The sequence below is a fragment of the Callorhinus ursinus genome, unplaced genomic scaffold, assembly GCF_003265705.2.
Source record: "Callorhinus ursinus isolate GAN/ISIS: 27379988/994484 unplaced genomic scaffold, GSC_fseal_2.0 scaffold105, whole genome shotgun sequence".
Classification (NCBI taxonomy): Eukaryota; Metazoa; Chordata; class Mammalia; order Carnivora; family Otariidae; genus Callorhinus; species Callorhinus ursinus.
In genome coordinates, this window is record NW_027397167.1 from 146492 (window position 1) to 204430 (window position 57939).

General features: G+C 43.4%; 1 protein-coding gene, 1 long non-coding RNA gene and 1 pseudogene across 2 annotated transcripts; 1 reads left to right on the forward strand and 2 right to left on the reverse strand.

Moving 5' to 3' along the window:
- Positions 1-2094: 2094 nt before the first annotated feature.
- LOC112809829 (uncharacterized) lies at positions 2095-3662 on the reverse strand. Its single transcript, XR_003204669.2, has 2 exons — positions 2871-3662; positions 2095-2741 (listed from the first exon to the last, which is right to left on the reverse strand). It is a non-coding gene; the product is annotated as an uncharacterized lncRNA (long non-coding RNA).
- Positions 3663-4102: 440 nt separating this feature from the next.
- MGAT1 (alpha-1,3-mannosyl-glycoprotein 2-beta-N-acetylglucosaminyltransferase) lies at positions 4103-29817 on the forward strand. The gene is given in 4 exon segments (XM_025853189.2): positions 4103-4348; positions 4426-4851; positions 27177-27575; positions 27577-29817. Coding segments are annotated over 2 exon segments (1344 nt in total). The 5' UTR covers positions 4103-4348; positions 4426-4851; positions 27177-27299; the 3' UTR covers positions 28645-29817.
- A 14335-nt stretch (positions 29818-44152) lies between these two features.
- LOC141371817 (U6 snRNA-associated Sm-like protein LSm3 pseudogene) lies at positions 44153-44451 on the reverse strand (annotated as a pseudogene).
- Between the last annotated feature and the right edge of the window lie 13488 nt (positions 44452-57939).

Sequence of the window (57939 nt, forward strand, 5' to 3'; positions counted from 1 at the left end):
ATGCAGGCATTACCTGTCTTTGAAATGTGAAATCTGTACCTGTTATGTGTTTATATGTGTGGGGCCTAGAAAACATTTGGAAGGATATCCACTAAATTTAAAAGTGGTCCCCTTCAGCAGGATGGGATTAGAGGAGGAAGGAAGATAAGTTTTTCTTGACGCTACTCTGTATTGTTTGACTTATTGGAACAAGCATGCAAAAATCTAAGTATCTTTAAAAAGCATATTATGAATATTTACAAATATGAACAATATCTATGGTATGGTGAGAAAAAAGGTCAGAATGCAAAATATACCAGATCATGTATCTACATGTGAGAAAGGCCTGGGTGGGAATACTCTATCATGAAAATAGTTGTTCATTTATTAGTTCATTTATTCCACAAATATTTGTTGAGCACCTACTAAGGGTTAGGCACTTGGGATATAGCAAGGAATCAAGTAGCCAAATATGGCTCCCCTCATGGAATTTATATTCTAGCAAGGGTAGACAGACAATAAGTAGTAAGCACAGTAAATATGTTAGTTGGTAAGTGAGTGCTATGGAAAAACTGGAGCTGATTAAGATAGACTAGCACTGCTGTGAGGAGGAGGGTTACATGGGTTGGTCAGGGAAGGCCTGACTGAGGTGACATTTGAGAAAAGGTTTGAAAGAGGTGAGGGGGTGAATTAGACAAATATCGAGAAGAGCTTTATAAGCAGAGGGGACAGCCAGTGCCAACGCCCTGAGATGGGTTCAAGGAAAACCAACGAAGGCAGTGTGGCTGAGTCAGAGTAGGCAGAGGGACAGCAGGTCAGAGATAAGCAGGGCAGTTAGTTGGTGTTGGCCTCTGTAAGGAATTTGGCTTTTTACTCCAAGTAAACTGGGCAACCACTGTGTGGTTTTAAGTGGAGAAATGCCAGGATCCCTTTGGCTGTTGTATGGAGATTAGGCTTTTGCAGGGGGGGTGGGCAGTATAGCAGAGACCTGGTTGTTTGGGTGAGGGATGCAGGTTGCTATCGGGATGCTGTGGTGTTGGATACTAGGTATAGTTTAAATGCAGAGTCAAAATTTCCCAATTGGGTAGAGGATGTGAAAGAAGTGTATGAGGATGGCTTTTAAGGTTTAGGCCTGAGTGAACGAAGTGGAGTTGCCATTAATTCAGATGAGAAAGAGAGCTGGGGGCGCCTGGGTGGCTCAGTCGTTAAGTGTCTGCCTTCGGCTCGGGTCATGATCTCAGGGTCCTGGGATCAAGCCCCGCATCGGGCTCTCTGCTCAGCAGGAAGCCTGCTTCTCCCTCTCCCACTCCCCCTGCTTGTGTTCCCTCTCTCGCTGTGTCTGTCAAATAAATAAAAATCTTTAAAAAAAAAAAAAAAAGAAAGAGAGCTGGATGGAAGTTTGAGCTGGGGAAAGAACTTATTTGTGGACCTGTTATGTTTGAGTGTAATAGCAATATAAATTCTATTTGAAGAATGTTTCTAATATTATGATGACATCTTTCCAAAGAAATCATTTCAAGACTCTTGATTCAGCAATTATTACGTTCCCAGTACTGAAAATATGCATTAGTCACTTGCTAGTAATCTGGAGAAATCATGGGAACAGAAGATATGCCAGAAGACTGGAGCCTAGTTCCAGTTTTCAAAAACAGGGAAAAAACCGAGGGCTGCAAATCCATCCACAGTCCTGGCAATATTCTGGAACATGTGAACTCCAAAAATCAGTTATAGCTCCTCTTGGATTCAGCTTGGAGTTGAGCAAGTCAGACCAATATATGTAATAGGAAAAACCCAGGCTTTCCTTTCATGTCTTCTTTCCTATTCTAGAGAACTCTTCACTTCTGATAACGTCTGACACCAAATATGTGGGGTTTTTTTCCCCCCAACCTAGCAATTTTCTCTGACACCAGCTGGTTATTCCACAATTTAACTCAATTCTGACACTATCTACCTGGAGATAGCTAGCATCAGATCCCCCAGTTCCATGAGACTGACCACACTTCAGATACCAACCATATGTAGCAGGTCCCCAAGTTACCCACAACTTCTATCTGACTTGGCTCCTCCCCTTGGATTTGATTATTTGCTAGAGCAGCTCACAGAACTCAGGAAAGCACTTGTTTACACTCACCGATTTATTAAAGGATAAAGGATACAGATGAACAGCCAGATGAAGAGATACAACAGGCTAGGGTATGGGAGGGTGCCAAGTTCAAGAGCTTGGAACCAATGCAACCACAGTCAATGACCAAATATTAGAACAGAAGATGCTCCTAGTGTTCATATCACTCAGGAAATTCCAAGGGTTTTAGGAACTTTGAGCCAGGAATGAAATGAAGACCAAATATACATATTCCTTCTTCTAAATCATAACATCTCATAAGGTAGGCCAGAAGACTGAAACCTAGGTTATCAGAAAGGAGGTAAAAACAGAGGCTGCCAGTCCGTTCATGACTATGAACGGCAAGATTCTAGGACATGTCATTAAGGGGAGGACATAGGAACTCCAAAAATGAGTAGTAGCTCCTCTTGGATTCAAGTTGCACTCAAGAGCAAGTCAGGCCAATACATTAAAAAAAAAAAAAAAAAAGCAGCCGGGGCCATTTTGGGACTTGCAAGTCCACTGCAGGAGTGGAAAGGTTTCTTCAGAGAGAGGTCTCAGGTGCAACGCGAGAGCGGCAGTACTGGGTAGTGTTACAGACTGGGAGGCTGGAGGCCGTCTCTACCACCTTCCAGTCCTGTAACGGCAGGCTGACTCTCTGCTGTTCAGGGAGTGGTAACCAAGTATTAATACTGCGCGTATTAATACTTGAAAAGTGCTTCGCACAGCGTGTACAACGTGTACAGAAGGCGCGGGGCAGGGGAGGGCATTCATTCTAGAGCACTCTTACCCTTTCCTTTCTCTTTTCTGACCCAAGGAAACGTCCTGCCAGGACGAGAGAAGCAGCGAGAAAGAGCGATGAACAAAAAACTTTCCTTTGGTTCTGCTACATAGCTGTCGGCACAGGAACGGTTAACACAGGCCTCGGTGCTTTCCGAATTGTGTCTCGCCGGGAGGACCCACAACCTGAGAGCGGAGCTGCCTGGGCCGCGGGCAGCACCGGGTCCGCAGACGGTTGCTAGGCGATCGGAGGAGGGCCGGGGACCAAACTACCCTACCCCCTTCCCACCCACGTCCCACCCAGCCAGGCCGGCCAAGCGTCAACACCCGCGACCCGCCGAGGCGCCGCGACGCATGCGCTCTTCCTACCGCGCGGCGCAAACTGACGCGCGCTCCCACTCGCCGCCGTACTCTCTGCCCCGCCCCTTCTTGTACTCTCGCCCCAAGCTCAGTTCTCTTCCAGACCCGGTCTTGCCCACACCGCGTCTTCAGTCTTGTGAACAGTGCAGACCCACGTCCCGCGCTCCCGTGGTGGCGGTGGTGATGGGCGGGAGGGAGGGAAGCGGGGTGGGGTGGAAGAATGAGGCGGGATGAAGGGAGGTGGCAGCTGCCGCGGACTCACTTCCGGAGCACGGGCGGAAGTGGCTGCGGTGGATGGGGGCGGGGGAGGAAAGGAGCGCGAGGGGAGGGCCCGGCCGCCGGGGGTCGAGGGGGTGGGGCCTGGGCCGCTGGTCGCGACCCAACCTGGGGCCTGGACTCCGATCTGGGAGGGCCACGGCTTCTGAGACCAGGCGGGCAGGATCCAGGTAACGACCCATCGCAGATGGGGTGAGGGTCGTCCAGGTGGTAGAGGGTTGGGGGTCACAGTCTAGAGTCTAGGAAGGGTCGCAGTGTCGCTCCCTTTCCCCGTGAACACGGAGCACGGGGTTCGGAGGAGAAGGGTGGGAGGAGTTAAACTTGGGGGGGGGGGTCATGTGAACGCCACGCCCCTACAGGAAGGAAGAGGGGTGTGTGGTGTGTGTGTGTGTGTGTGTGTGTGTGTGTGTAAGTGTAAACTTAGAAGAGAGGGGACGACCGGAGTGGGCTTCCCAACCGAGAAATTGGAACACTCTGCAGCTGGCAGGACTCAGGCCTCTCTTCCAGGAGAGTGTTCTCTCAGTGGCCCTGGGAAGGAGTTTGAGATGAGATTAGGAATTCCATCCCTGGCACAGTTTTGGAAGCAGAGGGGGAGGTGAGGGTGAAGGGAAAGGAGCAAAGAATGTATGTGGAAGGTGCCAGCATCTAGGTCTGGAATGGATTTAGTTCATTTTGGGAGAGCTGACCCGGCGATTAAAACACTGAACACTCTAAGAAGCTTGGGAGATGTAGGAGATTAGTGTGTGGCAATAAGACAAGAGGGAGAAGGAAGAAGGATGTTCTTTTCTGTGTTTCTTAGAAGACAGTCTCCATTGATGATAGAGCAGGGTAAAGGAATCTAATTTTTTTTAGGTAAGGGATCTGGTCTTAGGAATCCATTTGGGTATATAATAGATTAGAAAGTGTCGTAACGTTTAAATATTCCACAGGTTAACACTGAAATCAGCCTTCTGGCCATGCCGGTTCTATGGCCTGTTTCTTCTCATGAACCCCAGCAGAAGACAGACCGGCCAGTCCTCACAGTGGATAACTTCCCTTCCTTGAGCAAGAGATGGGATAGAACCTGGGATCTGCCCAACACCAGACTCTGGGCTTAATAAGCCAGCTGAATGAAGGAATGTAACAGACCCCTGGGAGGGACACCGAACCCTGCAGTGGGGGGGGAGGGGCGTGGACATACCCCTTCCCCCCCAGGCTCCTCCCCCTCAGTCCACTCAGCCATGGCCTTTGGACCTGGATAAGAGGAGAGAAGCTGCACTTTGTTTGGTGTGTCTGATTTGGGATTCTTAAGTTTTGGAAATGGAGTGCTGGAAGGGGGTTTGATGATCTCCAGGGGAGCAGCTGAGAGAAGAAAGGTAAGGTTCCTGTCTCACTTCCCACTGGGTGTCTTGCTGCTTTTGTGCAGAAAATGTTGAGTGGGGCAAATCTGGAGACACTGCCATTTAGGAAGTGCCTGATGAGAACCCTTACCCTGATGGGTACACAGGAAGCTTCACCTCTGTTTCACTCTCTTACTAGAGTGCAGACTTGTTCCCAGCCTATCTTTACCCAGGCAGAAGGAGTACCTTGCAAGGGCTGTATGCAATGCAATTGTGAAGTTAGGCCTAGGAGAACATGAAAAGAATTTAGGCTTCTGAGGAGAGGTTAGATTAGAGATTAGATTATTTATAAGGGCCAACACTGAGTCAACACATTTTGGGCTAAGTAATACTCTAGGATGGATTACCTAGGCAGAGGCAGGCTGCTGTGTTTTGGGGGAACTAACTGAATAGAACTGCCTTGGGGGAGGGTAGAAGATGGTCTAGGTAACTTCCTAAATTGTCTTTCTTCCTCCTCCCTCTAAAGGGGGTTTAAGCCATGAAGCCTTATGCAGATAGCAGAGGAACAGAATACAGGTTTGAGATCAGTTGAATTTTTGTTCTAGCTCTGACTTTCTTAGTGTGCAACCCTAGATATATGGGTTAAGCTCTGCCATGTTCTGTTCACCTGTAAGATGGGGATAACTGACTTTACAGGTCCCTCACAGGTTGTTACAGGAAGCAAATGAAATGATAGATTTTGAAAAGTATCCAGGGCCGTGTCCATGGAAAACAGTACCATTGACATTGCTTGATAATGCTTGTATAATTAGTACATCCAAAAAAACTCTGAATTAGGAGTTCTTTTATTGAATTAGTGTATTGGCGAAAGCCTTGGATGTCCTCAATTAAAAGCCTGCCCTGAATTTGTCTCATCTTGTTCCTGTTAAACAATACTTGGGACCATCAAATGGTGGAAAAGGTGCACGGGTCCTAGGAGAACTTAGATTGAGGGACTCTGGTCCTCAGGGCTCTCCACACTTGTGATAAGTATGCCTCTTTGGGGTAGCAGATTAAAGAGAGGTGGAGGAAAGTATAAGTCTCAAGGGCCAAGTGTATGGTTAGGAGACAGAGCTCCATTTCTTGGAGTAAATGCTAGGCCTTTTCTTCCTGTGCCATATCCTGGTATTCTCTCCTGCTCTTGAACATGACAGTTTTTTTTTGGACTGCCATCTCTAGCCCTTTATATTTTTGCAGGCTCTCTTTCCAAAGACCTGTTCATAGTTACCTTCTCACCTCCTTCCTGCTCCTTCCTTGAACTCCAGTTTACCTATGCCAAGATACCTGCTTTTCTCAGTGACAACAAACAGAAAGGAGATGTGTTGGGAATTTTGATAGACAGTGGGGTATGGTGGCCTGGGGGCACAGGGCAGAAAGCTTGGCTTCTAGCATCTCCTTGCCTTTTACTAGCTGTGTAACACCTGGAGCTCACATTCATTGGGGTTGGCAGCAATAACTAAGGTCATTTGCAAGCTGAAAATCGTATATTTATGACTTGGTTTCTTTTTTCCCCCTCCTTCACCAGCCCAGTGGTGAGCTGTTCCTTCTCTGATCTGAGGCTGGCTTGGGGCAGTACCTTTCAGCCCAGGCTTCTACTTTAGAAGGTATAGATTTCAGGGTGGCATGTCACTTCCCCCAGCTTAGCCCAGCAAATTCCTGGTGCCAGTCCTTGCGAGGGATATCTGGCCCCAGAATGCGTCTGCAGCCCTCACCTTACCCAGAAGGCCTGTGAGTGCACAGAGTTGTGCTATATTTATATGGCACTTATATGCTATATATTATGTATATATATGCTATATATTATATGGCACGTGAAGTGTCCAGGCTGCTGGGTCACTTTTCTGTCACCACACTGTTGTAAGGAAGAGAGGGCAGGGATTATTCCCCCAGTTTGATATGTAAGGGGAAGCTACAGAAGCCTTGAGCACAAAGGGCTTGCCTAAGTGTGGAGAGGCAGATACTGTAATCACCTGCCCAGTGCTGGGCCTGCCCAGCATCTGACCTGATGAGGGCCATCTGCATTCTGCTGCAAACCTTCAGGGAGGGGAATTCAGTGCCCTGTCAGACAGCCTCTTTGATAAGACCTTTCCTCCCTAGACTGAACCAGAATTCCTCTCCCCTGTCATTTTCACCGAAAGTTCTAGTCCTGTGCTCTGCCTGACCCTGTCACAAGATAGCTTTCTCAAGACAGTCATCAGCCTTCTCACAGGGGTACCAGGATCTCAGCCCACTTACCCAGGACCTGTGGTAGACTTAACCAAAAGCTGTGGATGTGTTTTAACTGAATTTATTTATACCATTCTGTCATACAAGAGGAATTGTATGTGGCTAACCAAAAGTCTCATTTCACAGACATTGCTCACTGGTCCTTGTATTAATCTTTTCTCTTTTCTTTGATCTTGATGAGCTGTGTTTCTGGGTCTCCAAGGGGAGTGGGGATGTTGGGAGAATGGGAGAGGGAAAAATAGACACAACATTGATTTAAAACTTTGATTTTACTTCTTCCAGCCAAGATCTGTCTTTTAAGTTCAGAGCATGAATTTTTTTCTAAATTGTAAAAAAATTCAGGGTATCTTAGGTATGGATTATGGGAAGGCAATTGGAACAATTTTCACTTCCTTCTTATTTTTCCAGTCCTCTTTTGGAGGTGGTGGGGGTGGGCAGGATACAGTATTTTCACTTCTAATTCTCTCTTATCTTGTGATCAGATCTTCCTATTTCTTCCATTTTCATATATTCCAATTTCAGTTTCATTCCCAGAATTCAGGTACCTAGCTCCTTGTTTCTGTCTTTCTTCCCCCTTCTCCCCTCCATAACACCTCCTCATGGAATCTCCATCAAAAGCCCGGGACCTCTTTTCCCAGGTCAATGTGGCACCTATCACCCTGGCTTCTTGCATCTCAGACCAAATGTTTTCTCTTGTTTCCATCCAAGAATTCAGCCCAAACCAGTTCTCTAACCAGGCTCTTTCTGCTTGGGACAGTCCTTTTGCAGCTGGGGAATTTCTACCCTTAGATCTTCCTGTGAGCCTTGGAATTTCAACAGAGGATTGTAGTCGTTGGATGTTGAGTTCTGGTGCACAAACAGTACCCCATTTTGTCCCCACTGAACTGCCTTCGATAGAGAAGGATTATTATTAGAGGTGGGAATGTGACATCTCATGGGCTGGTTGGTCTGCCCCACTTTTCAGCATCCTACCATGTCCTTTGTCCTGGAGGGTGATTTTAGCTCCTGATATCTTGTATCTACAAACCAGTATTTCCCAGCTTTTTACACTTCTCGGAATTACCATTTTCCTTCTTACTTTGACATGGAGTGTGAGTGTGTAGGCCTCCCATATCCCCCAACTCCCTTCGTAAGGAAAGCATAAAGAGAGGGCAGAGATGCAGAGACAGTGGCTACTGGCTGGCATATGGGCATGGGCTTGCATTTCCTGCCATGGTCCATGAAGTCAGCTCAGCTGGAAACCTTGGAGACACACACACACACACACACACACACACACACACACACACACACACACACACGTCCAGCCTCAGTAAGGTGTCAGCTCTTTTCTCACTCTGCTCCTTCAGGGCTAGGCTCCAGCTGCTTCTGCCAGAACTTCCCTGCTGCCCCACTATGCACCTGTCATGTTGGACACACAGCCATCTGAGAGCATTTGCACTCAAGGGTGTGTAAGTGGAAGGAATGAGTGCAGAAATGCCTGGGTCTAAAATCTGGCCATACCCCTCACTAAGTCTTGGGACCTTCAGCCAGTTGGCCCTTATTCTGAGATTCACACTCCTGATCTGTAGAATGGGATGATAATGCACACTCTGCAGAGCTGCTGGGAGGGTTCTGCATGTGGAGGCTTCTGTGCAATTGGTTTATTTCCTTAGCCCCAGGCAGGGGGGCCTTTAGGGCATGCCCTGCCTTTTTGTGTCTCTAGTAGAACCCTTCATAATTCCTGGTTTCATGTAGAAACAAGTTAGTGAGCGAAATCAGTCAGTATGCACACACTGCTAAGTTCCTGCCTGCTGTGTGGAACACAAGAGGGAAGTGGATTGGGGGAGGGCGTTGTGCTTGTACAGCGTGTCCTCATCACTTTGGTAGGGCTGGCCCTAGACTGGGTGTGCATGAGTAGCCAGTAGTTCTCAGTTCCCCACCCTCACTTTCCAGGATCAGACACAGACATCAAGGCTTTTCCAGGGGGCTCCCTCACCCCCTTTCATAGGGCTACCACATCATCCTTTATTCCTTAGGTCTCATGGTTCTTACCCCAGGGACAAGTCTGTCCTCTGCTCCTGTACTCAGAGTGAACAGCTCTCATTACCCACCTCGAAACAAAAAAACAAAAAAAGTATTTAAAAAAGAAAAAAGAACAACAGCTGGCCCCCTTCTGCTTTTGGCAGCAGGTGTTTCCTCTCTGGCTTCTTTTTTTGGCACCTTGGTTCTTGTTCTCACATCCCTGCACCCTGTGGCCCCTCTGTTGCCCCAACTCCTCCCTCCCGGAAGCTAGAGTTTAGCAGGTTGATGAGCGCTGTCCCCAGACCTTGGCCTTGGATTTGGTGGACGCACCATCTGGCTGCCCCGCCTACCTCAGGCAGGGCTCTCCCCATCAACTCTATGAGGCTCCGGGCTCTGGGGCTAGGGAGGGCAAGACTCCCGAAGTTTCGACTGGACAGGGTTGAGGGGTCGGGACTGTGAGCAGGGAAGGGCCCAGTGTAACAGCTGTCAACACAGCGCCTCCTGAAGTTCAGGACCCCGGAAAACTTGGGATGTCCGGACGGCCGGTAATTGCCGCGTCGGGCGGAGGAGGCGGGCCGGGGAAGCAGGGCCCCCGGCTAGTGCGGGCGGCCAGTCCCGCCCCTCGGCCCTCCCCGCCCCGCCCTTCTCGGGGAAGGGCCACGTTGCTCGCCTGGCGGGCCGGCCCGGCGCATGTAGGAAGGGCCGGCCGGGAGGAAGGCGCCGGCGTCCGCGCGAGCGCTGGAACGCGCCGGGGCACCGGGCTCGTCCCCCGCGCCCCGGGGCGGCCCAAGTTCAGGTCCGGGAGGTTGGGAGGACCTGGTGAGTAGGGGCCCGAAACGCCGGCGTCCGTCAGTTCTGAGGCTTGTCCCGGGGAGGGGATGGAGGTCCGACTGAAGGAGGCCCCGTGGGAGCAGAGAGGGCGCTCCCGGGGCTCGGGTCCCGGCTTGAGAAGCGGCTCCTCTCCGAGCGCTCCGTGTCCCCCGGGTGCCCGGGAGCCCCAGCGAGAGGGACTTGGCCCGGCCCGCCCCGGGTTTCGGCCGCGCACCCCTCCCGAGCCGGGAAGTCGAACTCCGCGTTGCGTTCTCGGAATCCCGGGCCTCCAGCTGTTGGAGGGAGGGCGGGCTCCGCGGGGAGGGAGGCGGTTGTGAAACTCGGTGGTAGGGCGTACGTGGGTGCGGGGCCAGAGGAGGTGGGATTACTGCAGAGAGTTTGGGGAGCGGGAAGGGGAGGTGGCCTTTGCCAAACCCCACCCCAGCGTCCTTTCCACTGGTTACTAGGGTTCTTTTACAGCCGCAAGGAAGAACTGACTCCATAGGAAAATATGTAAATTAGAAAAAAAACTTTTTCCTACTTGTCAGCTAACGTGTGTGGTGGGGTCGGGGGCTTCTGAGACGTACAGAGCCCCCATCTTATAAACTGGAGCAGAGGGGCTGTGTGGCCAGCTGATCTGCGTTTGTACTGAACAGTGAGCCCCAGGGTGAGGCTCCACCTTGGTTAACCCTTGCCCCTGTGGCCTGTTCAATTACTCTTTGCGTTAGGTCATCACTGGCTGGGAGAGCCAGCTTTGTTTTCTGTCGTTTGTAACAGTTTTCAGACCATGGAGCCTTTTCTCTTAGATTCTTACATCCCCTGAGTCTGCCTCCCACGGTGAATCACCCGTCTGACCCCGTTACTGGAGACCATTGAGCTCTTCTGGATTCCTGCTTCTGTGTCCTTTTCTGAGTTAGCACTGTAGTTTTGTTTAACCTCAGTTGCATATGTGACACCTTAAACTCACTTCCTGTTTGGGACATTGGGGGAAATTGTCCTATGCTTTTTATCATCAGAAACCAGGGAACCTGGGGAAGATCCAAATAATTTCTTTTTCAGTTCAGCTAAGGGAACCAAGGTGCAAGTGGGTCAAGTGACTTGCCCAAGGTTACCTGGTTTCCCAGGCTTTCATACTTTTTGCTGCGCTAACATCATGCTTTCTTTTATCCTTTTCTTTTTCAGGATGAATAACCTGCATCCCTTCCTCCTAGGTCTTACTCTCTAAGCTCTTGAATTATTCAGTGTATCTTCCCTGACTTCTTTTCATTTCTTCCGTCCTTGTGAAAGTATGGAGCCTGATACATGATGCAGGAGTCTAGCAAAGGCCTAATAATGAATGATAAAGTAATTCAGTTAGGTCTCCATTATCTGAGGTGTATTCTGTACTTTGGATTTTTTAGGCAATGTTTTTTAACATGGTAAGCAAGACAAAGAAGAGATAGCCTGCAATATTACTTTAACTCCCATACTTTTTTTGAAGCTAAGTATGACTTCTCCATTATTGCTCATGAAGGGAAGTTAACTATCTGGTGTTCTTTTGCTGTTTAAGATATAGTTTTGCCAGAGAGTGGGGACTGGCTGCAGAACATGGAATCAGGGTGTTGGAAAGGGATCACAGCTTCTAGGCAGTCCTTCAGAGGGAAAAAACTGAGACCCACAGGAGTTGGGACCTGCTCAGAGCCTCCTGGGTTTGGGCTAAGGGTTTTACACACTAAAAATGCTCACTCATCTTCCACCACGGTGCAGATGTCTTTGTACCTGGTGGTGTGGATCAACTGTGTCACTTCCCTAAAGGAGTGTGAAAATTCTAGCAAATCAGAACTAGTTTTTTTTTTTAAACTTTATTTTAAAATCAGAACTAGTTTTGAATCTGCGCCTTGCAGGCAAATGTGCATTAATAACAGAATATCAGGAGCTCAGGTCAGAGTTAAGGACTCTTGTTCTATTTTAGAAAAGGAAGGTGTGGCAGATTATATTTTCCCAAAATGGTCACCCCATAAATATCCCATTCCACTTGTTGTTACAATTGGACATTGTTCTCCACCCACCAGTGGTGGGATCTATGGTTTTCTCCCTTTGAGTGTGGGCAGGCATTCATGATTCCTCTGACCTATGAGTAAAAGGCAGAAGTGATCCCAGGCTGGATCATGATAAGGATACAGTTTCACCTGGTTTGCTGTCTTTCTTGGGACACTCATCTTTGGAACCCAGCCATCAAGTTCAGAGGAAACCCAGGCCACGTGAAGAGGCTACGTGGAGGTGTTGCAGCCAGCACTTCATCAAACCATGCTGACATCGACCTGCAGACATGTGACCGAATAAGCCTTTGAGGGAGAGTCCACCCCCCAGCTTTTGAGTCTTCCAGCTGAGGTCCCAGACATCATGGAGCAGAAACAGGTCATCTGCTCTGCCCCACTGTCCAAATTCCTGACCTTTTGAAACTGTAGGAGAGAATAAATTATAGCTATTGAACATTAAGTGTTTTTATTGTTCAATAATAGCTATTGGTAAGGAAGGGAATATGAGTAGAGGCAGACCCTCAGATTTTGGACTTGGGGCTTTGAGCACAGAGGACAGGAGGAACACTTGCTGTGCTTATCAGGGGTACTTAGATTCTGTTTTACTCATTATTTCAGGTACTTGCTGCTATATCACACATCACCTCAAAACTTAATGGCTTGAAACAACAGAATCATTTTATTCCTATCTTAGCTCTGTGGTTCTTGCTCGTGGTCGTTCAACGTGGTTGCAGTCGGATGTGGCCACGGCTGGGATCATCTGAAAGGCTTCCTCCCATGTCTGATTGTTGATGCTTGCTGTTGGCTAAAACCTTAGCTTGGGTTGTGAACTGGAATATCTGTGGGTGGCCTGTCCTTGTGGCTTGGGCTTCCCCCAACTTTTGTGGCCGCATTCAAAGAGCATGCACCTCAGGAACAACAGGTGGAAACTGTATTGCCTTTCGTGGACTAGTTTTGCAAATCATGCGTGGTCACTTCCTCCATAGCCACAGATCAAAGAGGGAACGTAGACCTCGCATCCCCCACCTCTAGTGGGAAGAATGGCATTACATTTTTGTAAGAAGAGCATGTGGAGGGGGATATGTGGTGATCATCTTTGGAAAATGTAATCCTTCACTCTCATGCTGCTGGTTTGGTCTTTCTCCCTGATTCAGTTAATAATGCAAGCAGTCTGCCAGCTAGCCACTTGAACTTCATATGTGTGTCAAGCACTGTAATAGGGTTAAAGGTCATAGAGCTTTTTTCCTCAGGAGTAAGGTGAGAACCACATAAGCACAGCCACAGATTCTGTTACAGTGTGAAGGGGAGAAACAGGAGGTGTGGGGAGAGTGTGGTGTGAGGGTAGTTGTGGGAAGGCCTGGCTCTACCTGGGATGTTATGGAAGGATTTGCTGAACCGGGCTCGAAAGAGTGTGTGAGTTCCTACAGTGGGTCCATGGGTGATGTTTCAGGATGAAGGAACAGCTGGAGCTAAGACTGCAGCATATAAGTGTACTTGTTGGGGGAAATAAGTAGCTTGCTGAAGCCAGAGAAGGTTAATGGTTGGGGGTGAGCTTGAAAAAGGATGTTGAAGTTAATTTGTTCTGAAGGCCTTGTGTGTCCTAATGAATTTGAGTTTAATTCTGTGAGCAGTGGTAGCCCCTTCCTGGTTTTTAAGGCAGGTTAGTGTTGTGACCAGCTGTGCACTCTAGGAAAGAAGGATGCTCTGGTGCTGTTGGGAAGGTTGCTTAGGGGAATGCAAGATTGGCATTAGGTAGACTAGCTGAGAAGCTACATCAAGAGTTCAGGCTTAAAAAACAGTATCGCATAAGGAAAGAGAGTTCAGGTTCAAGGGCTTGAAATGGGACTGTGGCAGTGAATGAGTAACTGTCTCTTCGATTTTCATAATTCTGAAATGCTTGGGGCTGGATATGTTTCAGAATTTAGAATTTTTTGGATTTTAAAAAGATGATCTGGTGCATTTATGATATAGTATGAAGTGTGGAACAGCACACCATAATCCAGCATCTTGATTTCTGTGGCAAATGTATAAATAGTCACACTAAATGGATAGTAAATACTATAAATAGCCTTACATTAGATCACATCAGATTTCACCAAAGGTTTTACTGCCAAATGAGTGTAGAAAACTTCTCTTTTTCAGTGCTTTTTGGCCATGGGACTTGTAGGTAAGGGATTGTGGGTGAGTGGCATCTGCACATAAGTCACTTTTTAGGTCATTGGTAAATCTCTCTTGATGGTCAAAGATCCTAGCACAACAACTTGGCTGCCCTGGGGAGCTGGTGCCCGTTCTTGAATAGTTTGTAGCTGAGGGGGTTTAACAGATCTTGAGCAAGAAGTTGCACTGATAGCAATGATTGTGATTGTGAAGGGGGGGTAGACTTCACATTGTCTGACATCTTCCCTGGCAGAGACATGAGTGAAAGCACACCAAGTGAAGGAGGGAGGGAGGAACAGACCAGTCATTCAGGCACATGCAGAGGCCTTGAGGCAGGCTCAGAAGGATCTAGTAGAATGGAGCAGAGAGAGCCAGCTGGAGAGGGGATGGAGGAATGACTGGCTTAATTTATGTCACAGCTGGGCACTATTCTAAACACCTGATGCAGATTATCTCACCCAATCTTTATAGCAGTCCAGTGTGGTATTCTATTGTAATTTCCATATTAGAAGTGAGAAGGTTGAGTTTCAGAGATGTGAAAAAACGTGGGGTGGTGCCAAGCATTTGTTACTCCTGATGGTAGGACTGAGAGCAGCACTTCCTCAATGAATGTGTTGGCTTGCTGGCTTTATCATCCCTTGGGCACAGCACATGTGCTTGTGTATGCACACACCATTCATTAACTTCCATACAGAGAGGAGGATCCTGTCTGGAGAGTATGTGAAGAAGCAGTAGGAAACGGCACTGGCTCTGGAAGAGTCTGTGTAGAGAGCAGTGGGGCTTGGGAATAGACATGTTGCGTTCTCTCTGGAAAGAGGACCAAGTTCTGTTTCACAATTTAGAAAAAAATGGTCATGATCTGGAGAACGACGGCCTGAGCCCTTAGGTAGAGGCCTCGGCTGGACTGGGACAGCTGTTTCCTGTGGGCCGTCCAGCCATGCTTTATGCTTACAAACATGCTTAGTCCAGTCCTCTGAGGGATTGAGAAGATTGCTTTGATCTGCATGGCTTAGAAGGATGGGAGACAGGAGGGCTTCTCGGCTTCTGGAAGTGGATGTGGGCCACCTAGTTCCTAATGTCTGGAGAAGAGTGAAGGATTTTACATGTCATCTGCAGGGTAGAAAGGATGTGGTCCCTTGGGGTTTTCCCACCAGTCTGAGAGCTTGCTGGTCTGAGGTGGCTCATCGATAAGTCAGAGACAGGTCTGTTCCTCCAACTTTGAGGTAGCATTTCAGATGATGGAGTTCAGTCTCTTTTTTCCTTCCTCCATCCCTTCCTGCCCAGTCAGTTAGGAGGCAGGAATTCAGGGGATTGGGAACCCTGGATAGGAGATTGGAGGGAAAGATCCAACAATGACCACGTCCTGCGGGGCAGTAAAGAAGTTAACTGGAAATCTGTTATCTCTCTCTTCTTCTAGGAAACTCTGATTTGTATATGAGCACTGATAACATGGGAATTTAATGACACAGTAGAGTGGAAACGGACTTGAGTTTTCCTTTTTATTTTCTCTCCTTTTTTCACGTTAATCACCATACATTACATCATTAGTTTTTGATGTAGTGTTCCATGATTCATTGTTTGTGTATAAAACCCAGTGCTCCATTCAGTACATGCCCTCTTTAATACCCATCACCAGGCTAACCCATCCCCCTACCCCCCCCAGAACCCTCAGTTTGTTTCTCAAAGTCCATAGTCTTTCATGATTCATCTCCCCCTCCAATTCCCCCCCTTCATTTTTCCCTTCCTACTATCTTCTTCTTTTTTTTTTTTTTAACATATAATGTATTATGTGTTTCAGAGGTACAGGTCTGTGATTCAACAGTCTTACACAATTCACAACGCTCACCATAGCATATACCCTTCCCAATGTCCATCACCCAGCCACGCCATCCCTCTCACCCCACGCCACTCCAGCAACCCTCAGTGTGTTTCCTGAGATTAAGAATTCCTCATATCAATGAGGTCATATGATACATGTCTTTCTCTGATTGACTTATTTCGCTTAGCATAATACCCTCCAGTTCCATCACGTTATTGCAAATGGCAAGATTTCATTCCTTTTGATGGCTGCATAATATTCCATTGTGTATATATACCACATCTTCTTTATACATTCATCTGTCGATGGACATCTTGGCTCTCTCCACAGTTTGGCTATTGTGGACATTGCTGCTATAAACATCGGGGTGCACGTACCCCTTTGGATCCCTACATTTGTATCTTTGGGGTAAATACCCAGTAGTGCAATTGCTGGATTGTATGGTAGCTCTATTTTCAACTTTCTGAGGAACCTCCATACTGTTTTCCAGAGGGGTTGCAACAGCTTGCGTTCCCACCAACAGTGTAGGAGGGTTCCCCTTTCTCCACATCCCCACCAACATCTGTCATTTCCTGACTTGTTAGTTTTAGCGATTCTAACACGTGTGAGGTGGTATCTCATTGAGGTTTTGATTTGGATTTCCCTGATGCCAAGCGATATTGAGCACTTTTTCATGCGTCTGTTGGCCATTTGGATGTCTTTGGAAAAATGTCTGTTCATGTCTTCTGCCCATTTCTTGATTGGATTATTTCTTCTTTGGGTGTTGAGTTTGATAAGTTCTTTATAGATTTTGGATACTAGCCCTTTATCTGATACATCATTTGCAAATATCTTCTCCCATTCTGTCGGTTGTCTTTTGGTTTTGTTGACTGTTTCCTTTGCTGTGCAAAACTTTATCTTGATGAAGTCCCAATAGTTCATTTTTGCCCTTGCTTCCCTTGCCTTTGGCAATGTTTCTAGGAAGAAGTTGCTGCAGCTGAAGTCAAAGAGGTTGCTGCATGTGTTCTCCTTTAGGATTTTGATGGACTCCTGTCTCACATTTAGGTCTTTCAACCATTTTGAGTCTATTTTTGTGTGTGGTGTAAGAATGACACTTTCATTCTTCTGCATGTGTCTATCCAATTTTCCCAGCACCATTTGTTGAAGAGGCTCTCTTTTTACCATTGGACATTCTTTCCTGCTTTGTCAAAGATTAGTTGACCATAGAGTTGAGGGTCCATTTCTGGGCTCTCTATTCTGGTCGATAGATCTATGTGTCTGTTTTTGTGCCCATACCATACTGTCTTGATGATGACAGCTTTGTAATAGAGCTGGAAGTCCGGAATTGTGATGCCACCAGCTTTGCTTTTCTTTTTCAATGTTCCTCTGGCTATTCGGGGTCTTTTCTGGTTCCATACAAATTTTAGGATTGTTTGTTCCATTTCCTTGAAAACAGTGGATGGTATTTTGATAGGGATTGCATTGAGTGTGTAGATTGCTCTAGGTAGCATTGACATCTTCACAATATTTGTTCTTTCAATCCATGAGCATGGAAAGTTTTTCCATTTCTTGGTGTCTTCCTCAATTTCTTTCATGAGTATTTTATAGTTTTCTGAGTACAGATCCTTTGCCTCTTTGGTTAGATTTAATCCTAGGTATCTTATGGTTTTCTGTGCAATTGTAAATGGGATTGACTCCTTAATTTCTCTCTCTTCTGTCTTGTTGGTGTAGAGGAATGCCACTGATTTCTGTGCATTGATTTTATATCCTGCTACTTTACTGAATTCCTGTATGAGTTCTAGCAGTTTTGGGATGGAGTCTTTTGGGTTTTCCACATACAGTATCCTATCACCTGCAAAGAGTGAGAGTTTGACTTCCTCTTTACCGATTTGGATGCCTTTGATTTCTTTTTGTTGTCTGATTGCTGTGGCTAGGACTTCTAATACTATGGTGAATAGCAGTGGTGAAAGTGGACATCCCTACCATGTTCCTGACCTTAGGGGGAAAGCTCTCAGCTTTTCCCCATTGAGAATGATATTCGCTTTAGGTTTTACATAGATGGCTTTTATGATATTGAGGTATGTACCCTCTATCCATATACTCTGAAGAGTTTTGATCAAGAAAGGATGCTGTACTTTGTCAAATACTTTTTCTGCATCTTTATTGAAAGGATCATATGCTTCTTGTTCTCTCTTTTGTTAATGCATTGTATCACGTTGATTGATTTGCGGATGTTGAACCAACCTTGCAGCCCAGGGATAAATCCCACTTGGTCGTGGTGAATAATCCTTTTAATATACTGTTGGATCCTATTGGCTAGTATTTTGGTGAGAATTTTGCATCCATGTTCATCAAGGATATTGGTCTGTAATTCTCCTTTTTGGGGTCTTTGTCTGGTTTTGGGATCAAGGTAATGGTGGCCTCAGAAAACGAGTTTGGAAGTTTTCCTTCCATTTCTATTTTTTGGAACAGTTTCAGGAGAATAGGTATTAATTCTTCTTTAAATGTTTGGTAGAATTCCCCTGGGAAGCCATCTGGCCCTGGGCTTTTGTTTGTTGGGAGATTTTTGATGACTGCTTCAATTTCCTTAGTGGTTATAGATCTGTTCAGGTTTTCTGTTTCTTCCTGGTTCAGTCTTGGTAGTTGATACATCTCTAGGAATGCATCCATTTCTTCCAGATTATCTATTTTGCTGGCATATAGTTGCTCATAATATGTTCTTATAATTGTTTGTATTTCTTTGGTGTTGGTTGTGATCTCTCCTCTTTCATTCATGATTTTATTTATTTGGGTCGTTTCTCTTTTCTTTTTGATAAGTCTGGCCAGGGGTTTATCAGTCTTGTTAATTCTTTCAAAGAACCAGCTCCTAGTTTCATTGATCTGTTCTACTGTTCTTTTGGTTTATACGTCATTGAATTCTGCTCTGATCTTTATTATTTCTCTTCTCCTGCTGGGTTTAGGCTTTATTTGCTGTTCTTTCTCCAGCTCCTTTAGGTGTAGGGTTAGGTTGTGTATTTGAGACCTTTCTTGTTTCTCGAGAAAGGCTTGTATTGCTATGTACTTTCCTCTTAGGACTGCCTTTGCTGCATCCCAAAGATTTTGAACAGTTGTGTTTTCATTTTCATTTGTTTCCATGAATGTTTTTCATTCTTCTTTAATTTCCTGGTTGACCCATTCATTCTTTAGTAGGATGCTCTTTAGCCTCTATGTATTTGAGTTCTTTCCGACTTTCCTCTTGTGATTGAGTTCTAGTTTCAAAGCACTGTGGTCTGAAAATATGCAGGGAATGATCCCAATCTTTTGGTGCCAGTTGAGACCTGATTTGTGACCTAGGATATGATCAATTCTGGAGAATGTTCCATGGACACTAGTCAAGAATGTGTATTCTGTTGCTTTGGGATGAAATGTTCTGAATACATCTGCGAAGTCCATTTAGTCCAGTGTGTCATTTAAAGTCTTTATTTCCTTTTTGATCTTTTGCTTTGATGATCTGTCCATTTCAGTGAGGGGGGTGTTAAAATCTCCCACTATTGTATTGTTGTCAATGTGTTTCTTTGCTTTTGTTATTAATTGGCTTATATAATTGTCTGCTCCCATGTTAGGGGCATAGATATTTACAGTTGTTAGATCTTCTTGTTGGATAGACCCTTTAAGTAGGATATAGTGTCCTTCCTCATCTCTTATTACAGTCTTTGGTTTAAAATCTAATTTGTCTGATAGAAGGATTGCCACCCCAGCTTTCTTTTGGTGTCCTTTAGCATGGTAAATGGTTGTCTACCCCCTCACTTTCAATCTGGAGGTGTCTTTGGGTCTAAAATGAGTCTCTTGCAGACAGCATATCGATGGGTCTTGTTTTTTAATCCAATCTGATAGCCTGTATCTTTTGATTGGGCATTTAGTCCATTTACATTCAGGGTAACTATTGAGAGATATGAATTTAGTGCCATTGTATTGCCTGTAAGGTGCCTGTTAGTGTATATTGTCTGTGTTCTTTTCTGGTCTATGTTACTTTTAGGCTCTTTATTTGCTTAGAGGACCCCTTTCAATATTTCCTGTAGGGTTGGTTTTGTGTTTGCAAATTCCTTTAGTTTTTGTTTGTCCTGAAGCTTTTTATCTCTCCTTCTATCCAGCCTAGTTGGATATAGTATTCTTGGCTGCATATTTTTCCCATTTAGTGCTCTGAATATATCATGTCAGTCCTTTCTGGCCTCCCAGGTCTCTGTGGCTAGGTCTGTTGCCAGTCTAATGTTTCTACCATTGTAGCTTACAGATCTCTTCTCCAGAGCTGCTTTCAGGATTTTCTCTTTGTCTCTGAGACTCATAAGTTTCACTATTAGATGTTGGGGTGTTGACCTATTTTTATTCATTTTGAGGGGGGTTCTCTGTGCCCTCTGGATTTTGATGCCTGTTCCTTCCCCAGATTAGGGAAATTCTCTCCTATAATTTACTCCAATATACCTTCTGCCCCTCTCTTTCTTCTTCTTCTGGGATCCCAATTATTCTAATATTGTTTCATCTTATGGTATCACTTATCTCTCGAATTGTGCCCTTGTGATTCAGTAGTTGTTTATCTCTTTTTCTCAGCTTCTTTATTTTCTATCATTTCGTCTTTTACATCACTAATTCTCTCTTCTGCCTCATTTATCCTAGCAGTTAGAGCCTCCATTTTTGATTGCACCTCATTAAGACCCTTTTTGATTTCAACTTGGTTAGATTTTTGTTCTTTTATTTCTCCAAAAAGGTTTTTCTAATATCTTCCATGCTTTTTTCAAGCCAAGCTGGTATCTTTAAAATCGTCATTCTGAACTCTCGTTCCGACATCTTACTAATGTCTGTATTGATTAGGTCCCTGGCAGTTTGTACTGCCTCTTGTTCTTTTTTTTTTTTTTTTTTTGAGGTGATTTTTTCCATCTTGTCATTTTGTCCAGAGGAGAATAGATGAATGAGAGAACAAAATGCTAACAGGGTAACAACGACCCCAGATAAATACACACTAAACAAATCAGAAGAGGCCTGAAACCGGGGGGAAAAGAAAGAGAAAGAAAGAAAAAAGAAAAAGATTTAAAAAAAAACCAGAATATGATCAGATATGATCAGGCTGGTGCATAGATCAGTGCCACACACTAGATTTTGGGCATATTTTGGTCTTAGAAGAAAGTGCCTCTCAAAATTTTAAAGAAAGGAAAACATATATGTACAAAAATAAGGGTAAATAATATGAAGGGATGGAATATGACTGCAAAGATGAAAATTATAAAAGGTTTTATAAAAGGAATTGATAAGAAGTTTGTTGCAAAAAGAAAGAGGAATTAAAAAAATGAAGAGAATGTGATCCGGCAGGAGACTAGTACAAAGCCATACACTAGAGATTTAGGGTGTATTTTGGTCTGTTAGAAGAAACTGTATCCCAGAATTTAAGGAGCGAACAATATATATGTATATACCAAAAATAAGGTTAACTACTATGAAGGGATAGAATATGACTCTAAAAATGAAAAGTAAAAAAGATTTTTTTTAAAAAGGGATTGATAAGATGTTGGTTGCAAAAGGGAAAAAGAAAAATTCAAGAAAAAAGAAAAAGGAAGTTAAAAAAAGAATTAACTTTGAAAGACTAAGGAATCATGGGCAAAAAGCCATGAATTCTATGTGCAGTATTCCCCTAGTGCTGGAGTTCTGCCGTTCTCATTGATGGGTAAACTTGGTCTTGGCTGGCTGTTCTTGCTGATCTTCTGGGGAGGGGCGTATTGCCGTGGTTCCCAAATGTCTGCTGGAGGCGGAATTGGCCTGCCCTTGCCGGTCCGGGCTAAGTAATCTGCTTGGGTTTGCTCTCTGGAGCTTTTGTTCCCTCCAACCTTTCCGCACAACTTTGGAGGATGAGAGTGAATGTGACGGCCTCCCAATCTCCGCCCCGGAGGAGCCGAGAACTTGGAGCCCCGCTCCTCAGTGCGCCCCCAGAGAAAAGCAGTCAGTCACTCCCGTGTTCCCGGTCTCTGGCCGCACTCCGTGCTCACACGGCCTGTGACCGAGTGTTTCTATCCCTGGCACCCGACTCAGTGTGGAGTCTCCAAACCCACCAGATCCCTGCGGTGCGCTCCCGTGCTACTCCTCCTAGGGGAGGAAGGGGAGTCTCCCCGGATCTGCTGCTTGTTGGGTCCCTGCTGGAGGAGCAGTGGCCCGACTGTGCCGCGGATCGCGGATCACAGTTTATGGCAACCCGAGCTGAGAGCCCACGCCTTAGCTCCATCTCTGCAGCCGGCTTCCCCCCTCCGACACCTGGGAGCTCTGCCGCCCTCAGGCACCCCCGATCTTTCTGTGACCCCGAGGGTCCTGAGATCACAGTGTCCCATGAGGGTTCCACCGCCCGCTTAGCCACTGGAGCGACGCCCCTCAGTGGAGCCGGCTTCTAAAATTTCCAATTTTGTGCTCCGCGGCTCTATCACTTGCCAGAAGCGGCCGACGGAGGCCCCCTCCCCCACCGTCTATCCTCCCAAATATCGCCTTAGATTCACTTCTCCTCATGTCCTACCTTCCAGAAAGTGGTCGCTTTTCTGTTCAGAGAGTTGCTGCTATTTTCTTCGATCTCCTGTTGAGTTTGTAGGTGTTCAGAATGGTTTGATCCCTATCCAGCTGAATTCCTGGGACCAGACTAAATCCAGGTCTCCTACCCCTCTGCCATCTTGCTCCTCCCCCTCCCGGACTTGAGTTTTCTGAGGGACTGGTGCTATGGAGTTGAGGTGGATGGTTTCTCAGAAGACAGGTGGAGGTGCTGCCAGCAGGGGCTTGGGGAGTCTCCCCAGGAGGAAGACATAATCCATGTTTCTTTAGAGACATAATCCATGTTCCTTGAGCAGGCAGATCCATCAACACTTTGATCCTTTGACACTGGATATGCCTGCTCAAGAGCCCAGAAGTGCAGAGATGAGATCTGGAACCTGAGATTTTGGTGGCTGTGAGGCAGAGGGTAACTGGCAGAGCAACAGGCACAAAAGGGCACATACCTAAAGCTTCAGGGTGTGAGGAGTGGAGACTAGAAGTAGGAAAGCCAGAGAGAGAGTTGCATGGTCTGTAATGTCAACTGTCTGGAAATTGGAGGGTGTGGTAGATCCTTTCAAGTAGTGAGTTCTGGTAGGGGAAGAGGGTTGGTAGGGCCATGCCTTTCTCTAGTAAGATGCTGTCCCAGTCCCTTCCCAGAGCCTGGCAGTCAGCAGGTGTGTGATGAGTGATTAAGGAGTTCAGGACAAATGGATTGCTTCAGTTGCCCCTACTGATGTGCCTAACTGGGGCCATATTGGACAAAACTAGTCACAACTGTGGGCCATGTCCCCATATTGATTTTAAGAAACTTTATTTGGAAATAATTTCAATTTACAAAAAAGATGCAACAATTAAAATCGTATAAGGACACTCATTCCTTTACTCAGATTCACCTATTAGCATTTTGCCACATTTGCATGCTCTCTCTATGTATACATGATATTTTTTTCTGAACCATTTGAGAAGTTGGCTCTGTCATGACTCTGTACTCCTAATTACTTTAGTCTGAATTAGCTAAGAATTGGGATATTATTTTCCATAACCACAGTATGGCTATTTGTCAGTCAACATGGATACTTTAATTGACTACCTACATTCCAGTTTTGTCATTTGACCCAATAATGCCTTTTCTTAAAGGGAAAGTTTTATTGAGGTATAGTTGACATAGAGTAAAGTGCACATACTTAAAACGTACAATTTGATAAGTTTGTATGTATGAATACACCCATGAAACTATTTACCCCAACAAGATAACAGCAGAATTTCCTACTGTCCCTTTGTAATACCCCCCCCTCACTGTCCTCACTGCCTCCATGCCTAGGCAACCACTGATTTGCTTTGTCACTATCAATTACTCTGTATTTCCTGGAGATTTATATAAGTGGAATCAGTGTATGTGCTCTTATTTCAGTCATTCACAAATCGCATATTTTGAGATTCATCCATGTGCTGTATGTGTCAGTAGTTTATTCCTTTGAATATTATTCCATTTTATAGGTAAGCCAGTTTGTTTATCCGTATTCCTCTGTTGATGGGCATTGGGTTTTTCCCAGGTTTTGGTGATTATGACTAAAGCTGCTATAAACATTCAAGATAGTTTTTGTATGGATGCATGTTTTTATTTCTCTTGGCTATATATCTAATAGTGGACTTGGTAACTCTGGCATTTTGACAAACTACCAAACTGCTATAAAAGGACATTAATTCCATACCTCACACCATATACAAAAATTAACTGAAAATGAACCATAAACCTAAATGTAAAACCTAAAACTATAAGACCTGAAAGAGAAAACATAGGGAAAGATATGTGTGATTTTGGCAAAGATTCATTAGATACAATGCGAAAAGCATGATCCACAAAAGATGAAACCCTTGATAATTGAATACCATTAAAATTAAGACCTTCTGGGGCTTCTGGGTGGCTCAGATGGTTAATAAGTGTCTGCCTTCAGCTCAGGTCATGATCCCAGGGCCCTGGGATGGAGCCCCAATTCATCAGGCTGCTAGCTCAGTGGGGAGTCTGCTTCTCCCTCTCCCCCTGCCTCTTTCTCAAATGAATAAATAAAATCTTTAAAAAAAAATAAAGATAAAATTAAGAACTTCTGTTTCTCATTTGACACTCTTAGGAGGACAACTGTTTGAATTTTTGCATCTGATGGGTGAGAAATTTTATCTTAGTAGAGTTTAATTTGCATTTTTCTTGTAAGTGAAGTATCTTTTCATATGTCTAAGGACCATTTCAGTATCTTTTTGTGAGTTGCCCTTGTCTCAAGACGAGGAGTTTTGGCTTTTTACCCCCTCAGTTTAAAAGTTCTTTGTCTCCTAGCTTCTTATTTGTATATATATTGCAACATTCTCTCCCAGTTTGTATTTTAACCTGGCTAATGGTGTTTATATCATGCAAAAATGTTCTTATTACTGCATCTAGATTTTGAATCAAACTTAGCCTTTATCTGTACTCAGGTTATAGAGGAATTGACCCGTATTTTCTTCCAGCACTTGTATAGTTATATTTTTTATATTTATTTATTTATTTTAGATTTTATTTATTTGACAGAGAGAGACACAGCGAGAGAGGGAACACAAGCAGGGGGAGTGGGAGAGAGAGAAGCAGACTCCCCACCAAGCAGGGAGCCTGATGTGGGGCTTGATCCCAGAACCCTGGGATCATGGACTGAGCCACCCAGGTGCCCCTATTTTTTATATTTACATCTCTAATCCACTTGGAAGTTATTCTTCTGTACAGGTCTAATTTTGTTTTTCAAATAGCTACATAGTTGTTATAACAACTAATAAGACCATTTTTTTTGCCCTAGTAATTTTTAAATATCACCTGTATCATGTATTAGGTTTCTACATGTATTTGGGTCTATTTTCTATAGTTTAAATTGTATTCCTTTGGATGATCTGTTTATTTACCTACTAGCATCACATAGTTTTAATTATAGAAGCTTTGTAATGTGTAGTATTTTAATGGCTGGTAGGGTTAGTCCCTCTTTCACACGTTGTTTTCATTATTTTCCTAGATGGCCTTGTATGTTCTTTTTTTCTTTCATTTTTTAATTTATGTTCAATTAGCCAACATTCAATACATCATTACTTTTTGATATAATGTTCAGTGATTCATTAGTTGCATATAACACCCAGTACTCATCACATTACTGTTGGTTTGTCTAGCTCCCAAAAAACGTATTTTTATTGAGATTTCTGATGGTGGTCAGATGTCCTAACCAAGAACAAGGATGTGTAAGTCCTCCTTTATGTCTTTAGGAACTATAGTCTTGTTCATGTAGGTTTTGAATATTTCTTGTTAAGTTTATTCTTACATAATCATTTTTATGGCTGTCCTAAATAGGGTTTTCTCATCCATTGTGACTTGTAATGAATTATTACTTGTGGATATGAAGGCTATTGATTTGTGCATGTTAGTTAATTATTTTTATTTTAAAGATTTCATTTATTTATTTGACAGACAGCAAGAGAGGGAACACAAGCAGTGGGAGTGGGAGAGGGAGAAGCAGGCTCTCCCGATGCAAAGCTCAATCCCAGGACCCTGGGATCATGACCTGAGCCGAAGGCAGCCGCTTAACTGACTGAGCCACCCAGGCGCCCCTGTGCATGTTAATTTTTATATCCTGCTGCTTTGCTCAATTCTTCAGTTGTTTGGGTTTGTTTTATCATTGATTCCCTTAGAGTTTCCCAGGCATATTCTTACAGTATCAACAAATAGAGATAGTCATGCTTCTTTTTCTACTTCTGCCTTTGTCTTCTGTAGTCCATTCACATTGGCTGATCCCTCCAACAGAATGTTGGAGCGTAGCAGCTTGGCTTTGCCCCTGACCTTTGTGGGAAGGCCTCTAGTGCTTCCTTATTAGGTAAGGTCTGGCTTTCGCCTAGAGGTGTGATTATATTAGAGTTTTTCTTTTTTTTTTTTTTTTTTAAGATTTTATTTATTTGAGAGAGAGAGAGAACATGGACGCATGAGCTGGCAGAAGGGGCAGAGGGAGAGAAACTCCAGCAGACTCCCCGGTGAGCCCAGAGCCCGTGTCTCAGGACCTAGAGATCTTGACCTGAGCTGGATACCAAGAGTTGACACTTAACTCACTGAGCCACCCAGGGGCCCCTGATACTAGAGCGTTTTTTGTTTTTTTTTAAGATTTTATTTATTTATTTGACAGAGACACAGCGAGAGAGGGAACACAAGCAGGGGGAGTGGGAGAGGAAGAAGCAGGCTTCCCGCCGAGCAGGGAGCCTGATGCGGGGCTCGATCCCAGGACCCTGGGATCATGACCTGAGCCGAAGGCAGACGCTTAACAACTAAGCCACCCAGGCGCCCGATAATAGAGTTTTTAAATCAGTAATCTTTGAGCAGTTTGATTTGAGGAATGGGAGACAGATGGGCTCACCTCCACCCCTGCCCCAAACTCTGGATGGAAGATGGAACTGAAGTCTGTCAGGTATGGAAGGGAAAATAGGATTCCCTTGCTTCCTCCTTTACAACATCACTCTCTACTTCCTCCTCAAACTGTATTGCTTTTCTGAGGACTCATGGACTCACTGTGGAGTGGGGGAAGTACGTTGTCCTGTCGCATTTATCCCAGATTAGGAGATAGGCAGCCCTTTTCTAAGAGAGCTCTGGAGTGAGCCTCCTGGCCTCCCTCCTCCCGCACTGTTGCTCCTATTCTTGGGTGCCCCTCCGGCCCCCAGGCCTCCACCCCGGCACAGCCCCATGTCTTTGTGATGAAGGTTGGTTTTCTCTGTCCTCACTGCAGGTACATGGCTGCTTCCTAATCCCGAAGGCCAGAGAGAGCGTCCCTCGGGCTGTGGAAGCCAACTAGGCAAGCCCAGGGCAGCCTCGAGCCCCACCCTTGCCGGCCTCCCCCGTGGGGGCCAGGATGCTGAAGAAGCAGTCTGCAGGGCTTGTGCTGTGGGGCGCCATACTCTTTGTGGCCTGGAACGCCCTGCTGCTCCTCTTCTTCTGGACACGCCCGTCGCCCAGCCGGCTGCCCTCGGACAGCGCTCTTGATGACGACCCCGCCGGCCTCACCCGCGAGGTGATCCGCCTGGCCGAGGACGCCGAGGTGGAGCTGGAGCGGCAGAGGGGGCTGCTGCAGCAGATCCGGGAGCATCATGCCCGCTGGAGCCAGCGGTGGAGGGTGCCCACTGCCGCCCCCCCCCAGGCCCCCGCGCATGCCTGTGTCCTCGCCGCCAGCCGTGATCCCCATCCTGGTGATCGCGTGTGACCGCAGCACAGTCCGGCGCTGCCTGGACAAGCTGCTGCATTACCGGCCCTCGGCCGAGCACTTCCCCATCATTGTCAGCCAGGACTGCGGGCACGAGGAGACAGCGCAGGTCATCGCCTCGTACGGCAGCGCCGTCACGCACATCCGGCAGCCGGACCTGAGCAGCATCGCCGTGCCGCCCGACCACCGCAAGTTCCAGGGCTACTACAAGATCGCGCGCCACTACCGCTGGGCGCTGGGCCAGGTCTTCCACCGGTTCCAGTTCCCGGCGGCCGTGGTGGTGGAGGACGACCTGGAGGTGGCGCCGGACTTCTTCGAGTACTTTCAGGCCACCTACCCGCTGCTGAGGGCCGACCCGTCCCTGTGGTGTGTGTCCGCCTGGAACGACAACGGCAAGGAGCAGATGGTGGACGCGAGCAAGCCGGAGCTGCTCTACCGCACCGACTTCTTCCCGGGCCTCGGCTGGCTGCTGCTGGCCGAGCTGTGGGCGGAGCTGGAGCCCAAGTGGCCCAGGGCCTTCTGGGACGACTGGATGCGCAGGCCAGAGCAGCGGCAGGGCCGGGCCTGCGTGCGGCCTGAGGTCTCCAGAACCATGACCTTTGGCCGCAAGGGTGTGAGCCACGGGCAGTTTTTCGACCAGCACCTCAAGTTCATCAAGCTGAACCAGCACTTCGTGCCCTTCACCCAGCTGGACCTGTCCTACCTGCGGCAGGAGACCTACGACAGAGATTTCCTCGCCCGTGTCTACGGGGCTCCCCTCCTGCAGGTGGAGAAAGTGAGGACCAGTGAGCGCAGCGAGCTGGGGGAGGTGCGGGTACAGTACACCGGCAGGGACAGCTTCAAGGCCTTTGCCAAGGCCCTGGGAGTCATGGACGACCTCAAGTCCGGGGTCCCCAGGGCCGGCTACCGGGGCATCGTCAGCTTCCTGTTCCGGGGCCGCCGTGTCCACCTGGCCCCGCCGCAGACCTGGGACGGCTATGACCCTAGCTGGAATTAGCAGCGCCACCTGCTCCTCCTGGCCTCACTTCTTGCCATCTCGTGGGCTGAGATGGGACCAGGTCCCTGGGCTGCATCGTTCTCTCCGTGTGTCTCTCCTGGGTACATTTATCTTTCCTTTTTCTTTTTTTTTCTTTGCTTTTTTTTTTCTTTTTTCGAATGGCATTCAAGAGCACAGAGGATAAGGTGAGGGTTATTCTCCTGTTCCCAAGGGGGTCAAATCAGGGGAACCTTGCTGGGGTATGTTGGGTGGTATTAGGCAGGAAACCACTGTGTGGTAGGGAGAGACTCGGGCATGTGGGGGCCACAGACTTCCATGTTCCAGGTTTTCTCCTAGAGCATCTGCAGAGAGGTGGGCAGCTTTAGCTGTCTTGACCAGCTCTCTTTCCCTTGTCCTGGCTCTTCTAAGCAGAGTGTGAGCTCACCTCCTGTATCTGCTCCCCATTCTCACCTTCCCCCAATTTGAGGGGTTGTTGGGTTATTTGAATAGGAGATGTAATCTGTGGCCAAAATGAGACTAACCAGAGGAGTGTCATCATCAGAGTCTGGGTGGAGCTGTTGGGCTTTCGGGGTTTACCGCCACCTACCCCTATTTCTCTGCTACCCTCTCCTTATCCCTGATCTCTCTGCTCTTCTTTCCTTGCAGCGTAGCAGTTTGTGATTCTAAGATGAAAAGTTGAAGGGGAAAAGCAAGACTTCTCATCAGCTTATCCCCAGAAGTGGGAAGGGGGTTGGGGAGGCATGGTAGGGAGAAAGCCCTGGTGTGCCGGGACATGCATCCCTCATCTTGCCTCAATGAAACAGACTCTGTTCCCGGGCCCTGGCCTTTCTAAAAATTGATCCCTTCCCCGATGCTGTAGGAGGTTTCCTGCTGGCCTTGTGGAAGAGCGGTCAGCTCCTTGTGTCCCTGCTCCCCCGGGGTTTGGTGCACAGGCTCCTCCCTGAAGGTTGAGGCTTCTGGTGGCCCTCGCAGGGTAGGTGGACTGCCAAGACAGGATGGCTCCTGCCTCCCTCCCCTGTCCCCCAGGCATTCCCGTGTCTGCTCAGATTAGGATGAGGATGGCAGGTTGGAGAGCAATGTGTGTGTTTTTGCTTCTGGCCTGACCTCAGTTCATGGAAGAAAATTGAAGCTACAGAATTATTTTCAAAAATAAAGGCTGAATTGTCTGAAAAACTGTGTGTGTGTGTGTGTGTGTGTGTGTGTGTGTGTGTGTGTGTGTGTTTATGTGTCCTGGAACAGGACGAGGGGGTGGAGAAGGAGGTGAAGGGTACAGGAAGAAGGAAAAAGAAGGGAGAACAAGGGCTGAGGGAAAGGCCTGGATGGCAAGAGGAAGTGGATCAGCTAAAGGAAGGAAAGCAGATGACCGGAAGACAGGAGCTGGGAGGAGTTGGGTGTGAAAGAAAGGCCAGGCGTGGAGGTGGGGGGAAGGGGGTGGTCTATGGCTACAGTGCCCTGCTGCTAATCTCTGGAGTTGGGCTGTGAACCCTCGGTGGACTTGAGTTTGCTGTAAGCCTGAAGACCTGGTCGGAGAGGACCTAGGCAGTCCCTGACAAAGTGGGGTACTCTGTGCTGGGTGCCGCATTTCCTGGGCCTCTTGGGCCTGCCCCTGAGCTCCAGGATGCAGAGCTGTCTCAGGGAGTGGCACCCAGAGTCCTGACCATGACCCCAGTGGGAATGCCTTTTATACTGCCGCCTAGAGCACACGCATAGAGCTGGCAAGCGTCCTCTGAGATGTACATCACGTGAAACACATGCTGAGAGTTTCTGTTCACTATTTTTTGATGATTCATTAGTGGGTTTGAAAACCCTGGGTAAGTAACTTTGTTCACAGATACCGTTCTGGAGCTTCACGCGTGTGAACTATGGAGGGAGAGGGGTCACCTGGTCCCAAAGAGAGTAGTTCCGGCCTCCCTTCTGGGCTTAGGAATGCTGGATGTGCTAAGGGAAGCAGGGTCAGACGTTTATTTTAGTCTTTCAGATTTCTGTAGAGCTAGTTTTGTCTTCCCATGTGCTCCTCGATGGATCATTTAACCCTGTTTGGGGGTAGGGAAGTGGTCGATACCCATGATTTGCAGGCAGGGAAAGGCCCAGTGACACACTGGGCCAGGACTACTTTGGCTGCCAAACTCCATGTTCTTCACACTAAATGCTAAACAATTGCTCACCAAGCACATTGTTCTGAGTGCTCCGTGGTTAACATGAACTCATTTAATCCTCAAAGCAATTGTGGGTGGCAAGAACTCCTGTTTTAGAGGTGAGGAAACAGGCACATAGAGGTTCCTTTGCCCAAGGTCACACACCTAGTTGGGGTGGACTGGTGGATTTGAAAGGGGCCCATGCTGTTAACTACCCCCTGATACTGGACCGTTCACTTTCTGTCCTTTACTGCCTTCCTCCAGGGATGCCTCCTCAGTCTCTGGTCTCCCCTTCATCAAGCCCCAGGGTGGTGGATGGGACCTGACTTCCTGGCCAAGCAGCACATGGTCTGCCTGAGGTGGTGGGCTGGGCAGGGGCAGCCCCCCTGGGAGAGATTTGAGAGGAGATGCCACCCTTAGAAGATACTGGCTGGTTTCTCAGGTTTCTCCTGAAGCAAGGAGAACTTTTGGGGTCTCTGGGTCCTGTTTCTCTTCCTTCCCATGTAGGTCCTTGGGCCACATTTGCCCTGTCATCTTCACATGTGGTTCATGTGTACTTGGCTCCTCTCCCTTAAGAGCCCTATGATCCTCCTGTGTATGCAAAGCATGTACAAATACCAAATGCAAAAGTACCATGTATTAAAGATTTCAGGATGAACCTTGAGTTCAGAGATTTAAAGGTAAATCCAAAGAGTTCACCCAGCTCCCTGCAGCTCCCCTGCCAGGGGGGCCTTCCCCGAAATAGCTGGTGACCGACTGGCATGGCTGGTGCCGGTTGCAAGTTCCCATAGGTGGAGGGTCTCAGCTGCCTACGGAAGGCCTTGCAGGAATGCCGTGTGGTTGTGGGTCCAACAGCTGCTCAGGCCAGGCCACCACTTGTCTGGCTTGGCCTTGGCACTTCTACCTCTACCTGTGTCCCACAGCCCCTCCTTCACTTCCTGCCAGCCTCCTTCTCCTGGTTCCCAAGAACCACTGTGTCTGCCTTCCCTCCATGAGTCTTCCCTCCACCAGTCTCTTGTCCTTTGTTATTGTTAACAAATATTCAAGTAAATTTTAAAGATCTGATTGGCCTTATTGAACGACTCATGATCAGGCAGCATCCTATCTGGCAAGCAGAAAGGAGTTCTAAAGCACTACAGGAAGGTAAGGTTTTTAAAGGCAGGACAAGGAAGTCGTAAACAAACAAAAAAAGTTATTTTGGACAAGGTCCCCTCCCTTCAGGGAACAAAAGAGTCTTAGGTGGATTACCTCATCAGTGCTGACCAGGAAATTCCAAACTGGTTAAAACTATATTCCTGGGGAAGATTGAAACTGCAATCAGGTTAGGTATGAAGTCCTGTTTAGTGGCATGGATTTAGCACAAGGGACTCCATTTTGGATCTCTTGTTTCTTTTTAACAGTCTTCTCTCTTTTCTGGGTCATCGTGGTGGAATCTCATTTGTGAGGTGAGTCACCTTCAGTGTGGACACATGGGTGGAGTCCCTGACCATGCTGTCCCTGAGCTGACCCCCCTGGGTATGTTCAGAGTCCCACCAGGGCTGAGGGGCCAGGCTAGAAATGGGACATGGGGGACTGAGGATGGGAGCAGGGGCTGAGGCTGGGGCCCTGGCTGGGCTGGAGGGGTCTGTGTTTAATGTTAGATACAATGCCCATTTAAAATGAAAAGTAGGGGCACCTGGGTGGCTCAGTCGGTTGGGCAGCTGCCTTTGGCTTAGGTCATGATCCCAGGGTCCTGGGATCGAGCCCCACATTGGGCTCCTTGCTCCGCAGGGAGCCTGCTTCTCCCCTGCCTGCCACTCCCCCTGCTTGTGCTCTCTCCCTCTTTCTTTCTCTCTCTCTCTCTCTGTTAAATAAATAAATAAAATCTTTAAAAAATAAAAAAAATGAAAAGTGTAACTTACTTTTTACTTATTACAAAAGCAATACATGTTCATTGTAGAAAATCAGGAAGTGGATAATAATAAAAACATTCACACTTAAACATTCCCCCTTATCTCTGTTTATACCTACCAGGTTTCTTTCTTGGGTAAATAAAACATTTGTTCATCAATAAAACCCACGAAGTTACAGAAATATTTATTTGGCTTTAGATGAGTTGAACAGTTACATATACCCTATATACATTGTTTCATAACCATGTCAAATATTTACCTGCCCCATAATTTTCCTCATTTACCCTCTTTCTTGATAATCTTCAACAAACCTGGATTTCAGGCTTTCTGACAGGATTTCTGTAGAAATCAGTGGTTTGCCTCCAGTGGAGCCCTTGAATCTTCAAGGCCCTTGAACTTTGTCCCATCCACCTTCTGGGCTCACCTGGGCAAGTCACAGAGAATTTATACTTGGAGCAGAGGGGAGAGGAGGAGCACCACCTCTTTTGTTCTGAGGCACAGAGACCAGGTCCGGTGGTAAGTCCTATCATGTGAAGGAACTACTCTAGACCCAGCTCTAGCTCACTGCCTGTATGTCTGACCCTGGACCAGCCATTTGTCCTACCAGAACCTCTTCCTGTGAGGCAGGGACAATAGGGCCTCCCTTTGGGGTGGTTGTGAAGATTAATATGTGTGAAAGCAACCGTCTGAGTCCTCGAGAAATCTCTATCACTGGTGCTATCTTTCCCCCAGTTTCATTTTTGATCCCACCTTATGGTAGGAGGAAGCAGAGTGGGTACAGGCTTAGCTGTTGAGAGAAAGGGGCCTGGGTTGTCCTGAGGCTGTTTCTCTCTCTCTCCCACTGTCCCTTCAGCTTACTTGAAATCTGGCTCTTTATACTAAAATGCTAAGACAAGATGTTGAATTAGGTTCAGTGGCGCACAGAAATCACTCATCACGCTGTCTTATGTAAGTGAGAGCTAGGTGGTAGAGGGCTGCATAACAATTCCTGTGTCACCAGGGGCCCAGCTGTCTTCTGTCTCTCTGTCTCACTCCTTAGCAGGAAGTTTCCATCGTAGGTGTTATTCTGGCTGTGGGAGCCCTGGCCATCATGCTCATGGTTTAGGCAGGAAGAAAGAGGAAGGAAGAAGGGCAAAAGGTGAATCCCTGCAGCCAGTGCCCCTTTCTTGGAAGCCAGCAAACAGCCCGATTATAGCTCCTGGGCCAGAACCAGATCACACAGACATACCAGTCTGCTGCAAAAAGTAACTGTTCAGGAGAATCAGATTATGATTCCTCTTGCTAAGGAAGAAGGCAGTGATTGTGTGGGAAGTTTTGGGATGTCTGGCACACACTGGGCCTGGGAGACTGAACTTGGGACAATGACAGGATTTGATGGTGGGGAGATTTTGAGGAGTGCATTAGGAAACTTGACCTGGAGAGGGGCCGACTTTAAGCCTCCTATGGCCCTAATCCTAGTGGACTGTGTGAGAAGCATGGCCAATGTGCTTATGGGGGTGAGGCTTTCCCAGGGTCACACATGACAACTGAAATTCTTAAAGGCCACTTAGCCCCAGAAATGCTTCTTGACAAGGGAGCAGACTATTTTCCCTTAAGTGTTTTTTAAAAAAGACTTATTTGAGAGAGAGCACAAACGGGGGGTAGGGGGAGAGGGACAGAGGAAGAGAGAGAATCCACAAGCATATCCCCCCACTGAGCACGGAGCCTGATGTGGGGCTCGATCCCAGGACCCTGAGATCATGACCTGAGCTGAAACCAAGAGTCAGTCGCCTGACCCCTGACCAAGTGAGCCACCCAGGCGCCCCTCCTTATACCCCACATCATTCCTGGACCCTCTGCCTGCTGGTGCACTATTGTGGGAAAACTTCCAGGAAAAGTCAGGGCCTGGCACCTTCTGACTGATCCCCATTTGATGTTTTTATTCCTTTTTTTTTTTTATGTTATTATTCCTACTGCTCTTTCTTTCTAAGGGAAGAAGAAGGGATTTACATTCTTGTGACCATTGCCTAAGCCATGTACCCACGGATCTGTGTGCCTTTTCCCAGGAGATGCCCTGCACAGCTGTATTAAAAAGCAGAGGACCTTTATCTGATAGGGGGTCAGTCTGGCAGCTGGAATAGAGACCCAGCATGATCCTGGCCTAAATAAGATGGTCTGTTTCTCACTTGCTCAAGGATCCACGTGGGTGGTGTTTCTGGGCTGCTACAGCGCATCCACACCCACCAGGGCTGTCTTTCATTTGTCATCCTGGTATCTTCAACACATGGATCTCAGACCCCAGTCAAAGGTGGTATCCTGGCTCCCGTCAGGAAGGAGGAGAAGAGGAGAGAACAAGCCTCTTTTGTTTTAGAACAGAACCCAGAATTTGTACAAACCTTCCCTCACCTCCCACTCACAAGAACTTGTTCTTGCTCCCCAACTTTCAGGGGAGACTAAGGAAATGGAGTGTCCACCATATGTTCAGCTAAAACTTCTCTCACCCCGTAAGATAGGTCAGCCTTCTCTGGGTACAAGCAATACGGCAAAACCTGTCAAAAAAAACCTCTCCTTGAATTTGCAAACACGAAACCAGCCCTACAAGAAATATTGAAAGGGGTCCTCTAAGCAAAGAGAGAGCCTAAAAGTAACATAGACCAGAAAGGAACACAGACAATATACAGTAACAGTCACCTTACAGGCAATACAATGGCACTAAATACATATCTCTCAATAGTTACCCTGAATGTAAATTGACTAAATGCCCCAATCAAAAGACACAGGCTATCAGATTGGATTAAAAAACAAGACCCATTGATATGCTGTCTGCAAGAGACTCATTTTAGACCCAAAGACACCTCCAGATTGAAAGTGAGGGGGTAGAAAACAATTTACCATGCTAATGGACACCAAAAGAAAGCTGGGGTGGCAATCCTTCTATCAGACAAATTAGATTTTAAACCAAAGACTGTAATAAGAGATGAGGAAGGACACTATATCCTACTTAAAGGGTCTATCCAACAAGAAGATCTAACAATTATAAATATCTATGCCCCTAACATGGGAGCAGACAATTATATAAGCCAATTAATAACAAAAGCAAAGAAACACATTGATAACAATACAATAATAGTGGGAGACTTTAACACCCCCCTCACTGAAATGGACAGATCATCTAAGCAAAAGATCCACAAAGAAATAAAAGACTTTACATGACACAGTGGACCAAATGGACTTCACGGATCTATTCAGAACATTCCACCCCAAAGCAACAGAATACACATTCTTGTCTAGTGTCCATGGAACGTTCTCCAGAATAGATCACATCCTAGGTCACAAATCAGGTCTCAACTGGTACCAAAAGATTGGGATCATTCCCTGCATATTTTCAGACCACAATGCTTTGAAACTAGAACTCAATCACAAGAGGAGTGTCAGAAAGAACTCAAATACATGGAGGCTAAAGAGCATCCTACTAAAGAATGAATGGGTCAACCAGGAAATTAAAGAAGAATGAAAAACATTCATGGAAACAAATGAAAATGAAAACACAACTGTTCAAAATCTTTGGGATGCAGCAAAGGAAGTCCTAAGAGGAAAGTACATAGCAATACAAGCCTTTCTCGAGAAACAAGAAAGGTCTCAAATACACAACCTAACCCTACACCTAAAGGAGCTGAGGAAAGAACAGCAAATAAAGCCTAAACCCAGCAGGAGAAGAGAAATAATAAAGATCAGAGAAGAATTCAATGATGTGTAAACCAAAAGAACAGTAGAACAGATCAAAGAAACTAGGAGCTGGTTCTTTGAAAGAATTAACAAGATTGATAAACCCCTGGCCAGACTTATCAAAAAGAAAAGAGAAACGACCCAAATAAATAAAATCATGAATGAAAGAGGAGAGATCACAACCAACACCAAAGAAATACAAACAATTATAAGAACATATTATGAGCAACTATATGCCAGCAAAATAGATAATCTGGAAGAAATGGATGCATTCCTAGAGATGTATCAACTACCAAGACTGAACCAGGAAGAAACAGAAAACCTGAACAGATCTATAACCACTAAGGAAATTGAAGCAGTCATCAAAAATCTCCCAACAAACAAAAGCCCAGGGCCAGATGGCTTCCCAGGGGAATTCTACCAAACATTTAAAGAAGAATTAATACCTATTCTCCTGAAACTGTTCCAAAAAATAGAAATGGAAGGAAAACTTCCAAACTCGTTTTCTGAGGCCACCATTACCTTGATCCCAAAACCAGACAAAGACCCCAAAAAGGAGAATTACAGACCAATATCCTTGATGAACATGGATGCAAAATTCTCACCAAAATACTAGCCAATAGGATCCAACAGTATATTAAAAGGATTATTCACCACGACCAAGTGGGATTTATCCCTGGGCTGCAAGGTTGGTTCAACATCCGCAAATCAATCAACGTGATACAATGCATTAACAAAAGAGAGAACAAGAAGCATATGATCCTTTCAATAAAGATGCAGAAAAAGTATTTGACAAAGTACAGCATCCTTTCTTGATCAAAACTCTTCAGAGTATATGGATAGAGGGTACATACCTCAATATCATAAAAGCCATCTATGTAAAACCTAAAGCGAATATCATTCTCAATGGGGAAAAGCTGAGAGCTTTCCCCCTAAGGTCAGGAACATGGTAGGGATGTCCACTTTCACCACTGCTATTCACCATAGTATTAGAAGTCCTAGCCACAGCAATCAGACAACAAAAAGAAATCAAAGGCATCCAAATCGGTAAAGAGGAAGTCAAACTCTCACTCTTTGCAGGTGATAGGATACTGTATGTGGAAAACCCAAAAGACTCCATCCCAAAACTGCTAGAACTCATACAGGAATTCAGTAAAGTAGCAGGATATAAAATCAATGCACAGAAATCAGTGGCATTCCTCTACACCAACAAGACAGAAGAGAGAGAAATTAAGGAGTCAATCCCATTTACAATTGCACAGAAAACCATAAGATACCTAGGATTAAATCTAACCAAAGAGGCAAAGGATCTGTACTCAGAAAACTATAAAATACTCATGAAAGAAATTGAGGAAGACACCAAGAAATGGAAAAACGTTCCATGCTCATGGATTGAAAGAACAAATATTGTGAAGATGTCAATGCTACCTAGAGCAATCTACACATTCAATGCAATCCCTATCAAAATACCATCCACTGTTTTCAAGGAAATGGAACAAATAATCCTAAAATTTGTATGGAACCAGAAAAGACCCTGAATAGCCAGAGGAACGTTGAAAAAGAAAAGCAAAGTTGGCGGCATCACAATTCTGGATTTCCAGCTCTATTACAAAGCTGTCATCATCAAGACAGTATGGTACTGGCACAAAAACAGACACATAGATCTATCGACCAGAATAGAGAGCCCAGAAATGGACCCTCAACTCTATGGTCAACTAATCTTTGACAAAGCAGGAAAGAATATCCAATGGTAAAAAGACAGTCTCTTCAACAAATGGTGCTGGGAAAATTGGACAGCCACATGCAGAAGAATGAAACTGGACCATTTCCTTACACCACACACAAAAATAGACTCAAAATGATTGAAAGACCTAAATGTGAGACAGGAGTCCATCAAAATCCTAGAGGAGAACACAGGCAGGAACCTCTTCGACCTCAGCTGCAGCAACTTCTTCCTAGAAACATCGCCAAAGGCAAGGGAAGCAAGGGTAAAAATGAACTATTGGGACTTCATCAAGATAAAAAGCATGTGCACAGCAAAGGAAACAGTCAATAAAACCAAAAGACAACTGACAGAATGGGAGAAGATATTTGCAAATGACATATCAGATAAAGGGCTAGTATCCAAAATCTATAAAGAACTCGGGGTGCCTGGGTGACTTAGATGATTAAGCGTCTCCCTTTGGCTCAGGTCATGATTCCAGGGTCCTGGGATGGAGCCCTGGCTCCTGGCTCCTGGCTCAGCGGGGAGACTGCTTCTCCCTCTCCCTCTGCCTCTCCCCCTGCTCATGGTTTCTCTCTCTGTATCTCTCTGTCTCAAATGAATAAATAAAATATTTTTAAAAAAATCTATAAAGAACTTCTTAAACTCAACACCCAAAGAACAAATGATCCAATCAAGAAATGGGCAGAAGACATGAACAGACATTTTTCCAAAGAAGTCATCTCTCAGGATCAGGGAAATCCAGATCAAAACCTCAATGAGATACCACCTCACACCAGTCAGAATGGCTAAAATGAACAAGTCAGGAAATGACAGATGTTGACGAGGATGCAGAGAAAGGGGAACCCTCCTACACTGTTGGTGGGAATGCAAGCTGGTGCAGCCACTCTGGAAAACAGTATGGAGGTTCTTCAAAAAGTTGAAAATAGAGCTACCATATGATCCAGCAATTGCACTACTGGGTATTTACCCCAAAGATACAAATGTAGTGATCCAGAGGGGTACATGCACCCCGATGTTTATAGCAGCAATATCCACAATAGCCAAACTGTGGAAAGAGCCAAGATGTCCATCAACAGAGGAATGGATAAAGAAGATGTGGTATATATTCGCAGTGGAATATTATGCAGCCATCAAAAGGAATGAAAATAGCTAAAAAGGAATGAGATCTTGCCATTTGCAATGACGTGGATGGAACTGGAGGGTGTTATGCTGAGTGAAATAAGTCAATCAGAGAAAGACATGTATCATATGACCTCACTGATATGAGGAATTCTTAATCTCAGGAAACAAACTGAGGATTGCTGGAGTGGGGGTGGGAGGGATGGGGTGGCTGGGTGATAGACATTGGTGGGGGGTATGTGCTATGGTGAACGCTGTGAATTGTGTAAGACAGTTGAATCACAGACCTGATAGCAAAAAAAAGAAGATAGCAGGAGGGGAAGAATGAAGGGTGGAAATCGGAGGGGGAGACGAACCATGAGAGACTATGGACTCTGAGAAACAAACTGAGGGTTTTAGAGGGTAGGGTGTGGGGGATGGGTTAGCCCGGTGATGGGTATTAAGGAGGGCACATACTGCATGGAGCACTGGGTGTTACATGCAAACAATGAATCATGGAACACTACATCAAGAACTAATGATGCAGTGTATGGTGTTTAACATAACATAATAATTTAAAAAATTAAAAAATCTCTCCTTGAAGATTGTGTTTGCTTATTTTCTTTTTAAAGCTTCTATTTAGGAAAAGGGAGCAGCCCCTCAGCCCCAAATGGGGTAGGTGAGTGGTGATCAGGCCTCACCAGAGCCCTCAATGCCCTCCTGGATGAAGACAACAGGAGGAACACACCGTGGGACCAACCAGCTCAGCCAGCTCCATGAAGCCATGCAGTGGGACTGAGGTTAGATCATGAAAAGGCACCCAGCTTCTGCCTGGTTTGCTGAGCTGCTCAAGCTTGGCGTCTTGTGCAGAGCTGCCATGTCAGAAGTCTCATGACCCTGAGACTGTCTTGCTGGAGAGACCACAGCCATGTGAGCGAGCTGTCTTGCATCTCCAGCTGGCCAACATCTGAGTGCACCTGCATGGGACATCCAAAGGGATAACTGTCCAGGCAAGCCCCTCCTGAATTAACGACCCACAAACAATGAGCGAACTCAAATGGTTGTTTTATGATGCTAAGTTTTGGGATAATTTGTTAAGTGACAATGGTACCTGGTAGTCTATGTTCTGTTATGGAAATATTAGAAGATTTTAGTAATCAGAAGGGAATGTTTGAACAAATACTTTGAGAATAAGAATTTTTCAACATTTACTCATCAATACTTAGGAGTGAGGGTATCTAAGAGACTGGTTTTAATATGTAGGCAGAAGTGGTCCTTGAATTCATAGACGTGAGTCTTTCTTTTTCTCCCAAAACTTTTCTCAATTTTATATTCAAGATATTCCCCAGTTTTATTACAAAGTCTCAAACCCACAGAGAAACTGAAAGACTAGTTGCCAAAAAGACTCATATTTCTTCTACTGAGATGATACAACAATTAATAGTTTGCCATATGGCAAATACCTGTAAGTTTTTGTACTATTTGACTAGAAAGTTGAAGAATGAATTTTATTTTCAAATAACCTTCCCCCCCCGATCATTTAAGTCATATATGCTCATAGTATAGCTCTTGTAAAATGTAGAAAGATAAATAGAAAATAAAACAGTCTTTCTCCAAAATAAACTCTTCTAGATCTGAAAAAGAAAGAAAATAGTTTACACATAACCCCAGCTGACTTGATTTCTTGGTTTGCAGAACAAGGTGAGCATCTGATTTCGGTCTTCCTTGGGTAGGGGTGCCCTCTACCGACAGCAGGGTGAATTGTCAAGTGGTGGGAATTTCACTCACAGTCTCTTGTGGGTTTTGCTTGAATTGATTCCTCAGATTCCTAATTCGTGGATGAATCAAGAAAGTTGAGTTTTTGAAACCACAGAACAGATCCTTAGGGACCCCCTACCTGGGGATTTTACCAGGGTCTTGGGCGAAGCCTGACGTCAAACAGCTAGGCTGACTTGCTTGATCTGGTTATGTTGCTCCTGTGAATGATGGACACAGGCTCCAATCCGGGTCCTGGCAGTTCTCCACCCCAGGATGACACACACGTGTGGCTCCAAACACCCATCTTCCCCCACTGAACTAATGACCCTGATTTTTCTCGGATTCTTTTTCCGTTTCTTCCTTTGGTTCATCCTTCTCATCCCCTTTTCTCCAAACATGTCTTGTTTACACTTCCCACCTTTTGGGACCACTGGCATGAATTCATTTCACTTTTCTTCTTTTTTCCACCGACTTATGCCTCATTGAAAATTTGCACATTTAAGTATTCACATTTACATAACAAGGTCTCTATCAGATTTATAAAAGGAATATGACCTCACTCCATCTAACCCCCCTTTGATGTGATATGCAATTCTGAAAAGAGGAAAAACTTTTAGCCTATAAATATACGAAGTAATCCCTAATTTCTATTAATCAGGGAAATGAAAACCAAAACCACATAAGATAATTTTATAGACACTTCATTGATCAAAATTAAGATATTTGACATTACCAAACATAGAAGTGGATCCATTGTTGGGGGTCAAGGGAATGTGATTTAGAGCGACTACTTGGAAAACAATTTGAGATGACTTTGGATGGTTGAATACTTGCATACTTTAACACTTATGAATAGAGCCTAGAAAATTCTTGCACAGAGCCTCAGGAGATGTGTGCAAGGATGTCCATACCAACACTGTTCATGGTAGCAAAAAATTGAAAACACTACGATGCCCATTTGTGGGAGCAGATAACATAAATTATGGTATAGCCACACCATGAAATGGTAGTGCCAATGAAAGGAAGTGCCCCACAATTAATGATGGCAACCTTGCTGAGTCTTTGTAACAATGGCGAGTGAAAAAAACAAGTCCTAGAAAAATATGTACAGTATAATACCATTTGTAGAAGGACTATATACAAGCAAAACTAAACAATGTTGATTAGGCATACATCTCTGTTTACCTCCCTCCCTACTTATCTGTGATGCAGAGGAATTAAAAACACAAATATAGAATAGCACTTACCACCAGTGGGGTGGTATGGGGACAGAATGGTGCAGAAAATAGGAACAGGGTGCAATAGAGAGATATAAATTATTAGAAATATGTAGTTCTTATGTCAGAGTGTTCATTATATTATAAATAGATAAACTAATTCATGCATAAATAAAACATGATGTGGGATTCTATCGGTAAAGATGAAGAGGAGAATGGATATGGAAGGTGAACGAGATGACTCTTCGATTCCTTGCAGGAGTAACAGAACAGAAGGAGGTGCCGTTTAGAGTTACAGAAATAAATTGAGAAATGAATGATGAGTGTGAGGATAATGAATTGAACTTTGAACATTTTTATTTTGAGTTGTCCATGTGACATCCAGTGAGTAATCTAATTTGTGGGTCAAGATCTCAGAGGAGAGGTCTAGGATGGAAAAATAAATTTATAGGTCAAGACCATGAGAGGTGGGCTTCTGATTGCAATGTTTAGAATTCAGACATGGATGAAGCCAGGCAAGCTTTTTCATACAATGATTGGCCATTTGGATATCCTCTTTTGGAAATTGTTCTCAAGTATTTGCCCATTTTAAGAAATGGGGTGTTTGTCTTTTGATTTGTAAATCTTTAACAAACATATTCTAGGTATAACATCTTTTTGTTTATATCTACTGCACATATATTTTTCTCAGTCTGTGCCTTCCTTTTTATTCTCTCAGTGGTGTTTTTTGATACGCAATTGTTCTTTTTTTTCCTCTTCAAGTTTTTCTTTAAATTCTAGGAAGGTAACATATGGTGCTATATTGGTTTCAGGAGTAGAATTCAGTGGTTCATCACTTACATACAACACCTGGTACTCATCACAACAAGTGTCCCCCTTGCCCATCTAGCCCATCCCTCAGCTACCTTGCTCCATCAACCCTCAGATTGTTCTCTATTGTTGAGAGTCACTTATGGTTTTCCTTTCTTTTTCCCATTTCCCATATGTTCATCTGTTTTCTTTCTTAAATTCCACATATTAGTGAAGTCATATGATATTTCTCTTTCTCTGACTTATTTTGCTTAGCATAATACTCTCTAGCTCCATCCATGTCACTGAAAATGGAAAGACTTCATTCTTTCTGATGGTTGAGTAATATTCCATTGTATATATCTACCACATTTTCTTTATCCATTCATCCACTGAGGGACATCTGGACTCTTTCCATAATTTGGCTATTATTAATAATGTTGCTGTAAACATCGGGGTGCATGTACTCCTTCAAATCTGTATTTTTGTATCCTTTGGGTAAATACCTAGTAGTGCAATTGCTGGGTCATAGGGTAGCTCTATTTTTAACTTTGTGAGGAACCTCTATACTGTTTCCAGAGTGGCTGCACCAGCTTACATTCCCACCAACACTGCAAGAGGGTTTCCCTTTCTCAGCATCCTAGCCAACACCTGTTGTTTCCTGTGTTGTTAATTTTAGTCATTCTGACTGGTGTGAGATGGTATCTCATCGTGGTTTTGATTTGTATTCCCCTAATGATGAGTGATGTTGAGCATCTTTTCACGTGTCTGTCAGCCATCTGGATGTCTTCTTTGGAAAAATGTCTATTCATGACTTCTGACCATTTCTTAACTGGATTCTTTGTTTCTTTGGATATTGAGTTTGTTTGTTTTTTCAAAAAAGGAAACATCGAATTTAGTTTAAAGGAAAAAAATCAGAAGTTGTCTGAGAAAACAACAGAACAAATCAATTCCTGAAAAAAGAGTTCTGCATCTTAGTGATTACATTTATTGAAACAGTTGGAAAAAAATTAAAAAGCCCTTTAAGAATTTTTGAGTTATCTGCGAATTAACTCATTTCAGTAGTTAGAAGAATCCTTGATCATTTCTTATATCAAAATTTACACAGGTTTCTATTTTGAATGTCTTCTACATTTAAAGAGGCAGTCATACAAAGTCTTCTACACTCTATACACAATAAATTCTGTTTCAGCCAACTCTTAATGGTGGGACAACTAGTACAACGCCATGTCTCCAGACAAAAAGCATCAGAATAGTCCATTTTGTTGATTTCTATATCTCTTCGTATGTTTCCTCATCAATTTCTATAGTGGTCACCGTTTCCTCCACATCATATTTAAATGCTGATCATAAGCACATAATCTGCTTTGAAGCTCTCGGTCATTTCTCATTTTCACATAAATTTGCTCATCCAGGCTGAGCCCGATGAGATCCAGGGACTCTTCTGTGGTGTTGGTAGATTGTTGCCAGTCCATGTCATCCACCATGTTTCAAACCTTGCATCCTTTACCCTGGTGTTGAATTTGATAAGTTCTTCATAGATTTTGGTTGCTAACCCTTTATCAGATATGTCATTTGCAAATATCTTCTCCCATTCCATTATCTGCCTTTTAGTTTTGTGTTTATTTTCTGTTGTTTAAGATCTTTTGTGTCTTTCAGTCTTGTATCTTATTGAATGATAGCTACCATTAGTTGACATTACCATATTAAGGTAAATTTAATGTTATTAGGATATAAATTTGTAGATTTATGGAATATTTGTGATGTTCTGTTTGAATTTGAATGCTTTTTACTTTTTCTCACTTTCCTTGTCTATGGTTTTCCTCAGAATTGCTGAGAATATAGTGCCTTAAAAGAATGATACCTTTTGTCAATAAACCTTGTGTTTTAAGTTAGTCAGAGAAAGACAAATTCCATATGATCTCACTTTTGTGGAATTTAAGAAAGATATGGAGCAGAAGATATCTGCAAATGATATATCAGATACAGGGCTAGTATTCAAAATTTATAAAGAACTTATCAAACTCAACACCCAAAGAACAAATGATGCAATCAAGAAAATGGGCAGAAGACATGAACAGACATTTTTCCAAAGAAGACATCCAAATGGCCAACAGACACATGAAAAAGTGCTCCACATCACTCGGCATCAGGGAAATTCAAATCAAAACCCCCATGAGATTTCACCTCACACAAGTCAGAATGGCTGAAATTAACAAGTCAGGAAATGACAGATGTTGGCGGGGATGTGGAGAAAGGGGAACCCTCCTACACTGTTGGTGGGAATGCAAGCTGGTGCAGCCACTCTGGAAAACAGTATGGAGGTTCCTCAGAAAGTTGAAAATAGAGCTACCATACAATCCAGCAATTGCACTACTGGGTATTTACCCCAAAGATACAAATGTAGTGATCTGAAGGGGCACGTGCACCCCAATGTTTATAGCAGCAATGTCCACAATAGCCAAACTATGGAAAGAGCCAAATATCCATCAACAGATGAATGGATAAAGAAAAAGTGTATACACACACACACACACACACACACACACACACACACACAATGGAGTATTATGTAGCCATCAAAAAAACCCGAAATCTTGCCATTTGCAGGGATGTGGATGGAACTAGAGGGTATTATGCTAAGTGAAATAAGTCAATCAGAGAAAGACATGTATCATATGATCTCACTGATATGAGGAATTCTTAATCTCAGGAAACAAACTGAGGGTTGCTGGAGTGGTGGGGGGTGGGAGGGATGGGGTGGCTGGGTGATAGACACTGGGGAGGGTATGTATTATGGTGAGCGCTGTGAATTGTGTGAGACGGTTGAATCACAGACCTGTACCTCTGAAACAAATAATACATTATTTGTTAAAAAAAAAAAAGATAGCAGGAAGGGAAAAATGAAAGGGGGGAAATCGGAGGAGGAGACAAACCATGAGAGACTATGGAACTCTGAGAAACAGAGGGGAGGGGGTGGGGGGATATGTTAGCCTGGTGATGGGTATTAAAGAGGGCACACACTGAATGGAGCAGTGGGTGTTATATGCAAACAATGAATCATGGAACACTACAACAAAAACTAATGATGTAATGTATGGTGATTAACATATCATAACAAAATTTTTAAAAAGAGAGCAGCTCTCAGTTTTCAAGAAGACAAACACACAATTCACTTTATGACATCCACAAAGTTGTATCAAAGTGTTCATATGGTGATCTTTCTCATGTGACTTTAATACAAGGGTACCTTTCTATGCCACTAAAAATGCTTATGTCTCCAATAGAAAATATACTTCTCCTCAGGTCTGATCAGGATATTTTTAATATCAGAACACTTTGTAAAATGTCATTGAATAATTTCACAATTATTTTACCACGTTATTTGTTCTGTATGCAGGCATAGTTATTTTATCCAGTTAATTCAATACAGGGCTTAGAAAATTTTTTCTTTTTTATTATTGTATTTATCCTCCTGAACAGAAAGAGTGTTCACTTTTTTATGTGAAGAAATTTTGACAGGTCATTTCTTGGCTCAAACTCAGAATGTTATTGCTGAGTTTATTCTATAATCACCTGATATTTGTGATTTTATAGAGGAGACATTGTATATTTGATTAAATGAACTGTAACTATTTTTCCATGTGTTTAATCTATTATGTGTCAAATTTCTCTCCTGTGCCAGACCAAAGAGATAATAGTTGCCACCAACATATAGCGGTACCCACAGCACATTTGGATCCTGCTATCATGTTGGACTCTAGAGAAATACTAAAATAATATTGGCTTAAAGGCACTATGCTATTCATATTGAGAATCACAGTCCAGTACCAGTAAAGCAACATTTGGGTGTTGGCCACTAGTATAGGTGTAATTATTTAAAGAGTTTATATGTAAATCATTAAAAAAGTAAGACATGGGGGCGCCTGGGTGGCTCAGTTGGTTGGGTGACTGCCTTTGGCTCAGGTCATGATCCTGGTGCTGGAGTCCTGGGATCGAGTCCCACATCGGGCTCCCTGCTCAGCGGGGAGTCTGCTTCTCCCTCTGACCCTCCCCCCTCTCATGTGCTCTGTCTCTCTTCTCTCTCTCTCCCTCTCAAATAAATAAATAAAATCTTTTTTTTTTTTTTTAGTAGGAGTGGTTTATTTAGTCCATTCAAATTGCCTAAGTACCAGGAGTGGGCATGGAGCCAAACCCTAAGATTCCCAGAGCATGTCTTAGGGAGATCGCAGGTTGCCTTAGGGGAATGCTTCTCAAAATATGGTCCCCCACACCAGTAACATCAGCATCACCTGGGAACTTGTTTGAAATGCAATTTCTTGGGCTTCACCTCAGATATACTGATGAGAAACTCAAGGGCTGTTTCATCCAAACCTCTAGGTGATTCTGATGCACGCTCTATTTGAGAACAACAGCCTGGCAGCATCTCTTATATGTTGGCCAACAGGACCTTAATTTGTTGTTTCCTGATATATTGGTTGCTATAATAATTTAAGACAACACATACTTATATAAAACTAAAAAGAGCTCTATGACCAAATTCTAGAGAGTCCCTCATCCTGGAATACCCATCTCTCAGACACCTCACTCTCTCTCACTTCCTTCAGATCTGGGCTGAAGTATTACCTCTCCAGTGAGGCCTTTCCTGTCCATTCAAATTAAAATCATGACCTCATCCTACCTCTGCCTTTTTCTCTGTGGTGTTTGTCATCTTCTAATACATTTTTTTTCAAATTTTTATTTAAATTCTATTTAGTTAACATATAGTGGAATACTGGTTTTGGGAGTAGAATTTAGTGATTCATCATTTACATAGTTCCCATCACAAGAGCCCTCCTTAATGCCCACCTCCCTCCATCAACCCTCAGTTTGCTCTCTATCATTAAGAGTCTTTTATGGTTTACTTCCCTCTCTCTTTTTCCCCCCCTTTCCTCTATAGAAATAAATAAAATCTTGAAATAAAATAAGACATGAATCATAGGCTGTCTCCCAAAGAAAGAAATTAAAATACATTCAATAAAACAACAGAGATAACAATTTTAATATTTGCTTTTACCTTCCTATGGGATACATGGTTGACCACCTCTAATTCATGCCTACTCTCTCTAAATGACAATCACACACTGAAGAAGCATTTCTGCTGGATTGACAAATAATGTCTTTTTCCAATGACAATCTTGAGGACATTGTACTGAGCCTGGACATGAGAGCACTATATTTCCCATAAATTCAAGTTGAGAAATAAAGTGGAAGAAATAAACTCAATTAAATTTTAATTTCAGGCAAATAATGAAGTTATTTTAGCATATGGATGTCCCAAATATCACATACACATATTACATGCAAGTATGCAAAAAAATGTTATGTTGTTTTCTGAATTTTAAACTTCACTCCATCCTGTATTCAGATTTAGTGAATCTGGTGACCCTGCCATGGAAAAATCATGGGATTTTGAAAACATGGTGCATATCTGGAAAAATGGAATATAAAAAAAATCCAGAGACATCATATAGGCTAATAAGAATGTAGAGGAGAATTTGATCCTAGATGAAATTCTAAAAACTTGTAAATCTGAATGTCCATCTCAGCACTTACTCTGAGAAGAGACAACCAGGTTGTTCTGGGGCTGAGGCTGAAACTCCTGAGCAGTCTCAGAAGACATAATACAGATAAAGTTTCTTCTCATTATTATGCCTTACTTGAGGTCATTCTGAGTATGTAAGCCCAATTTATGTACAATATCACAAATAATGGTGGAAAAATATCACCATTAAAATAAACCTAGGAGAAAACACATATCATAAAGTCTGTGGACTTACATAAAATGCCTAAAACAACAAGAAGGTGTAATGAAAGGAAGAAGTCATTTGCAATAACCCAAGTGATAGTTCTCATTAGATAATATGTTATCTGGGAGAAAATAAAGCTTGACAAAATGTATTTCCTCATTTTTATAAACATACTTTTAGAGTATTATTTAATAAATTATGTAATTTTCATCAGTTCTTTGCACATTGCCTGATGTATATATTTAATGGTATAATCTATATGACAAAATTATATCCTGTCTTCTGCATTATTAATGTATTACTCAATAACATTATATTCCTCATTAATCTTACCATATTCTATAAAAATCCTTGTAATACATGACTAGTTAATAGCATGAAGTCATTGTATGAATTGCAAGTGACAAGGTGCTGGTAAGTTGCTTGGGTTCAGTGGCAATAGTGTCAACATGAGAAACACAGCTGACAATTTCAAGCAGGAAAAAAGTCTTTCTAACTAGATCAGTTCCATGAAAATGCCTTTGAAAAAGGTCCAAACACCAAAAGAATAAGTGTGTTAAGCATCAGATATCATTGAACAACTAAAAAGTATCTACTGTGCTTTGGCAATTCTACAGTGCTGATGAAAGCACAACGTGTGCTGCAAAAGAGAGCATACTTCTAAGGCATTTAATTCTAAGCAATCCAGGGCAAAGACATATGCAGGGAAAGTGTCCCTGCACAAGTAAGAAATGGAAAAACACTGGAGGGGCTTGATCACAAACTGTGGCTTAGGAATTTTGAGTAACCCTTGAAAATCTGACTTGCAGTATTTTCTTCAATAAACACAACCAGAAAGATATCTGCAAAGTATAACATCCTTTTTTCAAAGAGTTTGTGACATGTCCTATCACATATTTATGCATCACAGTAATAAGAACATGAGAATCATGCCAAGTGTCTCACTTACAAATTTAGAAGAAAATAACATACCCTCTGTGCTTCAGGAACTCTGTTTAGGGTCAGTCAACCCCATATCTCAGAACTTCTCCTTCCTAAATGCAGGAAAGTCAGGGGCTTTTAACATGGATTATTTTAAGACATACTTAAAGTCCTCTAATGTTGAGGCACATAGTGATTACTTACTGACAAAGTTGCTTAAGATCTTAATGTCTTCATGGGACAAAAACAGAAAATCCATGCCATTATCATTTTGTTGCTTTCTGTTTTCTACCTATACTGAGTCCATGCTCTATATCTTTCATTTAAGGAATTAGACACTAGAAGACACCATTCTTAACGTAAAAAACACTGATTTCTGAATTTCAACACCCAAATTGAAATATACTTGTCACTCGTTGTGAATATGTTTTATGGAACAAATTTCAATTGCAACTTTAAAAAAAGCAAGGATACTAAATTTAGAAGATTTGTTTTATAGTAAGAGATTACTGTCCCTTCAAATTTTGCAAATTATTATTCTATTATCACAAAACAACTTCATCCAAACTAAAATGCACCCAGCAATTTAAAGTTTCAATTTACTTAGAAAATATAAAATATGAAAACTGAATTTAAGAAAATACTTCAAACATGCTGAATATTTCCAACCCCATTCATGTAAACTAGTCATTAACTATGCAGAGATTTAATAAATAGCAAAAGGTTTTATTGCCAGGTCATTGGGGTAGCATGAAAATAGCACTACTATAAAGAATAAAATAATTTTATTTTTATCTACTAAAATTTAATTATTATAAAATGTTTCACAGATGTAATGCTTTCTGACATCCTAATTTTAAACAGTAAAAGCTAGAAATATATAAAAATATATCAAAATTAAAAGAATAAGGAAGTATGACTAAATCATTCTGAATTAGTTCATATTCATTATGATTTTAAAAATTTCAGAGAAATGTATAAAGTAAGTTCTAGCTCAGTTAATTTGTTAACAAAAGCATTCATAAAAGTAAAAAAATTCAAATTAGAATATTGCAAAAACACAAATATCATTACATGAATTTATGAATGTGTATCCTCATAACATTAATTAAACCTACATTTAATCTGGAAACATCAACTGAAGGTAGTTATAATTCAATAAGACATGACTGAAACTATGAAAAGAGAATTCTAATACTTCAACAAAACATCTTGCCTCATCCCACCTCCCATCTGACTCTTGAGTACTCTTTGTTAATGAATCTGAGAAACAGTCACTTACCCAACTGAGGCATTAGAGTGAGTCTGTGTGTGGGAGATGGGACTACAAGAAGTGGTTATAGGGAAGGGATGTCCTCAGCTCATCCCCCCAAACCCATAAGTGTCATGTCACCTGTAGAAGCAGGACAGCTTTAGCTTTGGGATATGTTACCAAGGAGAGACACCACAGGGAAAACTGAAATTACCTAATTCCTGGATAACAATAGATGAGGCATAACTGGGTCCCAAACTTTTCTATATGTAAGATCATTAACATCTCTGGTAAGTTCTATGCTCTTAGTACCTGTCAAAAAACCAAAAGTCTCCCAATAACCCTAACTTCAAACGCATAGAATACCATGTCAGATTGCCCAATGTATCTCTGATGGTTCAAGAGCTTATTGACAGCCTTCACACATGTTCTAAATTAGTCTTAGGGTCATAGCTAGATGATACAGCACATTTGTGGGAATGAAAAAAAAAATGTCTCCTCCACTTCACTTCTGTGAATCTTTCTTATAGGGAATTCAACACTGGGCCAGGGCACCTCCATGGTTAGAAAAATGCAGGCTACATTCCAACACTTAATCCTCCACCTGTGTGGCCAGGTGCATTTAGGAAAGGAAAAAACAAAAACAACAGCAACAAAAAACACAAACAAAAACACAAACCTCCAAGCAGCACTTAGGTTTGAGACATACATTCTTCTCACTAAGGTATCTTATTTGGCATGGACTTACAGGATCTTTTGGTGGAGTGATCTGTCACCCCAAACCCTCAGTCTACTCTTTTTTTTTCTTCTCATAGTGCAGTTGTACTTCACACACTCAGCAAAAGGGAAACAACCCTTTAGAATCTTACATATTATTTGCCTTTTTGACTCCCATCAAGAAAAACTTTCTTATAACCACCTTTAACCTTCATCCTTATTTTTAAATTTTATTTATTTTTTTTTAATTTTATTGTTATGTTAGTCACCATACAATACATCGTTAGTTTTTGATGTGGTGATCCATGATCCATTGTTTTCGTATAACACCCAGTGCTCCATGCAGTTCATGCCCTCCTTAATACCCGTCACCGGGCTAACCAATCACTCCTCTGCCATCCCCTCTAAAACCCTGTTTGTTTCTCAGAGTCCATAGTCTCTCATGGTTCATCTCTCCCTCCAATACCCCACCCCCTCATTTTTCCCTTCCTTCTCCTAGTGTCCATGCTATTCCTTATGTTCCACAAATAAGTGAAACCATATGATAATTGACTTTCTCTGCTTGACTTATTTCACTTAGCATAATCTCCTCCAGTCCCAACCATGTGGATGTAAAAGTTGGGTATTCATCCTTTCTGATGGCTGAGTAATATTCCATTGCATATATGGACCACATCTTCTTTATCTATTCATCAGTTGAAGGGCATCTCGACTCTTTCCACAGTTTGGCTATTGCGGACATTGCTGCTATGAACATTGGGGTGCATATGGCCCTTCTTTTCACTACATGTGTGTCGTTGGGGTAAATACCCAGTAGTGCAATTGCTGGGTCATAGGGTAGCTCTATTTTTAAATGTTTGAGGCACCTCCACACTGTTTTCCAAAGTGGCTGTACCAAATTGCATTCCCACCAACACTGTAAGAGGGTTCCCTTGCATCCACAACCTCTCCAACATTTGTTGTTTCTTTCCCTGTCCATTTTTGCCATTCTAACTGGTGTAAGGTGGTTTCTCAATGTGGTTTTGATTTGAATTTCCCTGATGGCTAATGATGATGAGCATTTTTTCATGTGTCTGTTAGCCATTTGTATGTCTTCTTCAGAGAATTGTCTTCTCATATCTTCTGTCCACTTTTTGACTTGATTATTTGTTTTTTGGGTATTGAGTTTGAGAAGTTCTTTATAGATCTTGGATACCAGCCCTTTATCTGTAGTGTCATTTCCAAATATATTCTCGCATTCTGTGGGTTGCCTCTTTGTTTTGTTGAATGTTTCCTTTTTTTTATTATTGTTATGTTAATCACCATACATTACATCATTAGTTCTTGATAGAGTGTTCCATGATTCATTGTTTGTGCATAACACCCAGTGCGCCACGCAGAACGTGTCCTCTTTAATACCCATCACCAGGCTAACCCATCCCCCCAATCCCCTCCCCTCTAGAACCCTCAGTTTCTTTTTCAGGGTCCATCGTCTCTCATGGTTCGTCTCCCCCTCCGACTTATTCCCCTTCATTCTTCCCCTCCTGCTACCTTCTTCTTCTTTTTTTTCCTTAAAATATATTGCATTATTTGTTTCAGAAGTGCAGGTCTGTGATTCAACAGTCTTGTACAATTCACAGCTCTCACCATAGCACATAACCTCCCCAATGGCTATCACCCAGCCACCTCATCCCTCCCACCCCCCACCAATCCAGCAACCCTCAGTTTGTTTCCTGAGATTAAGAATTCCTCATATCAGTGACGTCATATGATACATGTCTTTCTCTGATTGACTTATTTCGCTCACCATAACACCCTCCAGTTCCATCCACGTCATTGCAAATGGCAAGATCTCATTCTTTTTTATGGCTCCAAAATATTCCATTTGTATATATAACACACCTTCTTTATCCATTCATCTGTCGATGGACATCTTGGCTCTTTCCACAGTTTGGCTATTGTGGACATTGCTGCTATAAACATAGGGGTGCATGTACCCCTGCAGATCCCTACATTTGTATCTTTGGGGTAAATACCCAGTAGTGCAATTGCTGGATCGTATGGTAGCTCTATTTTCAACTATTTGAAGAACCACCATACTGTTTTCCAGAGTGGCTGCACCAGCTTGCATTCCCACCAACAGTGTAGGAGGGTTCCCCTTTCTCCGCATCCCCGCCAACATCTGTCGTTTCCTGACTTGTTAATTTTAGCCATTCTGACTGGTGTGAGGTAGTATCTCATTGAGGTTTTGATTTGGATTTCCCTGTGCCGAGCGATGTTGAGCACCTTTTCATGTGTCTGTTGGCCATTTGGATGTCTTCTTTGGAAAAATGTCTGTTCATGTCTTCTGCCCATTTCTTGATGGGATTCTTTGTTTTTTGGGTGTTGGGTTTGATAAGTTTTTATAGATCTTGGATACCAGCCCTTTATCTGATATGTCACTTGCAAATATCTTCTCCCATTCTGTAGGTTGCCTTTTAATTTTGTTCACTGTCCTGTTGCTGTGCAGAAGCTTTTGTCTTGATGAAATCCCAAGGGTTCATTTTTGCCCTTGTTTCCCTTGCCTTTGGATATGTTTCTAGGAAGAAGTTGCTGTGGCTGAGGTTGAAGAGGTTGCTACCTGTGTTCTCCTTTAGGATTTGGATGGACTCCTGTCTCACGTTTAGGTCTTTCAATCATTTTGAGTCTATTTTTGTGTGTGGTGTAAGGAAATGGTCCAGTTTCATTCTTCTGCATGTGGCTGTCCAATTTTCCCAACACCATTTGTTGAAGAGACTGTCTTTTTGCCATTGGACATTCTTTCCTGCTTTGTCAAAGATTAGTTGACCATAGAGTTGAGGGTCCATATCTGGGCTCTCTATTCTGCTCCATTGATCTATGTGTCTGTTTTTGTGCCAGTACCATACTGTCTTGATGATGACAGCTTTGTAATACAGCTGGAAGTCCGGAATTGTAATGCCGCCAGCTTTGCTTTTCTTTTTCAATATTCCTCTGGCTATTCGGGGTCTCCTCTGGTTCCGTACAAATTTGAGGATTATTTGTTCCATTTCTTTGAAAGAAGAGGATGGTATTTTGATGGGGATGGAATTGAATGTGTAGATTGCTCTAGGTAGCATTGACATCCTCACAATGTTTTTTCTTCCAATCCATGAGCATGGAACATTTTTCCATTTCTTTGTGTCTTCTTCAAATTCTTTCATGAGTATTTTATATTTTTCTGAGTACAGATCCTTTGCCTCTTTGGTTAAATTTACTCCTAGGTATCTTATGGTTTTGGGTGCAATTGTAAATGGGATCGACTCCTTGATTTGTCTCTCTTTTGTCTTGTTGGTGTATAGGAATGTCACTGATTTCTGTGCATTGATTTTATATCCTGCTACTTTACTGAATTCCTGTATGAGTTCTAACAGTTTTGGGGTGGAGTCTTTTGGGTTTTACACATAAAATATCATATCATTTGCAAAGAGTGAGAGTTTGACTTCCTCTTTGCCGATTTGGATGCCTTTGATTTCTTTCTGTAGTCCGATTGCTGTGGCTAGGACTTCTAATACTATGTTGAATAGCAGTGGTGATAGTGGACATCCCTGCTGCGTTCCTGACCTTAGGGGTAAAGCGCTCAACTTTTCCCCATTGAGAATGATATTCGCTGCAGGTTTTTCATAGATGGCTTTTATGATATTGAGGTATGTACCCTCTATCCCTATACTCTGAAGAGTTTTGACCAGGAAAGGATGCTGTACTTTGTCAAATGCATTTTCTGCATCTATTGAGAGGATCATATGATTCTTGTTCTTTCTTTTGTTAATGTATTGTATCACGTTGATTGATTTGCGGATGTTGAACCAACCTTGCAGCCCAGGGATAAATCCCAATTGGTCATGGTGAATAATCCTTTTAATGTACTGTTGGATCCTATTGGCTAGTATTTTGGTGAGAATTTTTGCATCCATTTCATCAAGGATATTGGTCTGTAATTCTCCTTTTTGATGGGGTCTTTGTCTGGCTTTGGGATCAAGGTAATGGTGGCCTCATAAAATGAGTTTGGAAGTTTTCCTTCCATTTCTATTTTTTGGAACACTTTCAGGAGAATAGGTATTAAATCTTCTTTAAATGTTTGGTAGAATTCCCCTGGCAAGTCATCTGGCCCTGGGCTTTTGTCTGTTGGAAGATTTTTAATGACTGCTTCAATTTCCTTAGTGGTTATAGGTCTGTTCAGGATTTCTATTTCTTCCTGCTTCAATTTTGCTAGTCGATACATCTCTAGGAATGCACCCATTTCTTCCAGGTTATCTAATTTGCTGGCATAGAGTTGCTCATAATATGTTCTTATAATTGTTTGTATTTCTTTGGTGTTGGTTGTGATCTCTCCTCTTTCATTCATGATTTTGTTGATTTGGGTCATTTCTCTATTCTTTTTGATAGGGCTGGCCAGGGGTTTACCAATCTTGTTAATTCTTTGAAAGAACCAGGTCCTAGTTTTGTTGATCTATTCTACTGTTCTTTTGGTTTCTATTTCATTGATTTCTGCTCTGATCTTTATGATTTCTCTTCTCCTGCTGGGTTTAGGCTTTATTTGCTCTTTTTTCTCTAGCTCCTTTAGGTATAGGGTTAGGTTCTGCATTTGAGACCTTTCTTGTTTCTTGAGAAAGGCTTGTATTGCTATGTACTTTCCTCTTAGGCCTGCCTTTGCTGTATACCAAAGATTTTGAACAGTTTTGTTTTCATTTGTTTCCATGAATTTTTTTAATTCTTCTTTAATTTCCTGGTTGACCCATTCATTCTTTAGTAGGATGCTCTTTAGCCTCCATGTATTTGAGTTCTTTCTGACTTTCCTCTTGTGATTGAGTTCTAGTTTCAAAGCATTGTGGTCTGAAAATATGCAGAGAATAATCCCAAATTTTTGGTACCAGTTGAGACCTGATTTGTGACCTAGGATGTGATCAATTCTGGAGAATATTCCATGGGCACTAGAGAAGAATTTGTATTCCATTGCTTTGGGATGGAATGTTCTGAATATGTCTGTGAAGTCCATTTGGTCCAGGGTGTCATTTAAAGTCTTTATTTCCTTGTGGATCTTTTGCTTAGATGATCTGTCCATTTCAGTCAGGGGGTGTTAAAGTCCCCCACTACTATTGTATTGTTGTCAATGTGTTTCTTTGCTTTTGTTATTAATTGCCTTATATAATTGTCTGCTCCCATATTAGGGGCATAGATATTTACAATTGTTAGATCTTCTTTTTGGATAGGCCCTTAAGTAGGATATAGTGTCCTTCTTCCTCTCTTATTACAGTCTTTGTTTTAAAATCTAATTTGTCCAGGTGCTGGGTGGCTCAGTTAGTTAAGCGACTGCCTTCAGCTCAGGTCATGATCCTGGAGTCCTGGGATTGAGTCCCTCATCAGGCTCCCTGATCAGCAGGGAGTCTGCTTCTCCCTCTGACCCTCTTCCCTCTCGTGCTCTCTATCTCTCATTCTCTCTCTCTCAAATAAATAAATAAAATCTTTTAAAAAAATAAAATAAAATCTAATTTGTCTGATATAAGGATTGCCACCCCAGCTTTCTTTTGGTGTCCATTAGCATGGTCAATGGTTTTCCATCCCCTCCCTTTCTTTTTTATTTTTTTTTAATTTTTTTATTCTTATGTTAATCACCATATATTACATCATTAGTTTTTGGTGCAGTGTTCCATGATTCACTGTTTGTTCATAACACCCAGTGCTCCATGCAGAACGTGCCCTCCTCAATACCCATCACCAGGATAACCCATCCCCCTCCCCCCCTCCCCTCTAGAACCCTCAGTTTGTTTTTCAGAGTCCATCATGTCTCATGGTTCATCTCCCCCTCTGACATACTCCCTTTTTCTTCCTCTCCTGTTATCTTCTTCTTTTTCTTTTTTCTTAAAATATGTTGCGTTATTTGTTTCAGAAGTACAGATCTGTGATTCAACAGTCTTGCACAATTCACAGCGCTCACCGTAGCACATACCCTCCCCAATGTCTATCACCCAGCCACCCCATCCCTCCCACCCCCAACCACTCCAGTAACACTCAGTTTGTTTCCTGAGATTAAGAATTCCTCATATCAGTGAGGTCATGTGATACATGTCTTTCTCTGATTGACTTATTTCACTCAGCATAACACCCTCCAGTTCCATCCACGTCGTTGCAAATGGCAAGATCTCATTCCTTTTGATGGCTGCATAATATTCCATTGTGTATATATACCACTTCTTCTTTATCCATTCATCTGTCGATGGGCATCTTGGCTCTTTCCACAGTTTGGCTATTGTGGACATTGCTGCTATAAACATTGGGGTACA